At 34.8% G+C, this 72,089-nt stretch overlaps 1 protein-coding gene and 1 long non-coding RNA gene across 2 annotated transcripts; one reads left to right on the plus strand and one right to left on the minus strand.

Annotated features, from left to right (window-relative positions):
• Window positions 1-17,754: 17,754 nt before the first annotated feature.
• Window positions 17,755-26,442, minus strand: LOC103095707 (glutamic acid-rich protein-like). The gene is made up of 2 exons (XM_056823343.1): window positions 25,790-26,442; window positions 17,755-17,926 (listed from the first exon to the last, which is right to left on the minus strand). The coding sequence occupies exon 1, from the start codon at window positions 26,418-26,420 to the stop codon at window positions 25,899-25,901; it is 522 nt and encodes a 173-aa protein (XP_056679321.1). The 5' UTR covers window positions 26,421-26,442; the 3' UTR covers window positions 17,755-17,926; window positions 25,790-25,898.
• An 80-nt stretch (window positions 26,443-26,522) lies between these two features.
• On the plus strand, window positions 26,523-40,606 carry LOC103095590 (uncharacterized). Its single transcript, XR_465186.3, has 2 exons — window positions 26,523-26,704; window positions 40,497-40,606. It is a non-coding gene; the product is annotated as an uncharacterized LOC103095590 (long non-coding RNA).
• The last annotated feature ends 31,483 nt before the right edge of the window (window positions 40,607-72,089 follow it).

Below are 72,089 nucleotides of genomic sequence, written 5' to 3' on the forward strand. Positions count from 1 at the left end.
AAATTTATGACCATATAGATGTAGGGATTTGTCCAATAATGACTGAGGTGTTACTCAGATATGCTCACTCTCAATATCCTCAATCAACCAAACAGTATTTATTAATTGTCTACTTTGTGCCAGGAATTGTACCAAATGCTAGGGATAGGAAATCTGGATGCAGGGCTGATTGGGAGATTGACAAGTCACCTTTGTGTTTTCCAGAGCTTCTAGCTCACCTGTTCTCCCTCAGGCAGGCACCTCTTTGAATGCAAATTGAATAGGCTACTAAGAGGTGAAGGGACTAAAAATGCAAATTAAAGTAGCCCATTTGCTTGAGGGAAAAAAACAACAACTGGGGATGGGAGTTATAGAACAGGGAAGAGGCTATTAGTGCCTTTATAAAACGTATTCCTAAATCACTAGATTACAGTTTTGAACATTTTTAATGTACAAACTCAAAAGACACAGCCCCAAGTCCAAAAAATACTTTTTAGAGAAAAGATACTGTTTACTTCTGATACAAAAGACATAAGATGTTTCTTTCTCACTCAGGCCAAAGGTAATTAAGAGGCCATTGCATTCTGAATGGGGTGGGACAATCTTGTGCTGCAAGGGATGCTGACCCACAGAAAGGTCTATGCATGGCAGCTCTGGCACACTTGCCCTAGGTTCGCCATCACAGGTATATACCATATGACTTTACCCTCATTCACCCACTTATTATCAAAGCATAATTTTGGGCTGAGAAAACCAAAGCTAAATGGCTTCCTTAATCCCAAGAATGGCTTTTGAATATTCCCCAAAATAATGTCATAGTAAGAGCAACAAAAGCACAATATAATGATCTGGGTGAAGATCTTTTACTATTCCTGCTGTTTAAATGTTCACTTCTTTTCTCATACCCAATGGCATTTTTATTTTGATGCTAAAATTCATCCCTTTATTTCCTTTAAGCTAAGATTTTTGATCTGTCACTCATTTATCTATGCATTTGTTCTCTAATTCTCCTAAAGGCGATACCATATAATTCAACTATTGTTGAAATTTCATGTTAGTTTCATCTGAGAGTTTTCTGGAGCTAGCTTGCAAGAGCCCTGGGATATGATTATTAAATTTTCAGTGTGAATAAAAAAATTTGACACTTCAGAGTGAAATGAGGATAACAGCACCTACTTCACAGTGTTATGGGGATCAAAAGAGATAATTTTTAATAAAGCAATAAGCACCAGGCACATAGTAGGCATTTAATTAATTATTATTCTTTCCTGCCTTCCTTCACCTTCTTCCTTCTCACACTCATCATCCTCCTTGGAATTATCATTGACAAACTTAAATGAAAGGCATGTCAATTGTGTAAAAGAGTGTGTTGTGCATGCATGCACACACACAAATAGACACATACACACTTATAAATAAATGCCAAAATACTATCCTTGTCTTCTGAGTACTTTAATTCTAGAACGGCTTTATGAAAAATTACAATATGAGGTAGAAAATCCTAAACGGCAAATAAATGCTTAAAGAATATAAGTAGTAGTAGTAGTAGTAGTCTCTCGGTAACTGAGGATGACGATTGTCTTTGTGCGTTTTCATCTATGATAGATGAGTGTGCACAAAGACACTTGTGCGTGAAGGAGATTTAAGTGGAAAAGTCAATGCACAGAGACAGTCCCACTCTCTCGGAGTTGGAAGCCTGGGTCCAGTGGCACGAAAAGTCATTACACCTGGAGAGTTCCTCAGCTGCATTGGATGGCCGTGTTATCTTTTGTGCTCCAACACGCCCTGAGCACTCCACAGTGCTTTGCTGTGTCGCCCTCTCAGCCGTTGAACCTTCTTATTGGTTTCTTCCTTCTGTTCAGCTGAAGCAGGCTTCACATGCTGGGTGAGCAAAGACCTGGTTCACCAGGGGTCGAAGACCCGATGGCTACCCTCACAAGGTTTAGCCGGCCTGTCGAAGCCATTGCCTGGGGTGTGGCTGCTGCCACATGCTAGCAGCTACTGGGAGCCACAAGTGAGAGCTGGGTGTCAGGTGAGGGTCAGAGGCTGGAGAGCTGCCCTAAGAGGGCACGACAAGCCCTCCATACCAGAGATACAACCCTAACTGAACACCCCCATACACCCCAAAGAATATAAGTACTTTCTTAAATACACCCCATTCATTCTTTCCCATGCAAATGATACCAATCTTTCAAAATTCATCTCAATAGTCTTCTAAAGAATATCTTTCTTCTCTCTCTTTTTCTTATTACTACATTTCCTTAATTCCTCTCACACTATCTCTTGTTTGGTCATAAATTCTTCCCTTAAGAATAAATCTGACAAGGAATATTTTCTATGCTCTGTCTTTGTTATTGATAAAGTAAATTATGCTAATTGTTTTCTTCTTATTGAAATAGCCCCGCATTCCTGATGTAGAAACACATGGTCATAAGTATATGATCTTCATGGTTTATGGCCATATCTCATTGATAATATTTCATTTAAAAATTTTACATCAGTATTCAGAAGGGAAATTGGTCTATAGTTTGTTCGTTTTTTTCCCTCTGTTTTGGCACTTCCTAATATAGGTTTCAGCCATATATTTGTGTAATTCAAAGACTTTTTTAGGACTCCTGCTTTGCCCATTTTCCCAAATAGTTTATATGGTATTATAATTAATTTTTCTTTAAATGTTTGCTAAAATTAACTTATGAATTCTTTTGGTCCTGGGGATATTTTCTCAGGAAGTTCATTTATTACTTATTCAAATAATGTTTCTTTAAAGTAGGTTTGTTTAAGTATTCTATATCCTCTTTTGTTAGTCTAAGCAATTTACATTCTTGTAAATATTCATCCATTTTGCCTAGTTCATCAGATTTATTGGAATATAGTTTTGAGAAATAATACCTAATAATTAATTTAATTTCAGCTTCATAAGTGGTTCATATACTGTTTTCATTTTTGTACTAGTAATTTGGTTTTCTTTTTTTAAACAAGTCAGATTAACTAATATTGTATTTTATTTTATCATAAAATATTTTCTATTTTTAATCATCAGTTCAATTATTTTTACTTATAATTTTATCTTTCCTTTGATTTTCAGGATTTCCATTTTGACATTTAATTAGGAATTTTTAACTTTTCCCCCTAATTTTAAAATTGTTTATCTGCTCTTTCACTGTTTTATTGATGCAAGCATTTAGAGGTATACATTTTCCCTTAAGTACTTCATTAGCTGTACTTTCCAATTTTTGGTATGTAGTGCCCTTGTTGATATTCTCTATACTGAAATTACTAATTATTTTTAATTTATTATTTATGTCACTCATTCTTTAAGATTAGTTTATTTGGTTTCTAATTAACCTTTATTCTTTATTTCCATGTTTTTTTAACTAGGTATAATTTTGTAACATTATTTTGTAACACCATTTGAAAAAAGTATGTTTAATGTTTCTGCTTTTCTGCATTTGTGAGGTTTTAATGTCCTAACAGATGGTCAATTTTGGGGAAATTGCCCTGTAAAACTGAGAAAAAGGGATAATTATTTCTGTTACCATTCAGTTTTCTCCAGAAGTTTATCATATCTAACTCTTCTAAGATTCTATTCATCTCCTTAACTATTTTTAAAATTTATTTTGTGATTATATTTATCTGGTTCTCATAGGGAAAAGTCAAGGTTCCCCAATAGAGGGGTTTTACCATCTATTTCCTCCTGCATTAACTTTCATCATTTCCTCTTCTATTAACATTTCACTTTTCCTTTAGAAATTTGGATACTATACCATTTGGCTCATATGTTTAGTATTGATTTTACTTCATTTTCCTTGGCTTCTTTTAGAAAGATATAGTTTTCCTGCTTATCCTTTTTTAATTGTGACTATTTTTGCTTTTGCTTTTTCTAAGATCACAATTTCTATCCTTGCCTTTTTTACTTCAGTTGATGCATAATGATTCTGCTTAAGCACCTCATTTTTTATATACTGCGTGCCTCTATTTCTACTGTGTTTCTTGTAAACAACATATTGTTGGATTTTGGTTTTAATCCATTCTGCTATTCACTTCCATTTGATGGGTGAACTCATTGCATTCATATCCCCATCTATAATTGCTGTGTATTTCCTTATTTTTACAATTTATCCTTTTCTACTTTCTTTTTACCCTGTCTCTTCTCAAAAATCTATTTTATTTTTTACCGTTGTCTTATTTTATCTGTTTTCCTTTCTATCTCTACTCCATTTCCTCTTCTACTTCCTTATTAGGTAAGATTAGATTTATGTTACTAATTGAATGTGTGTGAACCAATTTAAATGCGAATAATATTCTAGCATTGCTTGCTATCAGCCCTTTACTATTTCCTTCTCTACAATAAATTCACTTCTTTATAAGCCTCTCACATGTGAGTTAATTTCCCCCATTCTTTCTTCCTCCACATTTTTCCCAGGGCACCTCTTATTCTCACTTAGATATTTTTAAAAAATATTGTGTCAACAAAATTGAATCATTCCCTTGCTTTTTTCTCTGTAGAATTTTTCTAATTGCCTAACAATGATAAAGTTCTTAGATGATATTTTACATGGTAACATTCTTAGAAGATTTGGAAGTTTGTGGTACTTCTACGGTTTTGTGATTTAAGGAGGTCACTCCTTTTCTGATCCAGATTCCAGGGTGCTTACCCAGGAAGATCTCCTGATCTTTGGAATTGCAATCTGTAATACTCAGCACGGTCTCTCTTCCCTTGGGAGCAGAAACAACACTGATTTTCTGAATCTTTTATCCCTTGTGGCCAGAAGTGATATTGTTTCTCAGAGTTTCCATTCCTCTTGAGTGAAAGTGCTCTTCTCCTATTTTGAACTATGATATAGAAAGAGGAGGTAATGGAATTGCCAAATGACCTTGGTTCTATGTCTGGTGCTTACACAGGTTTCCTCTATAACCTCTTTCCCATCATTTTCCAGGTCCCTTTACTATCTGGATAGAAAACTTTTGAAATTTTTGCTGCTTCTGTTGCCACCACTTAGTCCCACCACTGGGGTTTCATATACATGGGCTCCAGGCCAGCCTCAGCCCCTTCTCCCCTCACTTCCCTTGTTACATATCTCTCTTCCTGACTTTCTATGTTATCTTGGACAGTAAGAATGTCTCACTCTGGCCTTTTGTTGGTTCTGTCACTCTAGAATGTTGAAGTTTTATTTTAAAGGAGTTTAGAGAAGAATAAAGTAATTCTTTTCCATATTTTTTTCAATTACAAGTAGAAATAATTTTAATAACTGTTTTCAGACATTTTCATTCCAGATTCTTTCCCCTCTTTCTTCTCTCCCACTCCCTTAGATGATAAATAATCTGATATTACTTAAACCAGTTGCTTTATGCAATGCATATTTCCAAACTTCCCATGCCTAGAAAAAAGGCAAAACATACATATGAGAAAAAACACATAAAGGAATTAAAGTGGAAAAATATTATGCTTCAATTTGTAATCCATTATTTTTATGGCTAATGGAAATAACTTTTAGTCATATGTCTCTTCGGATTTCCTAGGATCTTTGCATTGCTGATTAAAGTTTAGTTCTCCATAGTTGATCATCAAAAAATGTTTCTGTTATTGTATACATTATTCTCCTGGTTCTGCTCACTTCATTTTGCAGCAGTTCATAAAAGTCTTTAAAGTTTTTCCTCAAATCATCCTTCTCATTTTTACAGCATAGTAGTATTCCATTACAATAACATACCATATCTTTTTAAGCCATTCTCCAATTGATGGACATTCATTCATTTTCCAATTCTTTCCTACCACAAAAAGAGCTGCTATAAATAATTTTGTACTTAGGAGTCCTTTTCCTCTTTTAAAAATGTCTTTTGTAAAAATAGATTCGAATTCAGGACTCTAATCCCCAGAATCCTTTGCTCCACTTCCCCAGAGTGCTTTGTAATCTCACTGAATGCTCAGGTGGGCTGAGATCGAGAAGGGATTTAACCTGATTGCAAAGGCTTTTGTGGGCTTTTGGACTTTCGTTTTGGAGCAGACGCCTCTCTTCCATGATGTGAGATTATCTTGTCTAGGCCTCTCTGGCCTAGGCACGTGTTTTCTTATCCTCTATTTTCTTTAAGCCTTAATCTTTAATAAACCTCATAAAAATATAATACTCCTTGCAGAGAGAAACTAATTTCTACCTGCCTCAGTCTCCCCTAAATTTTAATCTTTAAACTTTGAGATACAAACCTAGTAGTGGTACTACTGGATCAAAGAGCATCCAATTGAAAAGCCCTTTGGCATAAAATTCCAAATTGCTTCCCAGAATGATTGGATCAGTTCACAACTCCTCCAGCAGTGCTTTAGTGTCCCAATTTTTCCACACCCAATCCAGCATTTATTATTTAAATTTTCTGTCATTTTAGCTAATCAGGTAGGGATGAGATGGCACATCAGAGTTGTTTTAATTTGCATTTCTCTACTCAAGAGTGATTTAGAGCAATTTTTTATGTGATTATACCCAGCTTTGATTTCTTTATCTGGAAAACTGTACCATTTATCAATTAAGGAATTATTTGTATTCTTATAAATTTGACTCTGTTCTTTATATCTGAGAAATGATATCTTTATGAGGATTATTTGCTGGAAAAATTTTCCTAACTTTCTCCTTTTCTTCTAATCTTGTATACATTGGTTTTCTTTGTGCAAAACCTTTTTTTTTTTTTTGTAATATAATCAGTCATCTATTTTACATCTTATAATGCTTTCTGAATTTTGTTTGGCCATAATTCATCCCTTATCCATAGATTTGACAGTTAAACTTTTCTATCTGCCTCTAAATCATATATCTATTTTGGGGATTTATCAAACACTAAATAACTATGATTTTTTATTACTGTGTATTGGGTAACTAATATACACCACTGATTTTCTGCTCCCTTTCTTAATCAATTCCAGCTTTTTGTTTTGTTTTGATGATTATGGCTTTGTAATACAGTTTGAGATCTGATGCTTTTAGGTCACTTTCTTTCACTTTTTTTCATTGATTAATCTATTTTTATATAAGGCATTTAACATTTTCTTCTAATTTTCACTATTTTGACTTTATTATTTCTTGGTGGTGTCCTGGAGTCATTAAGTTCTACTTCAAGAATTCTAATTTTTAAGAAATTATTTTCTTCAGTGAGCTTTTGTTTGTCTTATTACATTTGACTAATTCTTACTTTTAAGGAATTTTTTAATAAAAAAAAAACCTCTTCTGTCTTAGAATCAATACTAAGTATCAGTTCCAAGACAAAAACAATAGTAAGGGGTAGGCAATTGGAGTTAAGTGACTTGCCCAAGGTCACACAGCTAGAAAGTATCTGAGTCCAGATTTAAAGACAGGACCTCCTATCTCTAGATCTGGCTCTCTACTAAGCCACCTAGTTTTCCCTCTCAACATTTTGTCTCTCTTTTACCAAGCTTTTGACTACCTTTTCATAATTTTTGTATTATTCTAATTTCTTTTCTCAAATTTTCCTCTAATAATATTGATTTTTTAAATTCTTTTTGAAGTCCACCAGGAATTCTTATTGGGTTTTGTCCAATTCACTATTTTTGACATTTGGTATCATTTATGTCTTCATCGTTCCTGTCATGATAATATTATCTTTGTCAGATTCTTCTTGTTGCTTGTTCATTTTCCAAGGTAGAGAAAGTACTGTATAAAACTTTATATTTTTCATGTTGCTATTTTAAGAACTAGTTCTAGAGGTCTATATGTTTTTGGTGTTTCCAAGGTGGTATGAGTCAAGAAAAGGTGTGATCATTGACCTCCTGGTCTGGATTCTGGTATTTCCCAGGCAAGGGACTTTGCTCTCTTGGAACCACAAGTTCTAGGGCTTTTCTTGTTCCCCTATAGCCATGGCTTTATTTTAAAGTTGTTTGGAGGGGTATGTTTGGAGAGTTCATTAGAGTTACTGCCTGTACTTCACCAGGATGGTATTTTGCTTCCCTGGAAGTCCCAAGTAGTAGCAATCCTCTTAACCCTGATCTTGTAACTAGATCCCCATCTCGCCTATTTTTGCCTTGATCTGAGAGTAGGACCTCTACTCCCCTTTGAATGACCACAAATACGTTTCTCCATCCTACAATTGCATTCTGGGCACCTTCTCCCCTGTAGCTAAAAGTATGGAACTCCTCATGGCCCTGGAAACTGTGACCAAGTCCCCTCTTGTTCTTTAGCTGCAAGAGCTACTGCTCCCTTTTTATTTTGGAAATGAGATCTGAGCCCCTACTCCCTTAGGGGACCTTTCACACTCTTCTCTACCCTAGAACCATGTGGCCATGAGCACTAATGTTACTCTTTGTCCTGGATCTTGGACTCATAATTTTGTTTAGGTAATGAAACAAACTCTACACTCTATTCTGGCAAGGGTCCCCATCTCTCTTTAGCCATTCATTCCAGTTGTCACTGCCTCTGCAGTGAGAGTTTCAGAAGTTGTTGCTGCCTATCCCAAAGGCCTTGGGGCCAACTCCTGGCATTGCTTCTGCATAGGACAGCCCCTCCACTCAGATGTCCCAGACTTCTCCTGAAGACTTCCCAAGTAGTCCTAGACTTGTAAAGTGTCTCATCTCCCCCTTTTGTTGACTATATTCCTCCAGAATTTGAGATCTTACTTTAAAGCTGTTTGGAAAGGAATGATGGAAGAGTTCAGTTGAATTGATGCCTCAAGTACCATCTTCTACATAAAGACTCTCCTCCCCTCCCCTATGCGAGTGTTTTAAAAATACCTTATGTAAACATATTTGTATTTATTCACTTTACATTTATTCTATATACATTTATATTTGTACTGGTATCCCCCACTAGTGTAAGGACCATATGAATTGATAGCATCTTTATTCGTACTTGGATCCCAAGTGTCTAGAATAATACCTGGTGATAGAGTAGGTGCTTAATACTTGATAAATGCTTGATTAGTTGTTTCCTTGAGTGTTTATATATTTTCTAAGAATAATGTAAATTCCCTGAGGGCAGAGAGTTTGATATTTTTCTTCATATCTCCAGCAGCTAAAATAGTTGTTGATGTGCTAGTGTGTAAGAGGCATGAAGAGAGAGAGGACTTACAAGCCAAGCATGCAAGAAACAAAGCTGGGGGCATGGTCTGCAAAATCAAGGTGAAGATTCCAAATGGAAAGTTCCCAGGAGAAGGCAGTTGAAGCTGGAGGGGAAGGGATGGATCCTCTCTCTCTGGGAGATGAAGCTGGCCAGGGAGAAGCTGTTTTGCTCTCTCTGGGGTTGACTGACCAGGAGACTTTGTCTCTCTGGATTTTTCTGACCAAGAGTGGCTGGCTGAAGGAGAGAAGCCCTTAACTGATCTTGTTAGCTTTTGTCCCAGGCTGAAGGACCATTGAGGGGGGCTTCTGAAATTAGACTGAGAGACCTTGGTGGCTTTGTGGAGAACAAAAGAAGAAAAATTCTTGTCCTCCATCTCTCTGAATGTCCCTCTGTCAAAGTTGTGACTGGACTGATTTCCCAAACCCTCAAATTCTCCTTATAGTTTAAGGAAACCCTCATCTCTCTTATTTTAGTTTCCCATCCTGTTTCCCAATAAACCCCCTGACTTGAAAAAGAAAAAGAGTGTCTTTATAGTCTACTCAGGTGGGAGGGAGGGGAAGAAGCCAAAGTTTTCAAGAAGAAACTGCGAGGTGGAAGGAGGCAGGAAGGACAGGGTGAAAGAGGGAGGGAGTGAAAGGGAGGAGGAGGTTAGGAAATATACTGACCTACTAGTCATCAGTAGGGATCAGTAGGCAAACCTCAGAGCCTTCCCCTGTAGCAGCATCCCTCTATCTCTCAGCATCTCTCAGTGTCTCTCAAAGTACTTCTACCCCCATTGCACATAGACAGCCCTCAGGTGTCCCACATACTAGCAGCTCTCTCTAGTAAATCAGAGTCCTCAGTTACCACAACCAGAAATAGCATCACACAGATTACCCTTTCTATTACACTAGTAAATAAAAATTTATTTAATTGGTTGGCTGACTGGTTGATTCAATACATTATTGTATGTATATATATATATATACATATATATATATAATTTTTTTTTATTTTTTCAGTTCTGAGTTGGACTAGATGCCACTGAAAACTCTTCCATCCCTGACTTTCTTCAGTTTTATGATTTTAAAAACTATATTGAAACCATCATAGGAATGTGGACCACCAGGACATTTAATCTGTTCCATGTAGATAAACAGGAGTCATAAAATGTTCTGTTGAAACTTTCATAAAAAGTATTGATAGGCCTTTGGGAAGACCTTGTTTAGCATCTCCTGAATGTGAACAGCACTCACCTGTATTTAAAAAGTTGTGGCTCCCATATGCTTTGCCTGAAGTTATATTGCATCAGTCGGTAATGTGTAATTGGAAATCTGTTACCCTAAAAAAACTGCCTTTCCCAGGAACCCACTGACTTCTTATCATTATGTACTTCCTGTAGACAGAGGGATAAATTCAGTGGGCGTTCCTGGTCTGGGCTCTCTTTGCTTCCCTGTCAGGACCATGGTGGTGGTAAATGGGGATTTTGAACAGGCTGATAATCCATGGGCAGTTTTTTTTTTAATTTTGTTACCTTTTTGTTCCTTTATTTCTAATGATCATTTATAAATCTTTTAAAATATAATATTTAATTATAATACATTCATTTTAATTTTTATCTAATTGCACAGCAAATTTTATCCAAAGTAAAAGAAATATTAAAGCAGGGGATATAGTGTAAGAAAAGAACTATGCAAGATCATTCTGTAATTTTCAGAACAAAACATTGCAGAATGTGACCTATAATAATTACTGGTGGGTGATCCCCTCCCCTCATTCTAGAACAAATTTGAATTATCTTTGAACAAAATATGTAAATGTTCCATAAGGATCTTTGGTATTATCTTACTACACAAATAGAGAAAAAAACATAATTACAAAGCTAGGTATAACTGAAATAGGAAGATTACACTAGAACAAAAAATAAGTCTGCATGCCTACCTACCACAGGGTAAGTGGTGATGAAATCTACATATTCTCCCATGTAACAAATACATACATGCTTGAAAACTAAGAGACTCTTTTGGTCTTTCTTTTTTCTTTCATCTCTTTACTTTTGCTTCCTGTTGGCAGAATGCTAAATTTTGTTTGTTTTTGTTATCTTCACTTCTTTCTTCTACTTTGTGCTCTGGAAAGGGCAATTTCATGTGTCTATTTTTTTTCTCTCTGACTGATATTCAAGAGCTTTAGAATGTGGATGAATGCACACACACACACACACACACACACACACACTTTATTTTCTCCTCAAGATATCTCCTTTTTCTGCAGTGAGAGGCTCAGAAACTCTTGCTTTTTCAATATAACCTTTATTCCATCTCTATTCCCCTTCTGGCAAGAGTAGCCCACTAGGAGGACACAAGAAAAAATTATTTTTGTTACTATATCCTATGTGTCCAGAATTATCTTGTTATCTTTTAGGCAAGGTGTTGCACTCCTGCTCTCTCTCTCTCTCTCTCTCTCTCTCTCTCTCTCTCTCTCTCTCTCTCTCTCTCTCTCTCTCTCTCTCTCTCCCCTTCTCTCTCCCCTCTGTTTGTCAGACTTTCTATCTCTGTCTTGGCCTGCTCACTCTCAGTCTCTCTCTTTTTACTCTCTATATGCTGTCAGATTCTGTCACTTTCTATCTCTGTCTTGGGTCGGTGTCTGCCTTTCTGTCTTTTTTCCTTTCAAACTCTTATGAATTATGAATTTTCAGCCATATTTATATCCTTTTTTTTTCCTTTTTGTCTTTCTTCCTAATCAGGATTTGTATAGTATGTATACTATTAGAAATTATATAAAAATTAGTCCCAAATCTAAGTAATTATTTTGCTAAATTAATTGTCCTTATGATGACTAATAATAAAAGAATTTGAATAATAATAATAAACTAAACTTTTCCAATGTTCTTAAAGCTTATTACCATGAACTAAGTTTATGTACTTTTTTTGAAAACTATTTTTTGAAAGCAAGACTTGAAAAGATGCTGTTAAATGCCATCTAACCATTTGCCTATTCTAAAGCCTTAAGTTACAATGTTTACGATATTTAGTAAAAAATTCACAGTTCTGAAGGAAAAATGTGACTATCAGGACTATATATTATATACAAACTCATGTTGAATACATACATATAAATATATATAATTATATAGGTTTTTTTGCTCACTGAGACCATTATGGGTATATGATGATGCTAGCCCATTTTACTATCTTTTGTTTTAAGAGAATCCTTAAGGATCTTTAGTATATATACAATATTCTTGCCTGGTTGTAACCCTTATAGGGCCTTAGTCAACCAGCTTTTGAGCCAGTAAAATGCCTTAAGACGTCCCTCTCTTCTCACTTCCGACTTTAGAGGTATCCTGGTTTCTGTTAGCTTATTTCATAGTGATTTAAAAATCCTCTTAATTGGCTATTAAGCCATTAGAATTGAGTGCACAAACAAAAGATTTGCAGACACTGATGTGGAAGGGCAAGAGCCTGGTTAAGACAACCAATGTCCAAGGACCCGGGACTACAATAAATGCATGGGCTTTGCAAAGGAAAACACCACTTTGCCTGAGCCTAGGAAAGGAAACTGCCCCCTGGTAACCATTAGCTCATCATGATATCCTCTGCCTTATGGTTTAACCCTATCTTGAAGGGGAGTTGTGTGTGTGTGAAGATTATTATGGGATAATGCATGCACAACACCCTACTACCAGACTTTGGAACGTTACCTAAGGGGGAACACCCAATATGGATCCTGGCCAATCACAACTGTCCAATTTGTTTGTCCCACCCCCACATGACTAAACCTATAGCCAGGCCCTGCTTCCATATAGTGTACATAGTCCCTTAAGGAGAGGAGCCCTTGGGGTCTGTTACCCTGCTTGAACAATAAAATTAAACTTTACTGTATTCACCATGGCTAAAGACTGAGACTGAATTGTTTTGAGATGACACTGATTGATATTTCACCCGTTTCATTTTGGTGTCCCATATGGGAAAATATCTTTGGCTCTCCAACTACCTCCGTCTCAAAGTAAGTCCCCTTTTTTCCCTTTCCCCACCTGTATCTGGCACCTCCCGATACCTGAGACATTTAGGAGGTAAGAGTTGGCCTCCATGTCCAGCCAGCAAGTTTCTAGAACTAGGAGGCACTCTGAGAGGACCCTTCTGTGTTCTACTAGGGTCTTGCTAGAATTTATTAGTCTGGAAGATGAATTCAGGGATCCAGGTTTCATTTGTTTTACTATGGGGCAATGTCTCTCAATTCTTGGAGCTCTGCCTCAGTTGTTTTATTGTGAATTGGACAAATTTCTGTTGTTACAAGTTCTTTTTAAACACATTTTAAAAAGATGTTTACCTATCAATTTTTCTAAGGAAAAGATATGGATTGATTATCTCACAATTCTCTCCCCTTCAGTAATAAACATCTTGAAAACATATTATATATTTGAATTAGGATTACAAGTTACTTAAATGACATTAAACTTCAAATCTACAAAGAAAAAACAAACTTCCATAAGGCCAAAGCTACTTTTGAAAAAATTTTATCCTTTATCCTCAATCTTTTCCATCATTAATTCTATAAATATTTATTTATCTCTAAGGTCACAGATCCAATTTGAATGCTTTGACATGTTGTAAAAATGGTATTGAGTCCTCAAAGATTAGACCAAAGAACACTCTATTTGGCATCTGCTAATGATCTACAAAGATAATGACTTAGGGCCTGGTGATGAACTCTGCCAGCATGGGTCTGTATGTGTTCTTCTTCTACCAAGGAACATTCAGAAAGACATTGAGAATTCATGGAATTAAGAATTAGTGACTGAACAGTTAGAGGATAAAGAATTTTGAATAAATTTGGCCTGTATAAACTTTTTTAGTTTGTTCATTTTTAGTAGGTTTGAAGTTAAGGTCATTTAAGTAACTTGTGACCTTAAATTAAATAGTGCATAGCCAATGAAGAGTATACTCCTATCTGTGACCTCTATTCTGAATTTGTATTCAAGAGTCATTTTGGAATTTTGGTGCAAAGATGGCCAAGATGGTGAGGGGGGGAACTGGCCTGATCTATTTCAAACTCCCTGCCAAACCACCTTAAAACAAAACTTCTTCCTGAATTCTTTAGTAATGAAGCAGTTTTTGCCACCCAGGAAAATTCAGAGAATCAGGAGGACATGGGGGAAAAGGGGAGAAATACACTCAGGAGCAAGCAGCCTGAGCTGGGCCAGGCCAGACCACAGTATGGGTAGAGCAAGGCCTACCCCCTATGCAGAGAGGCCTCAATCCAAAGCAAGTCAGAAGCAGGCCTGGCCCCAGGGAAGAGCAGCAGCACCTTAGTCTAAAGTGGGGCCCCATCCCCAGTTCAGGAAACTAGCAAGAATCCCCCACTGTGCAAGTCAGCTGATGACCCCACAGTAGCAGAACCTCAGCACTGCACAAGCTACCAGTGAGGCCCCTCCCCAAGGAAAGCTAGCTGCAAGGACTTCCTATTGTGCAAGTCAGCAGCTGAGCCTCTCACCTGCAGAGCAGTGAGTACAAGTACAAGTGAGGCCCCATCCATTTAGCAGCAAGGCTTCAGTATTGCACAAGTTACCAGTGAGGTCCTATCTCCAAGGAAAGGTAGCAACAAGGCCCCCCACTGTGCAAGCCAGCAATGGGGTCTCCCACTGTGCAAACCATTAAGTGAGGACTTTCACCATATGTCAGCAGAAAGGACCTTCAATTGATACAAGCCAGCAATGAGCTAACTGACTATTCAAGCAAAAATGAAGCCCCACTCTGACAAGTTCAAGACAAGATACACCCTGAAATTTGTGCAAGCTAGAAGCAAAGCCCTGAGCCCCACAAATTTTCCAACAAAGGAAAAGAGCCCAACTTTAATATACAGTGAACAGTTACCTAATAAACTTGGAAAAATGAAAACAAAAAGCCAAAGGGTCAAAAAAAGAGGTTTAAAAATCAGAGTTGGAAAACATTTTGGAAAAAAATGTGAGTAATGCTAGAAAATCATAAGATTTAACATGCTGGTAAAAGAAGCACAAAAAATGGGAAAATATATGCAAAAATTCACTGAAGTATTTTCTTATTTTTTTACTTATTTTACTCCTTAAAAAGTAGAAATGGTCAAATGGAAAAAAGGGGTATAGAAACTTATTGAAAAATGACATTTAGAAAAAATTAAAATTAATAATTAGAATTGGACAAATGGAAGCTAATGATTCCATGATCCATCAAGAAATAAAATCAAAATTAAGAGATGAGAAAGGAATGCATTGGGAGAATAGGGAAAAGAAAAATAGGTGGGGTGAATTATCTGAAATAAAAGAGGCATGAAAGGTATTACAATGGAGGGGAAGATGGGGGTGGGGGAATGGAGGGAAACACAAACCTTATTCTTTTCAGATTTGGTTCAAAGAAAGAATAACATACACACTCATTGATTTTTTAAAATCTACCTTACCCTATAAGGAAATAAAAAGAGATTGGGTTTTAAGAGGAAGAGATAGAAAAATGATAGAAAAGAAGACTGATTTGGGGAGATGTTTCTTAAAAGTAAACCACTTATGGGAGGACCAGAGTGGTAGTAGAGAGAAAGAAAAGAATAAGTAGGATAAAAGATGGAAGTAATTACAAGATTAATTATCATAACTATGTAGTAGAGAATAAAAACCTCTAAATCAAATGCAGAAAACAGAAATATTATGAACATTTTTTTCAGATCACACTGCAACAAAATAATGTTCCATAAAGAGCCAGAGAAAAATAGATAAAAATTAATTGGAAACTAGATAATCTAATTCTAAGGAATAAGTGGGTCAAATATCAAATCATAGAAATCAAATCATAATTCATTGAAGAAAATGACAACAATGAAACAACACAGAAAAATTAATGGGATACAGCCAAAACAGTTAAGTGGTTTAAATCAACAAATTAGAGGACAGATCAATGAATTGTGCATACACCTAAAGAAATTGGGAAAAGAACAAATTAAAAGTCCCTGATTAAACACAAAATTGGAAATCTTGAAAGTCAAAAGTCAGATTAACAAAATTAAAAGTAAAAAAAAAACTGTTGAAATAATGAATGAAGCTAAAAGCTGATTTTATTTAAAAACAATAAAATTGATAAACCATTGGCTAATTTGATTAAAAAAAACAAAGAAGAAAATCAAGTGAACAGTATCAAAAATGAAAAGGGAGAATTCAATCCCAATGAAAACAAAATTAAAGTAATTATTAGGAGCAATTCATTCAACTATATGCTAATAAATTTGATAATCTAAATGAAATGAATATTTACAAAAACATAAATGCCCAGATTAACAGCAAAGGATATGGAATACTTAAACAATTCCATTTTAGAAAAAGAAATTGAAGAAGCAATCAATGAACTCCACAAGAAAAAAATTCTCAGGGTCAAATGGATTAAAAAGTAATTTCTATTAAATATTTAGAGAACAATTGATTCCAATACTACATAAATAATTTGGAGAAGAAGCTGAGGAAGGACTCCTACCAAATTCCTTTTTTGACATAAATATGATCTTGATACCTAAATCATGAAGAGCAAAAACAGAGGAAGAAAACTATAGATCAAGCTTCCTAATGAATATTAATGCAAAATTTTTAAATAAAATATCACCAAAAAGATTTGAAATTGAGGGTTTTTCCATTAACTGGGGAATAGATGAACAAGTTGTAGTATGTGATTGTGATGGAATACCATTATGTAATGAGAAATGACAGCAAGATGATTTGAGAAAAATCTGGAAAGATTTACCTGAACTGAGGCAAAGTAAAGTGAGCAGAACCAGAAGAAAAATGTAAACATTGACTTTTTTTGATGAACCATAGAATGACCAAGTCATTTTTAGCAATGAAGTAATCCAAAATAATCCCTGAGATTTATGATTAAATATGCCATCTGCCTTGAGAGAAAGAACTGATGGATTCTGAATACAGACCCAAACATATTGTATTCATTTTCTTTATTCTTTTTCCCTTTTCTTGTCCTCAAAAATGGCTAATATGGAAAATGTTTTATATGATTGCATATGTATAAATTTATATCAGATTGTTTATACTCTCTAGGACTTGGAAGGGATGGGAAAGTAGAAGAAAATTTGAAACTCAAAATTTTTCAAAAAGAATGTTACATTTTTTTTAAACTAGTAAAAATTTAAAGTTACATCAAAATAACTTGCAGTCATTTCTTTTTTTCAAAGTTAGGCAATGTGTTTATCCTTCTGACTTTTCAATCTGTGAGTAAGGAGAAAATAGGGATACCTTATGTAGTGATTTTTTTTTTTGATGAAGGATATTTCTACTTTATACTAATAAGGTTCTACTTCACTTTTTTTTACTTGAAGATTTTAACTCTCAGATATTTACAAAACTAAGATATTTTTTCACTTTTCTGAGAAAACTAGACTGCATTTAAAGAATGCTTACTTGTAGCAATATTGTGTAAAACTCAGTCATACTAAGCTAAAGATTTTGCTCTTCAGATTTTAAAATTAGAATGCTTAATGAATTTATTTTATAATAAGTAAAAAGTGTCATTAAATGCAAGGAGAAAAAAATCACTAGTAATAAAACAAGAATTACTTCTTTTCTGCCTTGCATACATACCCCACCACCCCATGTGTTTATCCTTGGCACCAAAAGTATGAAATCTTTAAAGATCATTTAAAGGGGTAAGACCTATGTTTAATTAAATACTCTCTGTTCAAAGTAAATAGATGAGTCAATCTTTTCTAAGTATTGTGTCCTTGCTCAAGCCCCTTTTAATAAAGTAATAGACCTCAAGAGGGGTTCATTGTTGCTAATGGCAGGGAAAGATGTAAACTGAAAGGTGGAGTGTGATGGGTTTCACCTTCTGACAGACTTCATTGATGCTTGTGAAATGTCTTGATTTGTTTCTATTGCAGAACATCTGTGAAGACAAGGGAGAAATTATAAAAGTAGTCATTTTTTTTGTTTTTTCTTTAACACTTGTTCATTCAAAATGGCCATGATGTTATTCTCAGTGATGCAATAGGAAGGGTTTACAATGAATAAGTAAAAGTGACGGTCATATAGAGTTGTTTTCAATGTTTCCTGCATAGGAAGAAAATTAGAAGTACCATGTACATTGTCTTTTCCCTTTCCTATCTTGACCTTCCCTTTCCATAGGACATGAAGCATGTATAAATGTATCTGTATGTATGTATGTATAAGTGTATATACATTTGTACATGTGTGTATGCATATATATGTATACAAATATACATGTATATATGGCACGTGGAAATTTCTGTCTTTGGGATATCAAAATCACAATTGAGTTTTGGCAAACTTGAAGCTAGTGCCACATAGAGATCCATACATTATTTACTTCCTTGACCTTGGTCCTTCCACTTGGGGAATGGAAAAGCCAGAATTGATGAGGGCACAATAGGTATGAGCTTCTAATTTGCTCATGATGTTCATGATCATTACTATAAAATACTATTGTGCCATTAGAAATGAGAAGCAATATTATCACAAAAAACCTGGAAAGACTCATATGAGGGGGGAGGCATAGCAGCGAGGGAAAATGGTGGGAGAGGGAGGAAGGTATGAGGAAGAAAGGGAGAGAGATAGAGAGGCAAGAGAGAGACAGAAAGGGAGGGAAGGAGAGAGAGAAAGAGAAAGAGAGAGAACATGAATTGCAAAATGTCAGAAAAACAAATATTTAAAAATCTATCATGTAATAAACTTTTAATTTAAAATTATATTGATCTGTAATCTGGAATTATTAAAAAAAAGAATGAAATAATGTATTTGCAAACCTAGAATCAGACTATAAGTGATATAACAATAACAAAAGCAATTTTTAGATAGTATTTTAAAGTTGGCAATGTTCTTTGCATACTATTCCTTTGCTGCTCACAATAGTAGGTGACATTATTATCTCCATTTTATAGATAAACAATCTTAGACTCAGATGAGTTTAGTGAAATGTCAAGATTCAGAGTTTTTGAGCGGCAGAGGCAATAATCCTTTAGATCCTCTTTACTAGATTCTCCTTACTCTAAATTCAGCATCACTTTTATCTTTATTTCATTATTGTCTACTTTAAACTCAATACAGGAAAAAAATTTATCCTGTTTCCTTATTATCATTATCAGTTATTTATTGCACTGTCAAGCACACCTTGTACTGTATACTAGACTTAAAATCCCAACAAATCAAGGCTCATTGGATAAGATTATATTACACATTCCACAGAAAAGTGAACTACAAACTGTTCTCATTTCCAGTAATCCTCAGTAATCCAGAAATCATGAATTTGCCGGAGGAGGTGGAGAAGGAAGGGAGGGAGGAAATCAGGAAGGCCTGTGACAGTGTAGGGCAGACCTAGCAAAGGGTTCAAGGACATTTGGGACCCTTGATTAGAGAAAAGAATTGGAGGAGGAAGGAGAGGGGACAGGACCCACCAGAACGGAGATGTAGAAGGTTGTAAAGGGACATATGTTGGGGCCCACATCCAGACAGGAGAGTACCAGTAATAGGCTGGTATTTGGTACCTGAGCCCAGATTGACTGAAGACAGCTATTGGAGCTGGACATGCAGGCTGGTGGGCTGATTGGAGGAAAGGTCTTCTGTCCCAGAAGTCTCAAGCCAAACCCTTGACCCACTGGAGGTGATGATATCTCCCCAAGTCCATCATTATACTTTTGCTTGAAAGATTTTTTCCTTAAGAGTTTGGGTTTTTACTAAATAGTAAATTATTTCCCCCCAAACTTGAATCTTTACTATTGTCAAACACAAAGTAATTTTCTTTTACAACTGTTTTTGTATCTCTATTCTGTTTTATTGATCTACTTTTCTATTTCTTAGTCAGTATCAGAGAGTTTTGATAATTACTGATAAAATACAGTTAAGATCTGGCAGTTAGACTTCCTTCATTTACATTTTCATTACTTCCTTTGATATTATTGACTTTTTTCCCAAATGAATTTTGTTATTACTTTTTTATTTCAATACATTTTTTGATAATTTAATTGGATATATTGAATAAAGAGATTAGTTTAAGTAGGATCATAATTTATATTGGCTCTGTCCTCCCATGAACAATTAATCCTTTTCCAGTTATCTAAATCTAGCATTATTTGTATATTTTTTAAATAATTATGCTCATATGTTTTCAGAGTTAGGCCCAGACAAAGAAGTCCTTTGTTTACAGATGGTTTTATGAGTCTAAATTAGCTGATCATCTTCACACATCTGGGAACATAGTGTAGACAATGATTGGGGTATTATAATTTTGATTATAATATTGATGCTTAAATTTATATACAAATTACAACATAATCAAAAATTACAAAGTACACTCTATATGTTATTTTATATTCACAACTCTATGATACTAGTAGATGAGATACTACCCTAATTTTACTAGGAAGGAGACTGATATGAAAAGGGATTTAATGATTAGCCCAAGATTACATAGCTACTATGTATTCAACAGGGCTGGGATTGAAACTCAGGTCTTTGATTCTCTACCCAATATCATTGCCACTGGACCAGAGATCAGCAAACTATGACTTAGGTACTATTTGGGATCTAGGAATAATTTTAATATTTTAAAATATTTTATTAGTTAATTATCATGCAAAACATACTTCCATGGTGGTCATTATTGTAAAAGTATACTCATATAAAACCAGCCTCCCCCATAAGACCATAAATACACTGTTGTGAAAGATATTATGCTTTGATCTGTATCCATCTGACTGCAACAGTTCCTCCTCTAGAGATGGAGAGCATTCCCCATCATAAGTCTTTCAGGATTATCCCAGGTGATGGTATTGCTGAGAGTAGCCAGGTTTTCACAGTTCATCATTTTACAATATTGCTGTTACTGTGTACAGTATTCTTCTGGTTCTGCTTATTTCTAGCATTTTCAGAAGTCATCCTGCTTATCATTTCTTATAGCTCAATTGTATTCCATTACCAATATGTATGGACATCCCCTCAATTTCCAATTCTTTGCATCCACAAAGAGCTGCTATAAATATTTTTGTAGAAGTAGGTCCTTCCCTTCCCTTAAAAAATTACATTGAGATACAGCCCCATTAGTCTCATTACAGGATCAAAAGGTATAATACACAGTTTGATAGTCCTTAGGCATTAGTGCCAAATTGTACTCTAGAATTGTTGGATGTGTTTACAACTCCACCAATATTGCATTAGTGTCTGAATTTTGCCACATCTCTCTCCAACATTTATCACTTTCCTTTACTGTTATATTGGCCAATCTGGTAGGTATGAGGTGGTATATCAGTATTTTTTTAATTTGTATTTCTTTAATCAATAGTGATTTAGAACACTTTTTTCATATGATCATTGATAGCTATGATTTATTTATCTGAAAATTGCTTTTTCATATCCTCTGACCACTTTTCAATTGGGGAATAGTTTATATTCTTATCACTTTGACTTAATACCCTTTATTTTTGAGAAATTAGACCTTTATCAGAGAAATTTGTCATAAGATGTATTTTGAGTTTGTTGTTTCCTTTCTAATCTTGCTTACATTAATTTTCTTTGTACAAAACATTTTGAAGTTAATATAATCAAAATTATTCATTTAACATCTTATAATGTTATATCTTTTTTTACTCATAAATTCTTCCTTTCTCCAAAGATGTGCCAGTTAATTTCTTTGTTTCATTGAGTAATGGTATCAGTCTTTATATCTAAGTCACAAACCTGTTTTGACCTTATCTTGGTATAGTGTGATTTTACCATTTTAACATAAATAAAATTTAATGTGTTTAAGGATATATATATTTTTACATTTTGAAATTAAATGTTATAGTATTTAAAATGTACAAACCATTCTTAGCTCCCTGGCAGTACAAAAACAGGTAGAGGGCCCTGGTTTGTCTGCCTTGCACTCTAAAGATTACAGCAAGTCACTATCTTCATTCAAAATGACATAAAATATGTAAAGCCTTTAAGTTCTTTGCAAGCCATGAATCCCTATGTATTGTTGGTGCTGCTATTACTATTATTACCACCACCACCACTTTTTATTATTACCATACATCACTATAATTATTACTATTACTATTACTATTATTGCTACTACTACTATTATCACCCCTATTACTACTGCTGTTACTACTTCCCCCAGCATCATTTTTTCTATTGTCACCACCACTAACACTATTACTATTATATCTATTACTGCAACTACTACTACTACTACTAAGACCAGGATCACCATTATTACTATTCCACTACACCACCAATACTATTACTACAATGACATTAACTACAACTACTACACAATTACTACCACCACTACTGCTACCATTCATTATTGTTACCACCACCAGCACCAGCACCATCAGAACTGCTACTGCTACTCCTACTACTCCCACCATCATTATTAATATTTCTAGCACTACAATTACTATCACTACCATTACTCTCACCACTCCTTCATATACTGCCTCACTACCACGACTACAATGACTATCCTCATCACCACCATTACTACTATATGTACAAGCACTTCCACTACTACTAATTCTTTCTCCTTTTCTTCCTTCTCCTTCTAGAAATGAAAGGATAGGCTTGTGAAAACATTAATAGAGAAAGGAATCTCAGTTAACCTAAATATTGAGAAAGTTGGTTTCTCTTCCTATCTCTGTTTTCTTTTAATTTTAGGATAAAAGTTAGAGCACTTTCTCCACATTGTAGCTTCTCCACAATTAAAGCAAGGATAACTGCTTGCCATCTTAGAACAGATATTTATTGGACACCTTCATGCACCATTAGAGTTATAAAACTTCTCTTTCTCCTTGCTCTTGTCAACTCCCTGGGTGCGTGGTTGATCCAGTCTCCCTATGACATATATGCTTGTTTTCATTCTGACTAAAATCATATCGCGAGGCACCAGGGAAGAGGCTATTCTGAATTACAGAAGGTAATTGATGTACCATTTAAAGAAAGAGAAACTAGGAAATGACCTTCATTCTTAATTTAGGTGTTTCCTCTAATGCAACTGCATGTAGTAGCTGCAAATTATTAGATAAGAGACTCAGAGTCCATCATACCACAGAAAAGGGGAAGGAATTAAAGTTACTATAACAGAATATTCCATGGCCAGAGAGATGTAAACCACTGCCCTAACTCTCTGGCAGTTGAGCCAGCTCAGACACTCTGAAATCAATAGACTGACTTTCAAGGGCTCAGTCAGCATGAAGGGAAACATATCACACTGGCATTGGCATACTCTTTCATTTTATGTTCTCAGTCACACTACACTAACCTCATTTGTCCAGCTTTAATTTTTCATTCTCTCTCCCATGCTTCCCACTCTAAAGAGCTAGTGTCTCATAGACAGAAGAGAGTCCTAGAGTGATTTTCTGCAAATGTGGCTAAAGATGAGTAATTATGGAGGGGAGAGGTTGTGTTATTTTGTTCCTTTCTCTTTTCTTGAATATTTACTGATTTTCACTCCGGTGATGCACCCACATAAGCAGGCACACACACTAAAAAAAAAAGGTTCTTGATTTTTTTGGCCAATCTTCCTCTCTCCAATTTTGTCTCTAACAATGCTTGATTGTTTAACAGTTAAAGTACTTTTGTGGCAAAAGTATACCCAACTAAAGATGAAAAGCTATCAATCGGTAAGTGCTAAATGGTGCTTAACTATGTGCAAGGCACTGTACTAAGTACTGGGGGTACCAAATTATATTTAAAAACTGTTTCTGCTCTCAGGTGACTTTCAATCAAATAGAGGAGAAAACCTTAACTAAAACATCATGATATGCACCATTAGAAATGATGGGCAATTAAATTTTAAAAAATTTATAAAAATCTTAGAAAGACCTTAATGAAATAATTGAGAACAAGTAGAACCAAAAGAACATTATACATAGCTACAGAATTAATATTTGAAGAATAACTTGTGATTGTCCACCTCCAGAGAAAGAACAGGTAAATAGAAATATGAAAGATGTAATTTATACATACACATAAACACACTCATGACATATTGATACCTCCTCTAGTGGAGAGAGGACAGGCTGGGGGCAAGATGCCTAGGGATTAATTTTTATAGTATGAAGACATTTAAGAAATAATGATAAAATAATAGATATGTCTATTCTTAGAAATACAATGATCTAAGACAATCTGATAGATTTATGATGAAAAATGCTATCCTCCAGAGGAAGAACTGATAGTCTAAATTCAGATTAAAGCACAGGTTTTGTCAATGTATTTATCTTTCTTTTCATTTTTTTAATGTTTTGTTTTGCAACATGGCTAATATGGAAACATATTTTGACTGACTTGTATGTACATAATCTATATCAAATTGCTTGTCTTCTTAAGGAGAGGGGAAGGAAGATAGGTAGATAATTTCAAACAAAAATTGCTTTTTCATATAATTGGAAAAATAAGATTTTTAAAACATTTTCAAAATAGTAGCTGGATAGAATTCTTTGGGATAAAAATTAATAACTACATGTACAACAGTATTTTAGAGATCAGGAATAGTACCTAAATTAGGAGGGGGGATCACGAAAGACTTTCTGTAGGAAATTTCCTTTAAATTTAGTTTCAAAAGAAATAAGAATTTGTAAGAAAAAGGGAGAAGAGCATTATAGGAATTGGGGATAATCAGTGCAAAGACAAAGTGGAATTGTGTGTGAGAAAACAAATTGGCTAGTGTAGCTACATAGTAGAGTGAGTACAAGGGAATAATATATAAGAAGACCAGAAAGGAAGAAAGGGGCTAGGTTGGGAAAGACTTGAAATGTCAATCAGAATAACTTATATTTAACTCTAGGGGACAATAGGAATCTCCAGAATTACAAAGTTTATATGGGGCTGACACAAGAAATTTAGGAAAATTGGTTTGGCAGCTATTTGAATGATGGATCGTCATGAGAAGAGATTTGAGACAAGGAAGCCTTTTAAGTTATAGAAATAATCCCAGTAAAAAATGATGAGGGTCTGGTCTAGAGTGGAATGGATGTGAGTGAAGAGAAGGGTAGAGACAAATTGGAGAGAAATTATGGTGACTAAATGATAATTGACAACTTATTGGTTGTGTGAGTTGAGTGAGCAAGAGGAGTAGAGAATGAGAGCAAAGTTCAAACATGGATGACAAAGATTGTGATCTCAACAGTAACAGAGAAGTTTGGGAAAGGAGAGTGGCTTTCGGTGGAATGATAATTAGTTCTGTTTTGAAAACAGAAAGTTAGAGATGCTATAAAATATGTCGTATCAAATTCTCAATAGGTGATTCATGCTTTAGGACTGGAACTCAAGAGAAAGACTAGGGATGAATAAATAAACTAGGAATCATCTAGAAATAATTTCTCATCTCACAAAGAGATTGAGAAGGAGCAGTTTACAAAACCAAGAGAAAGTAGTCACGAAAATCCAAAGAGAAGAAAATGCCCTCAGGGAGAAGGCTGTTAATACATTCTCAGCACAAGTTCTAAAGACCATTTTCTGGGCAAGATCAACTTCACCTACATTTTGGGCCTCTTATGCCAAAATATCTTCCTGACACCATCTGAAATAATTATTAAGTAAGCTGACAATAATAACTATGTCTTTAAGATACTTATTTAGGTTAGCAAATATTCTCTTTTCAAAATAACACTTTTAGGACAAGTATAAGGAATTCAGGCAATAGGATCCTCACCCCCCCATTATCTAGTTGAAATAGTTACAATGAGTGGATGGGAACTTCAGTTTGGGAAATATATAGAGAGAAGTTTATGAAGAAGGGAATACATACCCTTGTTGTGCTGTAGCATGACTAGGAACTGTTGGAAAGGGACCCTAAAGGGTAGAAGAGAAATAAGGAAACAAAGTAAGGAGGATAGTCAAGGTCAATTTCTTCCCAGTCAAAATGCTCCCCCGCATAGGAAAATTGGGAAGAAATGTTTTTCTTCTTCTTCTTGTTCCTCTTCCACTTTTTCATCACCAGCTTCTTCATCTTCTTTCTCCTCTTCCTCTTTTTCATCGTCCTCATCCTCTTCCTTCTCTTGAAGATCTTCCTCTTTCTCTTGTTCCTCCTCGTTGTCAACTTTCATCACATCTTCATCTTCTTTTTCACCTTCTTCCTTTTCTTTATCTGTTTCTTCCTCTTCTTTTTCTTCTTCCTCCTCCTCCTCGTCGTCCTCCTCCTCCTCCTCCTCTTCTTCTTCTTTATCTTCTTTCCCTTTCTTCTCTACCTCATCTTTATCCTTTCCTAACTTTTCTTTCTCTACCTTGTCTTTCTCTTCCTCCTTTACTTGCTTCTTTTTCTCTTCCTCCTTTTCTTCTTTCTCTTTACTTGATTTGATATTCTCATTACTTTGATGTCTATACCACAGCAATCCCTGCCCTATGGGCAAAGAACTTATACCAATATAGTTTAGGTCCATTATGGTTTCAATGGACTTTTGTACACTGATTTAAGAACTTGAGGACAAATCTTAGTTCTGTTTCTATGGAGAAAAGTGTTCTGAATTCCAAATCACTAAAAGATCACAAAGTATGAGATACTGAAGCCATTGAGATGATAAGATCTAGTTATTTCTTTCAAAAAACAAAAAGAATCTGACAGAGGGGAAAAAATCAATGTAAATGCAATCAATTTAGGCCTCTTCAGACTTATCTAGTTTGCTTTTCACTTTTAGTGACAGAACTCAGGGAATAATCAATTATGGTAAGTGATAAATTACTATAGTAATTTTGCTTCTATTTATTCACCTCTCCTCTTCTACATTTTCTACAACCTAGGTCCTGAACTTATTACTTAACTTAAAAAGCTCTCTTCAGAGTTATTGGTGATCTCTTAATTGAGGACTCTTATCTTATCTTAATTTAGGAATCTTTTATCTCTTAATTGGGTACTATCCTTTTCTAGGTCCTCTTGTTGACATCTCATCTGTCAGTTAATAAACATTAAGTACCACTGTGCTAAGAGGTGTGGATACAACAACAATATGCAAACAAACCAAACACACACAAACACATTAGCAAAAAGCAAACCAAATATATATATATATATATATGTATATATATATACATACACATGCATATATTTACACATGTAAGAAAATCATAATTAATAATAAATGACTAAGTTAAATTAAAATTTATTAAATTTAAAAATTAGTAAATAATCAGCACTAGAATGAAGAGGACATTAGAAAGACTTCCTGTGTCATTCATTCTCTCCACTTGGTTACTTTCATACTCTATTCTGCATTTCCCTGACTCTGCTCTCTCTTGGTTCTCCTGAGGTACAGTCAGAGTAGTCTAGTGTAATGAGTAAGTACAGTGTATTAATAGTGAGAAAAATCTGAGTTACATTATACCTCGGGTACCTGCTAGTTATGAGCCTAGATACAGTTTCAGTTTTTTCATCTGAAAAGAGACAATAATAACTCATATGATCTTTAAGGATTGAATGGGATAATCTATACAATGAATTTTGAAAACTTCAAAGCTCTTTATAAATGGTAAATATTATTTTTAACCAGGTCATACCCATTAAGTCTACTCTAAGGTGGTGGACTCTCTTCTCTTTTTTTCTCTGCATTTTCTCATTTAGTGACCTTATAAATTCCAAAAGTTTCAATTATTATCTCTTTAAAGATGCCACTAACATCTGTGAATCTATTTCTAATATCCTTCTGGGCAATTAGGTAACAGTAGATTTAATACTGGGCTTGGAGTTAGGAAGACTCATTTCATGAGTTCAAATCTGGCCTCAGACACTTGCTAGATTTTTTTACCCTATGCAAGTCATTTGACCCTGTTTGTCTCAGTTACCATATCTGTAAAATAAGCCAGAGAAAGGCAATGGCAAACCACTCTAGACTCTTTACCTAGAAAACCTCAGATGGGATCACTGAGAGTGGGACATGACAGAAAGAAGTGAACAACAAAGTCTCTTTTGAGCTACAGTCTCATGTCAGCAACAACCTCTTGAGAGTTTCAAACTGGTCAGCCCACTGGCACCTCAAACTCAACATTTATGAAAATGAAACTCATTGTCTTTTCCCTAATAGCCACCTTTCTTCCAGTCTTTCTTATGACTAATGATGGCACCATCATCATCTTTCGGATTTGTAACTCCACTGTCACTCTTGTTTCATCTTACTCATTCACTTCACTTCCAGGCAATTACCCAATCTTTTAATTTCTACCCTAACAATATGTCTCCTCTATGTCTACTGACACAGCACACGTCTGGAGAACTGCAAAAGCTAACTAATTAGCCTCCATGACTTTTCTTAATTCTCTACACTCTATTTTCCATACAGAACTAAAAGTGCTTTTCCAAAAACTCTGATCTGACATAGTCATGTTACCCTATCCATATTCAATAGTCAGAAGCTGCCTATTAACTCTAAAATAAAAAATAATAATTCTTGTCTGTGACAATTAAAACACTTTACAAGCTAACTTCGTCCTATCTTTTTAGTCTTCTGATATATTTCTTCCTTCTACACCACGGTTCTCAACCTCTCAATTTGTAGCAATGAGAATATATAATGCTTATCAGGTATTTACATTCCAAATAATAACTGTAGCTAAATTACAGTTTTGAAGTAGCCACCAAAATAATTTTTTGGTTTGGGGTCACTGCAACATGAGGAACTGTATTGTGGGGTCATGGCATTAGAAAGGTTGAGAACCACTGTACACTCTAAGGTTCAGCTCTGCTGGCCTATCTGTTATTATTTTCAATGACACTGAATATTCCATCTCTATGCCCCATGCCTGGAATGCTCTCCCTATTCACCTCCTTCTCTTATAATCCTTAGTTTCTTTCAGGCTTTAGCACCTGTGCCTCCTTCTACAGGAGGTGTCCCCAACTACAGCACCCTTCCACTAGACAATTATCTTGTTTAAAGTCTAGATGCATCACGCAAACAACTAGAGATGTACATTTAATCTCTTCCTTTAAATAGGAAGTTCCCACATGTTAGGACTGTGCCACTTTTATTTGTCCTTTTCTCAATTCTTAGCACATTGCCTGAAACATACAACTTAATTGTTGAGTGGTTGATTGATATTTTATTGCTTTGTATCTGCTATTTTAGGATAGACCCAGAGTATCTGAATAAGATTCCCTTAGTTCTAAATAAATGGGACTAAGGATGTTATTTATCTCTATAAGAGAGACAATATACCTGCTCTTAGGAAAGTTCCCTTGATTTGAGAACAAGATCCCCCATGAAACAGGACCTTCTCTAATGTTAACTGTAATGGAATTTTCAATTTCATTCCAGAAAATTAAAATTGGATTTTCACTATTGAGAACAACATAGCTTTAAAACACTCCAAAACCTTGGCCCATTCCTGCCTTTTCAGTCATCTTATACTACTTTGCCCCACACCCAATTCTTTATGATCCAGCAATATTGGATTTCTGGCTGTTCCTTTCATACACAATACTCCATCCTCAGATTTTTTACCTTTTCATACGTATCTTCAAGTGGAAAATTCTCCCTTCTATCTCTAGTTCCTCTAGTTTCCTATAAAACTCAGCTCAAAGCTTACTTTTCACAGAAGATCTTTCTTAGTTCTCCATCTCCTAAAGTCTCATTCCAATGACTTCTATCTTCTCTGTCTTTATCTTATATATGCATATTTTCATATTTTCTTCTCCATGAAAGCATGAGCTATTTGAGAACAGGGGCCATGGTTTTTTGCCTATCCTCAGAATGTCAATTCCTGACATATAGAGTTTATTAAATGATTGTTGTCTGAATGAAGGATTTTCATCAGTCCCTGCTTCAGTGGGACCAGAAGTGTTTTATAACTTGAGAGTCTAGAAATTTGTGACATCCCTATATTATATGAACCAACCTTATCAGGAAAAAAAAAAAGAGTTAAAAAAGGTATTTTATTTAAAATGGAAACTTATGTGGGATGTAACCATATCTGAGCCCTAATAAGTCTTTCTCAGTCTTACATACTTTCTTGGATATGGATTGTGGATTGATCAGCATTAGTTTTCCACTGAGAAAATCATGTATCCTTGGTCTTGACGTAATCTGTTGGCAGTATCTAGTATGGTTTGGAAAAGAAGAAATCAGAAGCAGTAAGAACATTTAGGAGTCCAGTGCAACAAATGACTTTCAAACTTTGTAGTTTACCTTAAGACAAACATTCTAAAATACGTTAACAGTTCCAATGTAGTTCAACATTAGGTAAAGGATTTCATGTGATTTACTAAGTACCATGAATACATTTGTAGATGAAGATTCTAAGGAGATATTTTTGGTACCTGAAGAATAGTTGGAAATAAAGAAACTTAGTCAAAGTGTAATTGATTACAAATATTTCACAAGTGTGCCTGAGGAAAACATGAGTTCTCTCTGTATAAATGGAGATTTTGAGCTTTTGGACTTCATTCCCCAGAAGTCCCTTAGTATTTCCCAAAATTCCATTTTCCTGCATCCCCATGTTTTTTGTGTGATTATATCTAAGTGGCTGTAACTCCTCCCTCTCTCTCTTTTGGACCTGCGACCTGGCTGAAGTCAGGCAGTTCTTTTGTTTTAGTTATGATTAATAAAACTTTATTAAATATAACATTTAGTTTTTGATTATTAATAGGAAAACCCACATCTCCTTAGAAAGGATGAAGATTCTAAGTTCACCAGGAAAAATAATAATGACAAATATAATAATGGCAAAAATCTAACAAAACTATAGGAATTAAGGAAAACTGAATTGGATGTCCAGTGTGTGTGTGTGTGTGTGTGTGTGTGTGTGTGTGTGTGTGTACGTGCTAGCATGCAGCTCTTTCTGTATCAGGTGATTTCTTATTTATGGCATAACATGTTGCTTCAGGCAGTTACTTAAAATCTCATTATCATGAATCCTTGCAAGTTTTAGAAACAAAATAAAAAGGGTTGTAACAATAAATATTGATGGCTCCCATAAATGAGTGTTCATGAGTTTCTTCACAGGTTGAAAAAACAGATCCAATAGTCCCAGGTTTGCTGGGAAATTAAATTTGCTTTAACATTGATCATTTGGTGATTGGCTGAGCCAGCACTGCTTTTCTAGCAGATCATTTCTCTGGTGCTTCAAACCTAAATTTTAATATACATCTAAATGCCTCAGTCCAGCAGTCATTTCTCATGCTTTGTTAGAAATTGTATTTGCTAATATTTCCATTTCCCATGATTTAAGTTATGCTTGCTGAAAGAATTGTTCAATGTTCAGAATCATTAACTCTGCAATCACGTCAGAATCATGAACATGATAGAAATAGAAGATATAATAATTATTGTCAAGTTTTGTCCTTGAAAGGATACTGTACTTTCAAAAATCTGTGATGTAGTTTATTTTTTTCCTGATACATTGCCTTATTAAAACTTAACCAACCATGAAGAGAAAGCATTTTAAGGAGGCTATAAGATTATTATATAACATATGAACTCTGAGTCTTCAGTCATTTATATCATATAGATGTTTTAAATATAAGCATATTTTTAAAAAAGTGTTATGTGTTCCATTTTATTATTAACCCAATGTAGCCATTTTCAGGTAAGTATACAAATTAAATATATGTATGTATGTATGTGATACATACATATATGTACATATATATTTACATGGATGTTCAGATATATTTACATGACTGCATATATTTGAAGTATAAAGTCCTACATTTAAGTCTTTTCTCTGACACACATTAGACTTATCTTCTTAGTCTCCTCAATTAAATTTAAGAGACTATAAATTTTCAGATAGTTCATGAGTTTTTTTGGTAGAGGACTTCACTATGCTGGGAGTTCCCTCCAAATATTGCATAGTAAAGTCCTCTACCAAAAAAAAAAACAAAAAACTCATGAACTATCTGAAAGTTTATAGTCTCTTAAAGTCTACCACCACCATCACTACCACTTCTACCACCACTGCCACCACCACCACCACCACTCCCACTCCCACTACCACACTACCACTACCACTACCACATTATCACTACCCTTCTTCCTCCTCCTCTTCTTCCCCCTCTCCTCTTCCTCCTCCTCTTACTATTACAACTACAATAATAATAACAATCCATGAGAATGTGTTACTAAACTGTATAGATGATAGATTTCCTTCAAATAATAGCAGCAGTTGGAGAGAGAGAGATCAATATGGACTGGAAATGTGATTTCTTTAATTGATACAGGGATCAAGGAACATATCTAATATGGAAACTCCTCCTCATGACACTTAGCACTTTCTCTGTATCTTATTATCTTAGACAGTTGCCTATATCCCTGAGAGGTTATGTGAGGTGCCCAGGGTCATACTGATAGTATGGATACTTGAACCTGATGTGGGCAGACAGTGAGCAGTAAGGGGCAGTAATAGGAATGGAACCCTCATAATCTGAAATCTTGTATTCCTCATTAGTTAGCACTGGTTAAACCTCAACTGTAAAACCTATAGATTCTGCTTGTAAAGCATGAATTGTAGATTGTTCAATTATCCAATATGTGTGCTAGATCTGTAACATTCTTGCATCAGCTTTGTATGCTTATATTGATTTTAGAAATAATTGATTACCTATAGTGGTCCTCCAATGTACCCCAAACCCTCTCCATGTTCCTTCTCTGGAATGGCAGCAAGACCTCTCCCTGACAAATGATGACAAGATGGATAATGGAGGAACATGGAATCTGAGCACTGGTGACTCTCGCATTCCAGAAGAATCCCCCAATCTTGCCCATGCTCCTTATTCCCTATGGCAACGAACCCCAAAACATACCTCCACCGGAGTTTGGAAAGAGCATTGTTAAGCTACATGACCACAATAAATATGCTAACCTTGATCTATAGGGTGTCCTCAGACCTTAAGGATACTTAATTAGCCCCTTGACTATTCTACCTACTATTATACCACCATAAACCATTTCTTCAAATACAATTATTTTCTTACTTCTGGATTGAATGGCATTTGAGTCACCCATTCTTGGGACAAGATCCTGCTACAAACTTGGTGTGTTTCTCCCACACCAAAGCTAGACATTTCCCAATGCCAAGGTTGGCACTCTTGGCTCTATACAATTCTTCCTCTAATGTGATAATATCATAGGATAGTCAAGAGGAAAGAAATAAGCTTAGGAGGAAAATAATCAACACGATTTATTTAACTCCTAATGTTTGCAAAAATTTGGTCAAATCAAATCATCTTTTCAAAGTAATAAAACCTGAAATAAATTGTGAGACCACTAAATAATACCCAGATTATGTAGGAAGATATATGTTTAGAAAGGCTGAAGTGGTCTCTAATAGCATAGATACAAAGGAAATATATTTTACTGATGTTTTCAGATTATTTCTCAATTGCTAAAGCATTGCTCATTATAATCATTGTATGTAGTATTCTCACTGACAGACATTCTTTCTCTATGTAAAATATACTATGACTGATATTTGGATTACTTATTTTCTCCATTAAAGTAGAGATGTCGAGGTTCTGAATAAATTCCTACTCAAGTTTTTAAATTTCAGTACTGTTTTCTTTAGGATGTCAGAATAAAATAAGAAGCATGGTATTAATAAGATCAGGAAAGGATAAATTGTTTCACTGCTTGTCTAAGCTGTCTTTGACAGCAGATGTCCTTTCTGTTAAGTATGGACAGAAGAAATGGCTATATTACACACTGGTTACCTAACTTATTAAATTTATTACTCTACCCAAAATGATAAAGTTTGATGTATATGAAGCTATAGATAGAAAGGTAGGTATTTGTTTGTGTATATATGTGTGTTCAAGAAAGGTTTAGGTAAATGAATGGGATAATCATTCATTACCCATTTATAAAAAGTAAACATGTGCATAATATCATAAAGATAAATGAAAACTTGAGTTTGGTGGTATTAATCTAATCTTCCAAAGCTTTAATCATTAAAAGAAAGTATTCTCCCAAAATAATTTATCTTGGCACTTCTGAAGCAGACCAATATATATTTGTCTAAAATTTTTAGCATTTCTTACATTTATTTTATTTTTCAGACATTAAAGAATTCAGTTAGGTTATTACTTTTTTGGTGCAGACTATAGCCCTTCATGTTTTGCCATAGTTTAATAGATTGTTCTAACAATATATGTAGATTCTATGTACATGTACAGAGGGAGTCATTACCAATGATGTAGTCAGTAGGCAATATCTCTACATTTTGCTTATATCTATAGAACCTGTTTCTATATTTAAATATGTATATAATACGCACATGTAATACATATGGATATAAATATAGACATTTGAGATTGCTATGTACATGAATATTGATCTAGATCTTACCTATCAGCTGTTCCTCTGGTGATAAATCTCTGAATTTAATAATTCTGGCCCTCAGATAACGAGTTTTCTGTTACTGGATCACAAAGCTTTTCTTGTCTAGCAGAAGCTTTCAGAGCCTGAGCTCCAAAGGCATTGCCTCCATGCAATAACTCGACATTTTCTGGAACAAGGCTAATGGAATTTAAAAATACATGATACATTTGGAAAAAGAGAAAGTAATATTTGCCAACTATGTTTTCCCTTTGAAAAGTACAGTTGCTACAGAATACAAACCATATGCCCTGCTTAATTGTATGCAGTTTCAAATGACTTTCTGTCATTTAGTTTAGGTAGGTAAATGGACAATTCTTAAATTCATAGTAAAATCTCAAGCTAGAAGAGTTTTTCTTGAACTTTTTTCATTCTATAGTAGAGTGAGAAAACATTTTTGGGGGGTTTATGTGTGCGTCTCAAAGTTTTTGTGTCTTAGTAGAGAAACAGTTAACTTTGAAGCCAGAAAGTCCTGGGTTCAAATCTCAACTCTGATAAATAGTATCTGTATAACCCTAAGAAGGCTCTTAATGTTTTAATATTATAAGCAACTTTCTCAGCATTGGTAGAGGAATATTTTTCTAATGAAATCACAAATCCAGTTTTATCCTACATAATATTTATTTAGTATATTCTTCTCAAATGCTTTTATGCTAAGTATGAATTTTAATTAGAAAGATTTGATGCCTTAAAAATGAGGGTAACAATTTGTCTCTACAACTAGTAGTTAGAAATATTTAATAAGGGGACCAACTAAGTCCAGATGAAAGTCAACTACCAGATATGGGAAAACTTAATATTAGTACATAAATGACAAGGATGCATGCTTCTAATTAAGAAAAATATGGTGTTTTGATATTAAGCTATGGACAAATAGATTCGTCACAAATATGAATTTGGCCTTTTCAAATAGAAAAGGACTTTTTCATATGTAAATGGATTCTTGGAAGTCCTAAAAGAAGAAAAAACTTAACTTTACACCTCTCCAATTTAGAATTATTGATTGAATTACAAAATTACCTTTACTCTGGAAGATGCCCCTTAGAGGGCATCTCATCATCCAACTCGTCTACTCAATATTTTGAATTCCCCTTAACTATTAGGATGTCCTTCCTTATATTGTGTCCAGCTTCACCTCTATTTTTCTTCCCCACATTAGTCCTGCTTTGTTTTCTGAAGCTGATTATCTCCCCCCCCACCCCGTAGGTATAAAATATCTCATAAATCTCTGTTTTTAGAAAGAAAGGTTAGATTTCTTCAGCTGAGTGTGATATAAGGTGGTTTCAAGTAACCTCATGATCTAGTTCATCTTTACTTTCTGAATAGTTAAAAATATTTGTGATTTCATTGTTTGGAGGAAGTTTAACTCTTTTTACTAATGCATATCTTAACTTAGCCTTAGCTATTGTGATCTAGGTCTATTACATTCCAAAAATCTTCCTCCAAGCATCTACTCCCACACTCCTAAGAACTAACCCTCCTAACCACTTTTCAATGTTTGTTAGGCAATATAATTTATAATCCTTTATTATTTTCCCTCATGATCACCTTGAAAAGATAGCTTTGTAGTATAAATAAATGTTATCTTTGTCTTCCACACTTTCCTCCCTTCCCCACAAAGTGATAAAATATTTGCAGATTCAAGCATTCTGGATTCTTTTTAGTTCCTCAATGTGACAGCTAAAGGACATCAGTTAAATTTCTGTAAAAAAGTTGTGATCAGTCAATGTTTTTGCTTTTTTTTTAAATTTCCCATGCTTTAAAATTGATAATTTAATTAAAATGGTTTGGTTGGTAGTGCTATAATCACATATGATGTCTTTTCATATTCCTCCTTCCTTATGATTTGGTACTGATTTTGTCCTTTGCTTTAGCTGTTTGGTTACATGACTGCACAAGTAGTTTTTTTTTTAAAGAAGGCATTTAGTCTGATCCCTCTCTCCCATTTTTTAAATTTTATTTTTATTATAAACCCAACAAACACAAGAATTTTAATAATCAAGGAACAAAAAAAAGAATTCTAGGTATCATTATGACTAGGCAGCTCTCCCAACTTGTATTGATAAGCTAGTTGTCTTCAAGTTATAGGGAATATAGTGGATGTCAAACTACCCTAAATTCAAGATACTCTATGGAGTCAACAATATTAAAATTATAATTCATAAATACCAATGAAATCACCTTTGATAGTCAAAGGACACAGTTCAATATAAATGCTTTTACTGATGTGGGATCATAAAAATAATAATAACAAAGACTGTATATTTACTCCCACACCCCATCATCAGTGCACACATAAAGTACACTAGTTGTGGTGTACATACCTAGGGAACACTCACATTCCAGACAAGTCAGGATATTGACACTGTAGGATCCTAATGTCCTTTTCACTTTTTCATTGTTCTTATACTGCCTCCTGGGAACAGAATCTCTGCTGGATTGATTACTAAGATGAGTATTCTGGGTCTGTTCCTGCTGAAAACTTAAATACTAGCAGCCATAGCTAGCTCTCTCTTGACTCACAAAACTCTGCTGGTCTCATAATTTAACTTGCTAGACTTATTCCCTGCTATATACTAGGCAACTGTATCTGCTGCAAAGTGTGATGATCAATGATATGAGGTACTATAAGAAAGCTTTGTCTCCCACCAGGGAAGAGAAATGATTCTGTCTCAAGAGCGAGATTCTTCTTCTACAGTAAACTCTCTTCTTTATTGTAAGAACCAACATACTTTCCATAGTTGTCTTCTGCCTTGAAAGTATCCTAGAATGCCCATTGCTTTATAAATGTCTGCCAGGCCATCAGTTAGTAGGCATCTAATAACAGCTTACATTTTCTGGACAATGTGCTGAGCAAAGGGGATACAAATAACAGGGAAAACATGATCTTCTTCCAGGAACTTATAAGGAGATAACATTTAAGTAACTGCATATATAAGACATAGACAGTATAAATGAAATGCAACCTAGGGAAGAGCCAGAGGATGTAGGTGGCATATAATACATTTCCTTAATAGAAGGAAGGATCTGAGTTGAGCTTCTCAGGAAGCTAGAAAAGGTAGGAGTTAGAGGTGAGGAGGACGAAAGTCTAGGCATGGGTGACAATCATTGTTTATGCCTTGTAAAAGGTGAATGTGTGACAAATAGCAAATCAGCCCTGTGACTTGTTGATAAAGTATATGGAAGTAAACAAAATATAAGAAAACCTAGTAAGATTTGAAGAAGTCAGGGTGAGAAAGATTTTAAATTTATTTGGGGAAGAGTATATTTGAACAAGGAGGTAATAGGGAGAGAATGTTTTTTGTTTGTTTTTTGGTGACATGATTGAAGGAACATCATTTTGGGATGGTAATGGAGAATTGGATTAGAATGGAGAGAGATCATGATGGAAAATGTCATCTGCCTTCAGAGAAAAAAAACTGATTGAATTTATGAATGAACAACAAATTGAAATGTATTTAAATTTCTTTTTCTTCTTTTATTTGTAGTATCTTCCACAAAATGACAAATATGTAAAAATGTTTTACAGAATTGCACACATTTGGTCTATATCAGATTTCTTACTGTCTTGGGGAATGAGGAGGGAAGGATAAGTGAGAAGGAGGGAAGGTAAAAAGGAAGGAGAGAATATGGAACTTAAAATATATGAATGTTAAATTGTTTTTTACATGCAATTAAGAAAAATAAAATATTATTAAAGAAAAAAGAATAAAGAGAGTTCAGGCAGAGAGATCAATTAGACCAGGCAAGAAGTTATGGAGACAAAGATAACAAAATTTGATAATAGATTGAACATTTGAGGTAAGTGGGAATTAAGACTCAAGGATGTTACTCAAGTTATGAGCATGAGTTACTAGGAAGATAGTGGTGAGGAAAAAAGATAAAAAGAAAACTCCTATCTCACTCTGATCTTTCTAAAGTTTTTTTGAAACAAAAGCAACTAGAGTCCTCCCCTTCCCCCATTAATTCACTACTTTCACTTCTCCTAACCCCATTCATCACCTTCATTCATAAAAGAGTGAGAACCCTCCTAGGCAAGGGATTGGTCCCTATATAGACCAATCCTATACCTGGAAGTAGGGAGTGTGATCCCTCTCCCAGCAAGGGATTGGTCCATTCAAGACCAATCACATGTCAGGGAGTAGGAGGCATGAAGGGGGATGCAGTACCTCCTATTGCCACAACATTTTGAAACCCACAGTGGCATTCTTAATAGTAATAGGTAAGTTGAGGAGAGAGAGGGATGTTGGGACAAAGACAAGACTTATTTTGAGTTTGAGTTTGAGTTTGAGATGTCAACTCTAAGAAAAGCCTAGTCACTTTCACCATGACCTCAAAATCAACTTATTATTGTGGCAACCATATGTTGGTAGCATATCCTAACTGTAATATATCTTTGAAGAAAAATAACCTCTCATGCTAACTTTGGAAGTCCAAGCCTATATAATGGTTGCTTTAATTTTTTTAAACTTGAATTGAATAATGAGAAGCAAGAGATTCATATGTCAATGATGAAAATGAACAAAGGAAAAGTAAAAAATGGAGAGCCACTTATTAGGTATTTGAGAGAGGAGATTCTTGTTTTAGGTATAATGGAACTAGGTAGCTTTTTTTCCTATCATGTAAAGTCAGTACCTAATACAGAGTGCTTCTGAAGTGACCATATGTTTTTAATCCTTAACAGGTAGGTTACCTGTTGCCAATCTATAAGGGAAGGTGGTACTGCAGGAGAGTGCAATCCCAGAATGCATTAATTTTATACTTAAAACTAATCTAATCTCCCCATAATGAGTACCTGGCACAAGCTGGCAGCATGATAGTTTACCCCATTTCCTCATTTGAAATGTGGGCCAATCAAAATACTTTGGAAAGAGCTGAGGAGTACTAATCCCAAAGTCTCAGGATTACAAGATTTAATCAAAGTATTTTACCTTTATGTATAAGATGATTGCTCCTGGCTATAAAAAACAGTATTCAGTTCGAATGCCTAGTAGACCCAGTGGTCAACCCACCAAAAAGTTATGCCTTAGTGTGTTAACAAACTCCTTTTAAACTTTCTCTTCTTGAGTTTTATTACCCCAAGTTTTTGTCATTCTGTGATACATTGATGTGTCCTATTATTATATTTGAGAACCACTAAACTAATGTGATTTTGCATCATACTTTAGAGATAGAAACTTATTTGAAAAGAAAAAGGAAAATGATATCCAAATAATAGCTAATCCCTTTGATCTCTCTAGAAATGTATTCTGGGCCACTTATATGTTCTCTTATTTTAAATATGTTGTGATATTATTATTTAAAATGTTTCTTCAATAAAAGAAGTATATCTGCCTTATAGACAAGAAGAAATGAATAAGCAGGTACCTTGTAGGATGCAGACTACAAAGGCCAAGAAAAGATGATACTTAACATTCTCTATTAGCATAATATCAACATCACTTCCATTTAAATATATTTCTTTCTCCTTTCATCATTATGCTGTTGTTATTCAGGTTCATTGCATTGTACTAAAGTTTCACTCTATTTTGAGGAATCTGAATATCATCTAAGTTGTTAAGCATACTTACTGTTTTATTTTGTTAATTAAAATTCTTAATTGAAGCATAAAGTGTTCAATATACCACTGTGCTATAAGCAAGCTAGATGCAATTTTATATATGTTTTGAGACTGCCATATATTCTTTAAACTTCATATACTTGGTTAGGTCATCAATTGGCTACATGGTCTTTTCAGTCTCTTTGTGCTACAATTTCTTCATTTGTAAAATGAGGGGGTTGGAATTCAATATTCCCTTCTAATTTTAGTCTTCTATCACTCTATTCTAATAGTTAATATATTTATTTTAATTTTATTGAGTAAAGTGTAAAATATATGTTCTCTGTTTGCAGTTTTAAAGTGTCATTCTATCTAAGCTCTTTATTTCCTATTTTCCCCTGTGATTTAAAAAATCAAGGTTATACGATGTCATCTTTATAGACACACACTAGCTGAGTGACATTGGCCAAGTCACTTAAACACAAAGCTTTTGGTTTTCTCATGTGTGAAGTAAGAGCACAACAATAGAAGAGATGATTTCTTAACAATCCTAGATCTAAAATTCTGTAATTCTTCCACCTAAGTATAATTAAAAAGAATGATCTGCTTTTTTTTTTCAGGACAGAGAGAATATGTTAACCTATGGAGCAACTAATTAAAGGACATCTCATTTGAAAGATTGCTTTTAGCTCTGGGGAATGAGTAAAGCCTTTAGTATATTTGAACTGAACCTTGAAGAGAGTTAGCATTTTTTTAACTGAGCTTGTTGAATCATATCTCTTGCTGATTAGAAGTGACATATTTACTTATTTAGTGAAACCTTTGAAGCATAAGAACATTAGAGCATAAGAATGTGACTATAAGACATTATATGAGCAGATATTAACAAAATACATAGTTTTCAATAAAATAATCTATCTAATGTACAGGTTTGTTGTTAGCATTCTATAACATGATATGAATGTATATTGTAACCATAAATGTGAATTGGTTGTAATAATACAGGAATGGATGGGAGTCGGGTGTGCTTGGAGATAATATTACCACTATATGTCCCTTTCCCTTCAGGGGGTGAACCCTAGTAATGAGCATCCCAGGTTATGCCCACATACTTAAGTATACTTGGTCCGATCTCTATGTATACTTATAAAATTGTTGCTGTCTTTATTACTATGGATGACAAATTTATTTTTTTTCTTGCCCTTTGGTTTATTTCAAGAATAATTTGGAAATTAACTGAGCTTTTCCTTTGCCTAAAAGTCATGACTCCCCCAACTAAAAAATACACTAAATGCTAAGGAGGGTGCCATCCAGCTTGCAGTCCAGTTCTAGCCTAAATTTTTAAAAAAAGGTATCCATGGCAGAAAAATAGTTCAAGTGTCACAAATGTGAACTTAGAAATTACTCTACCCTAATTAGACATAGTTTAAGAGACGATAAAGTTGTAAACTCCTGATTGAACAATGAAGGTACTTAACTCATACCTTATAGTGAAGCTAAAACTTAAGCTGTCTATTTTTAGATCTAATACAAAAGGGTGTTAAGTACCTAAAAAGGTTAATTTAATCACAAAAAGGTCAAGTAACTCACAAAAGGTAAGCTTAACAAAGAAGTGTGAAGTATGTCAGAAGATATAATCTAACCAGAGAAGGTGAGAACTAAAAAGTGGGCAGTACTGAAGAAAATATAATCAAAGAAGGTGAGAACTAAAGGATAGGCAGTCCTGGAAAAAGCATCTACTGTGATTGGTAGACATGAAAACTTAGGGGAGGTAACATAAGAGAAAATTTCTTTAAAAGGAGGCTAAAAAGTCAGTTTAGGCAATTGAATTCAATTCGGAGTGCAATTAGATTTGGAGTTGAGTTCAGTGAGGACTGGAGATCAGCCTGGAGGATCTTACTCAGACAGCCCACTTGGAAACAGACTCCTGGTCAGCGATAAGACTGGCTCCCTTCCCTTAGGTTCAGGGAGGCCATTTTGGCCAAAGCCTTTAACTACTGTCTGGCTCAGCCTGAGCCAGAGCAGTTTAAATTAATTCTTCTCTCTCCCTCTCTCTCTCTCTCTCTCTCTCTCTCTCTCTCTCTCTCTCTCTCTCTCTCTCTCTCTCTCTCTCTCTCTCTCTCTCTCTCTCTCTCTCTCTCCCTTAATTCCTTCTCTCTCTATTAATTAAAATCACCATAATTCCCAGATGACTTGGATATTTTATTATTTGGGAATTTTCCCTGGTGACCAATTATTTAGATTTTGAGTCACAAAGCTAAAATCATCTTTACACAAACACTCTGCAGTGTTGTATAGTGAATAGTCAGCATTTGAGTCAGGAAGACCTGGGTTCAAGCTTTTCTTTTATGTGAACCTAGCCAAATCTTCTATTTTCTGAGTATAATAGATGGCTCTACAAGAATTTTTACCCACGGGTTGCCAAGCTACATTAGTACAGGGAATTACCTCATTGGAAATTCTTGTCTCAATAATCTATTAAAATGTACTGTACCCACTTACAAAAAATTGTTATGTGATTTGGTAGATGTTCTTCAGGAGTTGATTGGCTAAAAAAATTATAACTAGAGGCCAACTTTGTACAGAAGACTCCTTTCTAATTCACTGGAAATTTTGTACATGTTTAGCATAGTTAGAATCAATAGTCCTCCCATACTATAATGAATCAAAGGAGGATTTTAGTGGAAGAAATTTCTAATACTGTCTACTTGTAACACTATAGTTCATTATTGTTTAAATTTTAGTACTAGATTTTTACTACTACTGGTATATAGGTATGGATACTTTTATGTGTTGCTATGTATACATATAGATAAACATACATAATCTTGTGTGCATTTTCAGGTTTATATATTTAGGAATGGTTATGGTGAAGAACAAAGAATGGAATAATTATGAATACATGTGTGTTTTAATTTGATTATCAATATATTAATACATATATGAATCTATTCTTTATAAAGGGGGAAGAGGAATGTCAATTTAGAGGGAAAACAATATTAGACACAAAATTAAATATAAGCATAATTTTTGCAACTTTAAATGATCCAATAAAAAGAGAGTAAAAAAAAGAAAAAGATGGATTAGGTAAGAAAACAAAATTCTACAGTATATTGCTTATAAAAAATGCACCTAAAAAAACTGAATGCCATACACAGAAAACTGAAGGGCTGGAATGAGAATTTATCATGTAATAAGTGAGTCCAAAAAAAGCAGGAGTTGCAATTTTGCTATTAGACAAAGCAAAAATGAGAAATTGCATTTTAAAATGAGGTAAATAAAATGAATTATTCTGAAAGGAATCATATATAATAAACCAATTTCAATATTAAGCACATGTACTTAATTGATTAATATCTAAATTCATAAATGAAAAATTAAAAATATATAAGGAAAAGAAAACAATATGATAGAGGTAGTAAATTTCAATTTCCCTCAGTTTTGAACAAATTTCGCAGAAAGATAAACAAAAGGGAATATATAGTTATAGATATTCTGAGAAAAATTAAGGATAAAATCTTTGACATTTCTGAAGAGAATTTTCATAGATTATTCATGATATTCATCACCATGTGTATCTTAATAAAATCTGACTATATATTAGGGCACAGAGGTATTATAAACATATAAATAGGCAGAAATAATGAATATAATCTTTTCATATAATAATGAAAGAAAATTATTAATCTTTTAAAGGATCCCAAACAAAATACATTAAGCCAAGAGAAGACTAAACTATGAAATCCTAAAAATGAATACATCAGAGAATAAATGATGGAAAAAATTAAAATTATATGAAAGAATTTCAAGTTAAAATGAGGAGGAAAATAAAAAATGAAGCTTTACACAAAAGACCTAGAGTGGGACAGGACAAGATAAGACCTGAAAAATCACTGAGAAAGAAAGAAAAATGGAAAATCTCAAGATTATAAGGACAAAACATTTTAAAAGCAGAAGTATCTTAAAATAATAGATTATTATACCATTAGAGCCTTGAAGGGACCTTAAACCTTATATATATATATATATATATATATATATATATATATATATATATATATATATATATATATATATATATAATCCAGCTTAGAAAAGCTAGATGGAACTTTCTAAGCTTGAAGATGCAAGGGTGTATTACAAATCCTAAACTATTAAATAAAATCCAGATATGACAGTGGAAAATAAGAATAAAGTCAGAATCACAGAAGTTGAGAAGTAGAAGAATCACTGGGATCTTCTAGGCCAAATTGTTTGCATAAGGAATCCCTACTATAATTTAGAAAACAAGTAATCATCTAGCCTCTTTTCAAAGACCTTCAATGAAAAGAAAGTCCAGACTATACACCTGGGTTTTGATAAGAGAATAAAAGAAATTTCCTCAAATAAAATATCACCTTTAAGAAAGAAAAATAATGAAATAAATGGAAATAATGAAAGTTTGGGAAAATCCTTTAAAAAGTGTTGGAAATACCATCATATTTGGAAGAGTATTTGGTTTGGAATTCAGATCTGTTACCTACTTACTATGTAACCTTTTATAAGTCAATTAACTTCCCAGAACTTCAGTGTCTTTTTCTTTACAATCAAGAAAATAATACTTGCAATACTTATTTCATTTAGTTGCCATGAGCAAAGTATTTTTTAAAGCTTTTAAAGCCTTTAATCAGAAATATTAGACCAGATATTTCAAGAATATTAGAAACATTAACTAAGTTATATGTTCAGTAATAATGGTTAAAAGAAATACTTGGGAGACAGATTATGGCAGAAGGTATGCAAAAAATAAAACAGGGAAAGACAAGTCATGTTGGAAACATATTCATGAAATGTTAGTAAAGGTGGCATCATACAAGTGGAAAGGATCCTGGGTTTATATGAGACCTTGATTCAAATCTAAATCCTGCCAATTTCTATAAATATGTCCTTAGACAAATGAGTTAATGATTCTCTCACCACCTCAGTTTCTTTATCTGTAAAATGAGGAGGTTGTATTAGATGGTTTCTAAGATCCTTTCAGTGCTAAATTTATGCTCTTATGACATGAAAACCAGAAGATGAGGATACCAGTGTGAAACTAATATTGAAAAATAGAGGGAGAATGAAGTAGGGGAAATATTAACTGAAAATAGCTACATTTTCATCTCTATGGGAGATAAGTAGTAAGACTTAAGACAGAAAATAGTCAGTAAAAGATGAAAGTTCCATAGCAGTTTTAGTTCTTGGAACATTTCATGCAATGTATTTAGTGAATTGATTGAATAGTATATTTCTTCTTCATTCCAGGAAATAATGAGTAATAGTGCAATGATATACTTATGACCTACAACAGAAAATAGGTCCAATCAATATATATTAGTCATTTATATCACATCTGGGTGCCCTTCTTTAGCTTATGATTCTTTAATTTTTCAATTTCTTTTAGTACTTCATGTTCATTCTAAGGTTGTATATAAATAACTGGTTAGAGCCATAGAACCTGGCCTCTGAGCTGCCACATTTTACCTTCATAATGCTGCTCTACCTCTTGGGCTGTGATGGCAAACCTTTTAAAGACTGAGTGCCCAAACTGCAACCTTCATGCCACATGTGAGCCTCCTGCCTTAACCCAGAAAGGAGAGAGAGGAAGTGCCCCCATTGGGTTGCTGGGCAGTGGGGTGGTCATGTAAGAAATGTCCTTAGACACTCATGGAGAGGGAGAGGGGAATCAGTCCCCTCCAGCACACTCTGGCACATGTGCCATATGTTCACCAACATGGATCTAGGATGTCCATGAAGGTAGCACTGGAAGAATACTGTAGTTGAACTCAGACAATTGCATCTCAGTCTCGAATCTGACATTTACTAGCTTTTAGACTTTGGGCTAATTCCATCATATTTATCAGTCTCATTTTTTAACCTGTGCATTGGAGGTAAGCACATCTACTATATCTTAGAAACACACAAAGTTATTGTTTGAAAAATTGAGACAATGTCATCAAGCATCATGTATTTAAGTGAATCACTCTTTTCCTTTCAACATCAAATACAACATTTCACCCAGAATACACTTGAATGAATGAGTATTGGAAGAGCACTAAATTTCAACTTGGGCAAATGTGTTCTGAATCTTGGCTATTCTATGAGCTATTCATATGATCTTGAGTGGATAACTTTGTCTCTACAGACTTTAATTTCCTCATCTATAAAAGGAGGTGGGTGGACAACATGACCCTTTTAAAATTATTTCATATTTATTATGTATATAGATTACTTTACATATATTTGCTTGCATGATGCCTCCCTCATTACACTGTAAGTTCCTTGATGTAAAGAATTATCTTTTTGCCTCTTTTTGTATCCCCAACACTTAGCACAGTGGGAACTTAAAAAATGTTTTTTGATCTGAAATCAAAATTCTAAAGTGTTTTATAAGTTTAAAGGCCCATAATTCTAGAAATGTCTGGAACATGATCAGGAAATAGACTTGTGATAATGGTTCATAGAAAGTAGAATGAGGATTATGAGTCAGAAAAGAAGCTGAGGAATAGCCAGATTGGGAGGGAAGAAGACAATCAGCAGATAGTATTGGCATGAAAGTCAAGGAAGAGGTTATATCCTGGAAGATGCCATGATCAGCAAAATTCTTAAATGTTGGACAGGCCTGAATTGTTTGAAACTAGATTGTTAGAGGCAGTAGTTTTGTCCAGGAGATTACAGATCCTTTGGAATATTAGTTTTTTTTTTCTTTTAAACAGTTTCACATATTCCTTTGGAGATAGTATAGTGAGGGAAAAAGTTCATCAGGACCCTAATGTTTATTTGTAACCCCCAACTACTGAACAGCTGATAAAATTAAATTAGGCCAGGGGCAGATAAAAGAGAAAATAATGTAAGTACTTAAAAAGAAATATCTAAGTCCCTTACCCTTTTTCTAAGTCTGATGTTCTTCAAGCAAGCTTAAGGGAATTAATAGTTAGCTAGCCATTGTCTGGTCAGAGAATTGAACAGACACCTAGTGATTCTTTAAAAAACAAAAAGAGGAGGCAGAATGATGGCAGCAACGCAGCTGAACCCTCCCAACATTTCCATCCTAATAACTTTAAGAAAAGGTTCATATTAAGAATTTTTCCTTCCCAAGACAAGTTGTGAGGTTGTCAGGAAATGCTTGTGACACCAGTCTGGGAGCTCTGACAGGCCTCAGCAACAACAGGCCCTAGAAGTGACTGCAAAAGCAGCAGAAGTTTCTAGACCCCAAAGCTAAGAGACAGTAAAGGGATCACACAACTAGTTAGAAAAAATTACAGGTGACCCTTTGCTGGTACTGGGTGCAGCTGTCACTGATTATCAACTCTATTGTACCTATGGAATTTGGGGTTGCAGTTTCAGAACAGAATGGAGCGTGTGGTTCATCACAAGGTAGCAGGAGTCCTACTCACAGTCCTGGCCAAGAAGAGGTCCAGCTCTTGTGGCTGCAGGGGAGCAAGGGCCCTCATTGGATTAAAACTAGAGTGTGTGCCAGGGGAGATTTTTGAATCACATCATTTCTGAAATTTGTCAGGGACCACAAATGAGCTCTGAAAGCAGCAGCATGTAAAAAACCTGAAGCTTTGGACATTGTCTGCCTAAGCCAAAGTGAGTGGAACCCAAAGTGAGTTGAACCAGGAGAATATTGTACAGAACAATAGCAATGATATATAATGATTAATTGTGAATGACTTAACTATTATAAGCAAACCAAGAATCCAAGGCAATGCCAAGGGAATTATGTTGAAAGGGGTTATTCACCATCAGAGAAGGAACTAATAGAGTCTGAACACAGATTGAGGCAAATAATTTTTTGCTTTATTTCCTTTAATACTTTTTTTCTTATATAAACAATACATGTATTCTTTCAGAACTTTATGAATATTGAAATGTTTTTCATGATACTCAAGTATGACATATAATATTACTTTCCATCTGGGGAGGGGAAGGAGGTAGGAGAAGAAGGGGGAGAACATGGATCAATAATGTCAGAAAAGATTATTCTTAAAATTAATTACTTTGTTATCTTTAAACACCCAGTTAATTTCCTCTTGCTCCCCCTCCCCCATTAGAGAAGGCATCATTTGCCAAAAAGAGATATATATGTATAAAACTATGTCTTACTTACACCTAATTTTCAGTTCTTTCTCTGGAGATGGACATACATAAAGTCTAAAGTCTAAAGTGTACATAAAGTGTAAAGAGCTAAAGTGAATTTTTAAAAAGGAGCATTGGAAGGCAGGTTTCATCAAAATATGGGTTCAAAGCAAGGGGAAGTCTTGGGGCAAAAATATAACTCCAACTTCTTGTACTGAAGAGCAGTTATAATTGTTAAATAAGTTTCTACAAATATTTAAAAATGAAAACAAGACAGCTTGGAAGGGAAAGCACTAGCATCTGGAGAAACTGAGAAAATTTTAATGTAAAAGATAGTGACTAAGCTGAATTAAAAAAAATCAGGGATTCTAAAAAGCAAAAGATAAAGAAATGAAATTCAGGAATGATGGAATTAAGGCAAATGATTAGAATAAATAGGTGAAATATTTAAATACTTCCTATGTGTGTGAAAGAGAATTCTTTATTTTAGTAGAGTAGATTTCTACTCTACTCTTACTTGAGACAATTTGGAAATTGTGATTGGCCCCTGTGAAGAGGGGTGGAGACAAGAAGTCACCATAAAAGCAATCCCCAAACTCCTTCACACAGATTGTCTTTGAGAAGGTAGACTGAAGAGGCTGTTTTCTGGAGATAGTCTTGTGACTGGGGAGAGTCTTCTAGGGAGTTTAGCTGGAGACTGCAGCTTGGATCATGGTCTTGGAGCTTGGCTTCAACTTAGACTCTGACTCCTGGACTACTTAGCTAGGTGAGTGAAAGGCTGACTTCTTTCCTATTTTCCTAAGAGACTAACTTCCATCTTGGAGGAGACTGCTTGGTTAATCACCACCAGCCTTCCTGATTGAGAGCTAATTAATCTCTGCCTGGATTAAGTAGACCTCGAGTAAACATTTAGGTTGATAGGATAGATAACCTCTCTAACCTCTTCACATTTCTCTACTTTGATGTTTCCTCTCCAATTTGTAAATATTTGTAAATAAATTCTGACTCAACATATAATAAATATTGGTGACCACATCATTTCATTAAATTATTGTCCAAACATAAAGTTTAACCCTTACATCCCTAGACCATGGATGGAGAACCTTTTAGAGACAGAGTGCTGGGCTCCACCACAACTCCAAATCACATGCGGTGCCCACCCCCTTAAAGACCATGTGTTGTGCCCCAAACCCCACCAAGTGCAGGGCATGCCCTGCTCCCCATTACCTCACACAGGGGAGGGAGAAAGCACTTCCATTAAGCTGTTGGGCAGAGGGCTGGGTGAAGTGAGAAATGTCCTCAGAGCAAGTGAAGAGGAGGAGGGAAATGACCCAAGCACTCTGTTCCCCTCCAGCTCTGCCAAAGTGAGCTACCCACCTTACCCACTGTGGGCTCCCATTGGACTACTGTGTGGATGGGGAGGTGATGTGAAAAAATGTCAGGCACAGTGGAGAAGGAGGAAGGGAGAAGCTCCGCCTGAGTCTCCCAGCCTTTCTAGTAATGAACTAGGGAGAGGGAGACCAACTGTGTGTCCACAGAGAGCAGTCTGAGTGCTATCTTTGGCAACCATGCCATAGGTTCTCCATTAGTGTGCTAGACAATATACTAATACAAAAATGCATAAAGAAAGATGATTCAAGCCCTAAAAGAGTTTAAATTCTAATAGGGGATAACAATACACATAGCAGAGTGGTGAACAGGGAATTGATTTTGGTCTAAGAAGTCACAGAGATAGTGAATGGTTTCATAGGGAAATTTATTGACAGGTCTTTTCAAGGGATGACATTGATTTCTATGCATTTCCAGGCAATAGGTAGAAATCAAAGGATATTATTAGGTGTATGATGGTATGTACCTGACGTGATAAAAATATGTCTGGAATTCACCTTAGTGAGTCTGGTGTGCCTTGATATAATAAACTCCCACCAGTTGGTACCATTGACCTCTAGGGGCAAGGAGGTGATGTATCATGTGGAAAGAACATCAAGTAGATTAGTATTGTTGGACTCTAGAATGTGTATAAGGTTGTAATGTGTAAGAAAACTATAAAATAGGAGAGAGGCTGTATAAAGCTTTAAATATCAAACAAAGGAGTTTATATTTGATCCCAGATGTAAGAGGGAACCACTAGAGTTTCTTAGTAGAGTCATGATGTAGTAAGACCTTCATTGTAAAAAAATATCTTTTAGATCATAAAAGGAAAAAGATGCCAAATAAACTTCTAACAATCCTCAGTGAGGTCTGAACCATGTCAAAACATAATTAGGAAATGTTTAACAAAAAAAAAATGACACAAACCATCATTAATATGAATATTTTGGTTTTTAAGTCAATTTGAGGTCCATAGGGATATTTATTTTTGGTTTAGTGTCCCTTGTTTATATTAGAATTTGACACTACTTAAGATACTAGACACATAAGCACCTCATGTCAATTGACCCATTTCATTCAGTATAATAATATTTTTGCATATAGCTTGATCATCTTTTCCTACATTTTTAGCCACCTAGTATCTGAGACACCAAGAGGAGTCATGGAATTTAGGAATCAGTGGACTGAGTTTGAGATCTAACCCAAAATACATAGCACTACCTGTGTAATCTGGGATAGAAGAAAACTTCCATAAACCTGTTTCCTCAACTATAAAGTCTTAGAAACCCCTCTTGGGTCTAAATCTATGACTCTGTGACTGAATTCTTTTTTTCATTTATATTTCTTCTCATTTAATTGCTTCTCCTTCTTTCATAACAATGAATACCATTATGATTACACTGAATTTTAGTAATATTTATATTAATTCTGCTCTTTTCATCTCAGAAGTTCATAGCATCTAAATCTAGGAGGAATCTTAAAGTTAATGAATAATAGCTAGCCTCTTCATAGAGTCTATGTAGTACTTTATAAATATTGTCTTTTTCATCCTCACAGCAACATTGGGAGATAAGTGTTATTATTTCCCCCATTTTACAGTTAGGAAAATTTGGACAGACAGATAAAGCAATTTGCCCAGGATCACATAGATAGTATCTGAGGCAAGTTTTAACCCAGACTTTTGTAATTTTAATTTAGTGCTGTATCCACTACATCACCTAGACATGATCTCATCTAAGACTCTAATTAGTAAACTGAGGTTCCAAAGAATCAGTAAAAGAACTCACATTATTAATCTAAATCCATTGCTCTTTTCTAGGCACTGTACTTTCTCCTATATGCATATGATCAGAGGAAATGGGGAAGTAAGCTGGCATATGTATTTTCTAAAAGATCAGGCACAAATTCCTAAGAAGTTTAGAGTAGTTACTACAGTTTACCTTGAAATATTCACAGAAATCGATCTTAAGGAAGAAGAGGAAATATTATCTGGATACTATTAAAATATTGAAATACCTTTTATCTATAGAAAAATATAAAAGAAAATGGATTGCATTGTAAGAGGAATTTTCCTGTTGATGTTATCTGTGAAATTTTACTATATTGGAGATACACTTTGGTTTCAATGTGTCTATCTCCTTGGCTTGAGCTTCCAAGTCTTCCTCAAATGATCTCCTATGGCTTCCTGGCATCCGCTGAAGTGCTTGCTCAGGTAGAGATTTTGTTTCTCTATTTGTTCTCAGAGATTTATCTCTGCTGAGTCACTTTGTATAACCCATCAAAAGGTTTGTTATTGCATTATGATGTCGAACTCAGATGTATAGTAATGAACTGTAAACTACTAATTATAGGGATATCCTCATCTGGCTTTGACATATTCTAAGAACCTCGTGGTACAGCAGGTGGTTCCCAGCCCACACTGCTGACTACCTACAAGTATCATCAGAATGTTTACTTCATGGTTTCTGGAAACATGGCCCATATCATGTTGCACATATTGGAAATGCTACTTCAGGGAAGGATGAGGTAATGCAAGAAACATGATGTATCCTCAGAGGAACTCTTTTCTAAAATTTTATCACTTCTTTCTTTTGTTCTTTATGCATTTGATATAAATAAGCAAAGAATCACTTATAATTTCTCCAAGATTTTAAACATAAAAAATCCAAGAAAACTGTGATATGTTTTCCACCTGGTGTCTTCACTTCTGATTAAAAAAAAAAAAAGGGTTCACTGGTGGCTTTTGTTTTGACATCACAGTAATATCTGTAAACACTTTCTTCCTCAAGGAATCAAACCTTCTTTAGTAACAAACAGAAGCAGTTAAGGGAAAATAAATGAAACAATGACATGACTAAAATGTCTGAGGGGTTGTAGCACTGGGACAAAATCTCTGCTGAGTGTGACCAAATTGAAAAGACTGGTTTTGGAAAGAGTATATTCCTTGCAACAGACTGTGACTACTGCTGATGGACTAATAAAGCAAAATATGGTCATGGTAATATATGTTAACTCAGAAACAAACTGATTAAGGTAATCAAATTAAATGCTGATAGGAAGATAGAAAATGCCTAATATAATATAAGTATAGTAGCTATAAATTATTTCTTTTTTTAGAAATAAATTTTTAGAAATAAAATTTCTTTTTTTAGAAAAGAATTATATGTGGAGATCTGTAAAGCTGTCCACGTTCATTGATCTTTAGATAATATTACTAGGGATAGGCCATAAGGGTATTATTAAAAGGATTAAAATCTGTATTTGTATGAAAATATTCAGGAAAGCTTTGTTAATTATGACCAAATAACTGAAAATAACACAAATACAATGAATGGGAGAAATAGCTGAATAGATTGTAATATCTGAATGTAATGGATTTTATTATGCTATTGAAATGCCAAATATTGGACATATGAAAAAAAATATATATGAGGAGATGAAAAAAGAAGAAAAAAGAATAAGCATAATAGACACCATGATTATGTTTTAAAAATTAACAGCCACAAAATCCAGAGGAAAAAAGTATCCAAGTAAAACAAAATCTAAAGGGAACTCAAAAGCATAGGATGTTTCTTTCAGCATACATATATATTTCATAAACAATTAACCAAATTATAAACAATATGGGTTTTATGATTTTGAACATAATCTTTTTTAATAATATTTTATTTGATCATTTCCAAGCATTATGGTACAAGTCTTTTTGTCCATTATCTCTTTGGGGTACAGACCCAGCAGTGCTATGGCTGGATCAAAGGGTAAACATTCTTTTGTCTCCTTTTGTGCATAGTTCCAAATTGCCCTCCAGAATGGTTGGATCAGTTCACAACTCCACCAGCAATGAATTAATGCCCCTACTTTGCCACATCCCCTCCAGCATTCATTACTTTCCTTTGCTATCATGCTAGCAAGTCTGCTTGGTGTGAGGTGATACCTCAGAGTTGTTTTGATTTGCATCTCTCTGATTATAAGAGATTTAGAACACTTCTTCATGTGCTTATTAATAGTTTTGATTTCTTTATCTGAGAACTGCCTATCCATGTCCATTGCCCATTTATCAATTGGAGAATGGCTTGATTTTTTGTACAATTGATTTAGCTCTTTATAAATTTGAGTAATTAAACCTTTGTCAGAGGTTTCTATGAAGATTTTTTCCCAATTTGTTGTTTCCCTTCAGATTTTAGTTACATTGGTTTTGTTTGTACAAAAGCTTTTTAATTTGATGTAGTCAAAATTATTTATTTTACATTTTGTGATTCTTTCTATGTCTTACTTGGTTTTAAAGCCTTTCCCCTCCCAAAGGTCTGACATGTATACTATTCTGTGTTTATCCAATTTACTTATGGTTTCCTTCTTTATGTTTGTCATTCACCCATTTTGAATTTATCTTGGTGTAGGGTGTGAGGTGTTGATCTATTCCTAATCTCTCTCATACTGTCTTCCAATATTCCCAGCAGTTTTTATTGAATAGTGGATTTTTGTCCCAAAAGCTGGGATCTTTGGGTTTATCGTATACTGTCTTGCTGAGGTCGCTTTCCCCTAGTCTATTCCACTGATCTTCCTTTCTGTTTCTTAGCCAGTACCAAATTGTTTTGATGACTGCTGCTTTGTAATATAGTTTAAGGTCTGGGACTGCAAGGCCCCCAATCATATGTGTTTTTTTTTCATTATTTCCCTGGATATCCTTGATCCTTTGTTATTCCAAATGAATTTTTTAATGTTTTTTTCTAAATCAGTAAAGAAATATTTTGGGAGTTCAATGGTTATGGCATTAAATAGATGAATAAGTTTGGGTAGGATGTTCATTTTTATTATATTGACTCGTCCTATCCATGAGCAGTTAATGTTTTTCCAATTGTTCAAGTCTAGTTTTAGTTGTGTGGAGAGTGTTTTGTAGTTGTGTTCATATAGTTCCTGTGTTTGTCTCGGGAGATAGATTCCTAGGTATTTTATTTTGTCTAAGGTGATTTGGAATGAGATTTCTCTTTCTAGTTCTTGCTGCTGAGCTGTGTTGGAGATATATAGAAATGCTGATGACTTATGTGGGTTTATTTTGTATCCTGCAACTTTGCTAAAGTTGTTGATTATTTCAATTAGCTTTTTGGTTGAATCTCTAGGATTCTTTAAGTAGACCATCATGTCATCTGCAAAGAGTGATAACATGGTCTCCTCCTTGCCTATTTTGATGCCTTCAATTTCTTTTTCTTCTCCAATTGCTAATACTAGTGTACAATGTCAAATAGTAGAGGTGATAATGGGCATCCTTGTTTCACTCCTGATCTTATTGGGAATGCATCTAGCTTATCCCCATTGTAGATGATATTAGGTGATGGTTTTAGATATATACTGTTTATTATTTTTAGGAATGACCCTTCTATTCCTATGCTTTCTAATGTTTTTAATAGGAATGGGTGTTGTATTTTATCAAAGGCTTTTTCTGCGTCTATTGAGATAATCATGTGATTCTTGTTGGTTTGTTTGTTGATGTGGTCAATTATGTGGATGGTTTTCCTAATATTGAGCCAGCCCTGCATCCCTGGTATAAATCCTACTTGATCATGGTGAATGACCCTTCTGATCACTTGCTGGAGTCTTTTTGCTAATATCCTATTTAAGATTTTTGCATTTATATTCATTAGGGAGATTGGTCTATAGTTTTCTTTCTCTGTTTTTGACCTGCCTGGTTTTGGAATCAGTACCATGTTTGTGTCGTAAAAGGAGTTTGGTAGAACTCCCTCTTTGCTTATTATGTCAAATAGTTTGTATAGTATTGGGGTTAGCTATTCTCTGAATGTTTGTATAGAATTCACTGTTAAATCCATCAGGCCCTGGGGGTTTTTTCTTAGGAAGTTCTTTGATGGCTTGTTGGATTTCATTTTCTGATATGGGATTATTTAAGAATTCTATTTCCTCTTCTGTTAGTCTAGGCAGTTTGTATTTTTGTATATATTCATCCATATCACCTAAATTGGTGTATTTATTACCATATAATTGGGCAAAGTAATTTCTAATGATTGCCTTAATTTCCTCCTCATCAGAGGTGCTGTCCCCCTTGTCATCTTTGATGCTGTTAATTTGCTTTTCTTCCTTCCTTTTTTTAATTAGATTGACCAGTACTTTGTCTATTTTGTTTGTTTTTTCAAAGTACCAGCTTCTTGTCTTATTTATTAAATCAATAGTTCTATCACTTTCGATTTTATTAATTTCTCCCTTAATTTTTAGGATTTCTAATTTGGTTTTCTGCTGGGAGTTTTCAATTTGATAGCTTTTGAGTTTTTTTTTATTTTCATTTCCAATTGATTGACCTCTGCTCTCCCTAGTTTGTTGATATATGCACTCAGGGATATGAATTTACCTCTGATGACCTCTTTGGCTATATCCCAGAAGGTTTGAAAGGATGTCTCGCCATTGTAATTTTCCTCGATAAAATTATTAATTGTTTCTATGATTTCTTCTCTAACTAAAAGATTTTGGAGTATCATATTGATTAATTTCCAATTACTTTTTGATTTGGTTTTGCATGTACCTTTACTGATCATTATTTTTATTGCCTGGTGATCTGAGAAGGCTGCATTTATTATTTCTGCTTTTCTGTATTTGTGTGCTATGTTTCTGTGACCCAATGTATGGTCAATTTTTGTGAATGTGCCATGTGGTGCTGAGAAGAAGGTGTATTCCTTTTTATCCCTATTTATTTTTCTCCATATGTCTATTAATTCTAATTTTTCTACGATTTCATTCACTTCTTTCACCTCATTCTTATTTATTTTTTGGTTTGCTTTATCTAAATTTGATAATGGTTGGTTTAAGTCTCCCACTAATATGGTTTTACTGTCTATTTCTTCCTTCAATTCTCCTAGTTTCTCCATTAGAAATTTGGGTGCTATATTATTTGGTGCATACATGTTGATTAATGATATTTCCTCATTGTCTAAAGTCCCTTTTAACAAAATATAATTACCTTCCCTATCCCTTTTGATCAGGTCTATTTTTGCTTTGGCTTTATCAGATATCATGATTATCACTCCTGCCTTCTTTCTGTCAGTTGAGGCCCAGAAGGTCTTACTCCATCCTTTAATTCTGACCTTGTGGGTGTCAACCCGCCTCATGTGTGTTTCTTGAAGACAACAGATGGTAGGGTTTTGGATTCTAATCCATTCTTCTATTCGTCTACGTTTTATGAGTGAGTTCATCCCATTCACATTCAAAGTTATAACTGTTATTTGTGGACTCCCTGGCATTTTGATATCCTTTCCTGGTTCTAACCTTTTCTTCTTCGGCTCTACCTTTTAGTCCAGTGATTTACTTTGAACGAGTCCCCCTTGTCCCCTCCCTTGATATTTCCCTTTTTAGTCCCTCCCTTTTTATTCCCTCCCCTTCCCCCCCTCTCTTTCCCTCCCCTTTTGTTTTCCCTCTCCCCCTCCCCCCTTGGTTTTCCCTTCTCCCTACCCTTGTTGGGTAAGATAGAATTCAAGATCCCAATGGATCTGGATGTTTTTCCCTCTCAGAGTTGATTTCCCTGAGAGTAAGGTTTAAGTAAAAACTCTCTTCCTCTCCTTCTTATAGGAGTTTTCTTCCCCTCCCCTTCCCATGTGAATCTTTGTGTGAGAAAGATTATTCTATTTGGTTTTTCTTTTCCCCCTATTTACACATTACATTTTCCCCACATGTTAGTATACATAGATTGATAGAAATGTAGTCCTTATAGAAGAGAGTTTGAGTAAAAGAAGAAGATAACATTTTTCTCCTTTCCCCTTTCCTTAATATTTACCTTTTTAGGTATTCCTTGCTCTTTGTTTTTCAGTATCAAACTTTCCACAGAGCTCTGGTCTTTTCATTGCAAAAAGTTGGAAATCTTCTATTTTGTTGAATGCCCATACTTTCCCTTGGAAGTATATAGTTAGTTTTGCTGGATAGCTGATTCTTGGTTGAAGACCCAGCTCTCTTGCCTTTCTGAAGATCATGTTCAATGCCTTACAATCATTTAGAGTAGAACTTGCAAGGTCTTGTGTGACCCTGATTGGCATTCCTTTATATCTAAATTGTCTTTTTCTGGCTTCTTGCAGGATTTTTTCTTTTGTTTGAGAGTTTTGGAATTTGGCAATTACATTCCTGGGAGTTGTCTTTTGGGGGTTTAGTGTAGAGGGTGTTCTGTGAGCTCTGTCAGTGGCTGTATTGCCCCCTTGTTCTAGAATCTCTGGGCAATTTTCTTTGATTATCTCTTGTATTACAATGTTGAGTTTGCTGTTTATTTCTGGCTTTTCTGAAAGTCCAATTATTCTTAAATTATCTCTTCTCCCTCTATTTTCCAAATCTGTCACCTTGTCAGTGAGATATTTTATGTTCCCTTCTAATTTCTTGCTCTTTTGGCTTTGCTTCATTAGTTCTTGCTTTAAAGCCTGGTTTTCTTTTACAGTTTGGTCAAACTGGTTTTGTAGATGCATGAATTTCTTTTGCATTATTTCCCACTTTTCCTCCCAGAAGGCTTCCATCTTTTTGATCATTTCTGATTCAAATTCTTCATGGGTTTGTGGAGAGTTTCCATTTCCTTTGGAAGGTTTCAGAGCATTTGCTTGTGTTTCCTCTTCTATCTCCTCTGTGTTTTGTATTTTTGCTCCATAAAATGTGTCCAAAGTTGCCCCCTTCTTCTTGTTTTTTTTTTTTTTTTTATTTTGGGACTTTTGTATTTCTGTGGAGTTTGTCATCTCTATCTGAGTGGGGGGGGATTAGCTTTCCTTATCTCTGTCTTGTGTTCAGAGGTTTTAGCCCTAGGCAGATTTTCTGTTCTATGCAGTTGTTGTTCTTCCCGGGAAGCCAGGAGTTGCTGATGTGTCCCTGTTACTGCCCTCCTCTCCTCGGCACCCTCCTGATGCCTTACTTTCACACTCTAAGCCTAGCATGGCACTTATTCCTGTGCCTTAGCTGGCCAGTGCCTGCACTCTGAGGGGGGAGGGGCCGTGGCTTCTAGGAGCTCTGAGGTCTCCTAATGAGATTAGCTTTCCCTAGGTTGAATTTAGTATGCCTTGAGGCAGGGACTTTTTTCGTGAGACTCTGATAGAAGGATCCAGCCAGGGGGTTACAAGTTCCCCCCTCTCTCTCTGTTTCCCTGCTGTCTGGGTGCCCCCTCGACTGGGTTAGGTTGTTTTCAGGATGTGGCCTTCAGAATAGCTGGCTCCCAAGGCCCTTTTGCCAGTCCTGAGGGTTGCTGTTGTTTCAGAAGACCCTGCTCTCTGAGGGGGAGGGACTGTGGCTTCCTGGACCTCTGAGGGCTCCTCCCAGGGGGTTATAAGCTCCCCCATCTCTATTTCCCTGCTGTCTGGGAGCCCCCTCGACTGGGTTAGGTTGTTTTCATGAAGAGGCCTTCAGAATAGCAGGCCATGGGGCTCTGAGGTTGCCTCTGCTGCCTTGGACTCGGACTCGGAACACTGGGTTGGGGGGGATGGGTCCTAGGACCTTCCTTCTGCCTACCCCTTAGGTCCGAGTGGTCTCAGGTTCTGGCTTTTGGGAGGGGCCATACATTTTGATCCAGGTCCAGGTCCAGGAGGAGGACTCCCGGGGTTTATGCTGTTGATTGTTTTGAATTTCGGTGCCCTAGGAGCATTTGGTTTGAGATCGGTAAGGAAGGGTTTCAGGAGATCTGAACTTTAGCTTTCTCTAAACCGCCATCTTGACTGGAAGTCTCGAACATAATCTTTTTAATGCATATGTTTGGTTAAATGTTTTTTGTTGGTGGTGATGATTAATTATATAATAAAAAAGAAAAATAAATAAATTAAATATAAATAAATAAATGAATGAATAAATAAATAAAATGAGGCAATGAACCCTTCTTCCAGCCTTAAATCTCTTATGTAAAGTCAGATTTGTGGTCATGATGATGAGTTTCAAATACAGTATAAGGAAAGTTAGAAGGTCAAAATAGATGTCTCAGAATGAAAAACAAAATCATAGAATGAACCAGAAATCCTTAGATGTTCATTTCCTTTGACCAATTGCTATGTTCTCAGTCAAAATAGAAATCATCTTCCTATTTTCTTCTTCCCATAAAATGTTTGTATACTTAAAAATCTTAACAATATACCCTCAAATATTTATCACAGATCATTTATTATCTCAATTATCTTTATGATTCTTTTGTGGTCTTTTCATTCCTTAAATATTCTATGATTACATATAAACCCACATTAGGAAAACAAATTTAAATATATATTTAATACAGTTGGTATTGCACAGTGAGTGACATGCTAGAATTATCACGAGATAAACCTGCCATTGAATTCCACCTCTCATTTTCACTGTCATAGCAGTCATGCATCAAACTCTTTGAACCTCAGTTTTTTCTACTGTAAATTAGAGGTTATAATACCTGAAATATCTACTTCATATGGTTGCTTGTGAAACATTTTTGTTACTCTTAAAACTTCAAGTAAAGTCAATTATTATAGGACCCTTTGTGAAGCTGACTCTACATACTGAGCCTAAGCATTGTTAGTAGTTCAGCAACATATTATTAACATATTTTAACTAAACATGGACACTAATGGAATTGAAAGTTTAGTACTTCATAAATCTACTCGATAGTCATGTTAAGGCAACACCACATTTCCAAGTCATTTACTGGTGGTGATGAAACCTTCTTTGGCACAAACAGATATCTCCAAGTGACTTCCTTTGAGCTACAAATGGATAGCCTAGAAGTAATTTCTTGAAGATTATATATATATATATATATATATATATATATTTCTGGAGTATATGTATACAACATGTTCAAAATGTCACAAGAAAAAATAAAAAATATTAAAATTTAATTCAACAAAAATATGTGAAGCTTTAATTATGTGCAAATTGTATTAGGTACATTAGGTACTAAAAATATGTCAGATAGGCTCAGTCAAACAAAATACAATGAAATGAGGAGAAGGCCAATGGCAGAAGTAACGATGTTGTAGGTATCTACACCTAGAGGGAAAGTTAGTTATGTTCATAGGAGAGAGCTAATATTATGAAGTATTTGAGAAGTAGAAAAACACTTTCACATTGGGGCTGGGGATAGATTTGAAGAGTTTTTAATGGGGATTATGTGGTTTAAACCTTCATAGGAGGAAAAAATCACCAATAAAAGGGGAAATAAGTGAATCCATGCTAGGCATAGATGCCAAGAGAAAAGGAAAAAATACAAGACAAAAAAAAATAGGGAGTGAAGAATACTCCCATTAGTCATTAAAACAGCATGTAAAAAAAGAATTAGATGATATCAGACTAGAAAGGCAGATCAGAACCAGATCTTTGAGTCACAAATGTGATTATTAAAGTCTCTGACAATGATGGTAGAGAAAAGGGTAGCAAAATAGACTGTGAACCAGGTAACATAATCATAAGGTAAGAAAGGAGAATATCTGGGATATTGGGAAATGGTAATAATAAGAATCAAGTTTCAACAGAGACAAAGGGAAATAATGTCTAAGGCAGCATTTTTTCCCAGCCTCCCTTTCTTTACTCTAATGACTACATCATATTAATATGTATCCATATATTTCAGTAAGAAGTTTAAATTCCTCAAAGGATGCCTAGAGTCAGCATTTCAAACATGCATATCATCCGACTTATTGGGAGTAATTTCCATTTTTTGTCTTTGTTTGACAAAGTAATAACCTATGGTTTTGCTGAGAGACAGTAATAACAGACTCAATTTTGGATGGTTCATGGAGAACGAAGATTCGAAAAATTGCATCAGGAGTTCCAAAACAGGTTTGTGGAGTGATAGCTTCACAAATATATTTGGAGAAATGGAAAGCAAAGTATTAATTGACTTTTGTTCAACAAATGTAGCTTGAATATAATGGAAAGCAAACTTTACCTCATATTACAACTTTAGGTATACACTGTCTTCTAGTCTATGCTTATTTTCTCTTTTCCTCTAAAATATGCACCATGGAAACCTTCAGTGTCTAAGCCTGTCCTGTTCCCCATGCATAGAATATCCTCTTTTTCCCTCTTCACTTTTACTCTTCCATTAAAGACTTCCACATTATTCAGGATTCTTTCCTTTAACCCTGTACAAACTACAAATGACTTTCTTCCTCAGATCTCAAGTTGCACTTAACCCCCATACCATTACAATTTAAATGATATTGAATTTGTATCTGTTTTGTAGATTATCATCATTTTCCTGTGACTGTCCTCTTCCCTATAGAATCTTTCCATATAACAAATTAGTCAAATAAATCATTACTTTGTTCATTCTTGAAGAGGTATGCCTCATGGTATACCTGTAATCTAACCTTTTTGCAGAGATAGAAGGTATCCGTCATTTTCATGTTCTTTTCTAAAGTTATGATTATACACCACATTTTTCAAAGTCCTAAATTCTTTCATTGTTGTTAGTTTTGCTCTTCCTTTCCATTATTGGAATCATTTTAAAAGTTCTTGTTTTGCTTACTTTACTCTCCATCAGTTCACACAAGTCCTCTAAAACTTCTCTAGATTTTTTTTTGTCATTTCTCAGACATAATAATATTCCATTAAATTCATTTGCCACAATTTATCCAACTGTTTCCCAATTCTATGGATACTGATTTTCATTTTAGTTCTTATAAAAAAATGTGTTAACTATTGTTATATATTTACAACCTTTCCCTCTTTCTTTGTGTAACTTGGAATACATGCCTAAAAGGGGTTTTAATGGTTTAAACATGTACATTTTAATGAGTTTTAAAAATATAACCTAAAATTATTTTCAAAAATGTTTGGACTATTATTGTATAACTTTCTAATGTTTTTGTCATGTCATCATCAGCATTTGTATATTGCATTAAGGTTTGTAAAATGTTTTTGTAATTTTTTTTTCTTTTCCTCATAACAACCCTGGGAAATAAGTGCTTTTATTATTATAGTTTTACCAATGAAGATACTGAGATGGATAAAGATTTAAGTGACTTATTTTGGGTCTCTTAGCTAGTAAGTATCTGAGACCAGTTTGTCTCTGTCTCTGTCTAGCTTTCTATCTGCTAAGCCACCTAACTGTCATGCATTGTCATCTATATTTACTTTTATTTTATATTAGACTCAAAGCTCTGTGAGAGTAGGGTGTGTCTTAAATGTAGTATTTCCAATTGATTCCTAGTACAATGTTCTTCACACAATAAAATCTTACTAATGAATGAGAGAATGAATGCGCTTTTATAGTCAACTGGAAATAATACCAGAATTTAAGTTTAGAAACCTTACTATGGGGTACAATTTTGGCATATATATCATAGACAATAACAAATATTGTAGTATTATCTGAATCAATATTCAAAGTAATTTTAGTATGAACTATGCATTTAAAATACCTGGCTAATTTATTCTTCCTACACCTTCCTCATCTTTCTTAAAAGAAGTAATCCATTTTGTAAACAAAATCCTAATGCCTCAACATGGGGTATTAATAGTCTATTTTCTAATTTTTTCATGCAGTCAATTCTTTTTACTTTAAATCTAAAACATTACATTATATTTTATGGAATCTCATTAGGAAAAATTATAAAATAGCATTTCAAGCTGTGGTAATGGTTCATGAACAAAAGAAGAAATGATGGACCATTAAAAAAAAACAAAACACCATTCAACAAGATTGATTCCAAACCCCACAACCCTACATGTTTACCTGCTTGGCTATATTTTAACAGCTAAGAAATGACTTCGTGATTCTATTCTTTTCAAATACTCATCAGAGCCCTGCTGATGAGAACCCTATGCTAACATTCAATATGTAATTGCTCTTTAGTCTATCATTTTCTCAATTTGTTCTCTTTGAAAAGTACATTTGCAAACAGACCTTAACTACTTAATATGACCACAGATAATAGGGGTGTTGAATAACTTCCTTTTCCCCATTATCCTCTCTTTCTTTAATCAATTGGTAATTTTTCTTCTAACCTTTCCTCCCCTGCTAAAGTTCTTTATCACTCAAAAGCACTTGTTCCCCAAATCCTTTTTTTGACTATACAAATTTATATTGCTCTTAGATATACCTACAGAAGTTGGTCTTTGCTGGCTTAGCTAGAACATCTTCTATTTGGGGCTTTCAATAGACTTATGAAATTGCTCATTGACCTCAGTATGGTAAATTTCACATTTTCCTCTACCAATTCTTGTATAGCCTCTTCAAATTCTTGAGTATGGTTTTAACATTAAGCAGATGAATCAGTCAAGAGCTCTCCAAAAGAAAATTCTTTCTCAGACTTTAGCTTAGGCAGCATGAAAATGGGGTAAGCAGAGAGTAGTCCACCATGCCAGATTTATTTCTTGATGACTTTAGATTCATTCTCACATAATAATAACTGAGGAATCACTTCTTCTTAGAGTTAAAAAAAAAGAAAGAGTTTAAATTTTAGGGTTTTAAAGGGCTTGCACAACATGTCAGCTAGTCTTGTCCTACATTCCTACTCTGATTCTGTACTTCCCTAGAGACAAAACCAGAGACAGAAAAGGTCTGAGCCAGAATCAATGAGACACAAGGCCAGAATTTATGTTTTAAAATTTAAGTGGGAAGTGTGACTGCATACTGAGCACAGAAACACACACACAGACACACACAAAGATATCTAGTCACTTATTCTCTATTACATAGACATACAACACATACTCTCACCCACTCATCCCTACACATACACCTCTGGGTAAATAATAGAGTAAATTGATATTGATCTTACTAGCAATATTCAAATTATTTTGGAAAGAATTTATACATCCACTGGTAGGAGTCCTGTTCATATTGGCACAGACCCTTTTCTCTTTATATGGGTGAAGGAATAACAGATTGTGCTTTGGCATTCTCAAAAGAAAGGTTCTTTAGGTGTAAATACTATTTTCACAGCATTATACACTTATTTTCATTTTTAAAGGTATCTTTTTACTTCATTAATAGTGATAGACCCACAACCATCATACAAATGAAAAGTCTTCTCCAGCATTTCAAATGATAATCTCTTTTATTCTCTCTCTCTCTCTCTCTCTCTCTCTCTCTCTCTCTCTCTCTCTCTCTCTCTTTCTGCCTGTCTGTCTGTCTCTCTCTTTCTGTCTCTCTCACTCACTCTCTCTCATAACACAATAAATGTGTGATATTTTGTATATTATATTGATATTTATGTATTACTATAAATACATGGAATATAGAAAATAATATAAATTAATTGAGAGAAACACAGAGAAAGGAAAGGTAAGTAGGTGGCACAGTGGATAAAATGCCAGGTGTGAAGTCAAAAAGACTCATCTTTCTGAGTTCAAATCTGGACTCAGATTTTTCCCAGCTGTGACGCTAGGCACTTGACCGTATTTGCCCAAGTTTCTTTGTCTTTCAAATGGACTAGAGAAGAAAATGACAAACTACTACAGCACTTTTGCAAGAAAACATCAAATGAATCATTAAGGATTAGATAGCCCCAAAAAGCAACTTAACAAGAATAACATACATATTATACTCTCCACTCAAACAATCAATATTTATTAATTACCTACTATGTGTTAGGTACAAGAAAGGGATGTGTCCATATTATGTATCAAGGACAAAAAAGAAAAACAAAAAACAAGAAGTTCACAATCTTGTGGAGGAAGATAATGTAGAAGAAAAAAAAACCCTTAAAAACAAAGATTTAATCTAGTAGAATGCAAGATCTTTGAAGGTACAGTTTGAGTGTTCCCATTTGATTTCTAGTATTTAGAAAAAAATGTTTAAATAAAATAGACTATTAACAAATGTTTATTTAGTTGAACTGAATTTTAACAGTCAAAATCTTATTCATATTTTCCCATAAAACTGAATAGTACATTTTCAGAGACCTTTTGGGTCTTTCTTCTGAATCTGTTAAAGTACCAATGCTGAACATCCAGTCAAGATGGTGGCTTAGAAGCAGCAAAAGTTCAGACCTCTGAAAACCCTTCCTTACTGATCTCAAACTGAATGCTCCTAGGGGACTGAAATTCAAACTTAACAACAGGACAGATGCAGGGATCCCTCCTTCTGTACTCAAATCAAAAGGTATGCCCCCCAAAAGCCAGGATCCTAAAACACTCGGGTCCAAGGGGAAGGCAGAAGGAAGGTCCCAGGACCCCTCCTCCCCCAACCCAGACCACTGAGCCTCCAGCAGCAGCAGAAACCTCAGGGCCAGCAAAGGAGCTGTTCTGAAGGGTGTACCTTGAAAGCAACCTGGGCCAGGTTTGGGGCTTCCAATACAGAGAGCAGGGAAGCAGCCTGAGAGAGACAGGGGGAGCCTGTAGCCCCGTGGCTGGGTCTTTCTATCGGAGTCTCACTGGAGGTTTTTGCCTTGGGGCACATCCAGATCAACCCAGCTGAACATAATCCCATCAGGAGTCCTCAGAGCTCAGGGAGGCCAGGGCCTCCAAAAGGACAGGAACCTTGGGGCAGACAAAGGCACATTGGTACCTTGAAGATAGTGCTGTGCCAGGCTCAGAGCGTGGAAGTAAGGCAGCAAACAGTGGCCAAGATGGCAAACAGTACAGAGGTACAACAGCCTCCAGACACCAAGAAAAGCAAGAAAGGGGTGACTTTGAACACATTTTATGGAGCAAAAATACAAAATACAGAGGAGATAGAAGAAGAAACACAAACAAATGCTCCAAAACATTCCAAAAGAAATGAAAAATGTCCACAAACTCTTGAAGAATTTAAGTTGGAAATTATCAAAAAGACAGAAGCCTTCTGGCAGGAAAAAATTCCTTTTATGACACAAACATGGTACTGATTCCAAAGCCAGGCAGGTCAAAAACAGAGAAAGAAAATTATAGACCAATCTCTCTAATGAATATAGATACAAAAATCTTAAATAGGATACTAGCAAAGAGACTCCATCAAGTGATCAGAAGGATCATTCACCATGATCCAGTAGGATTTATACCAGGGATGCAGGGCTGGTGCAATATGGTTCAATTTCAATAGGAAAACCATCCACATAATTGACCATATCAACAAGCAAACCAACAAGAATGACACGATATCAATAGATCCAGAAGGAGCCTTTGATAAAATACAACACCCATTCCTATTTAAAACACTAGGAAGCAAAGGAATAGAAGGCTCTTTCCTAAAAATAATAACAGTATATATCTAACACCATCAGCTAATAACATCTGCAATGGGGATAAACTAAATCCATTCCAAATAAGATCAGGAGTGAAACAAGGATGCCCATTATCATCTCTATTATTTGATATTGTACTAGAAACACTAGCAGTAGCAATTAGAGAAGAAAAAGAAATTGAAGGCATTAAAATAGGCAAGGAGGAGACCAAGATATTGCTCTTTGTGGATGATATGATGGTCTACCTAAAGAATCCTAGAGATTCAACCAAAAAACTAGTCAAAATAATCAACAACTTTAGAAAAGTTGCAGGATACAAAATAAATCCACATAACTCATTAGCATTCCTATGCATTTCCAACACATCTCAGTAGCAAGAATTAGAAAGAGAAATTTCATTCCAAATCACCTTAGACAAAATAAAATACTTAAGAAAAATAAAATAAAATAAAATACTTAAGAATCTATCTCCCGAGACAAACACAGGAACTATATGAACACAACTACAAAACATTCTCCACACAACTAAAACTAGATTTGAGCAATTGGAAAAACATTAACTGCTCATGGGTAGGATGAGCCAATATAATAAAAATGAACATCCTACCCAAGCTTATTTATCTATTTAGTGCCATACCCATTCAACTTCCAAAATTTTTTTTACTGGTTTAGAAAAAAAGATAACAAAGTTCATTTGGAAGAATAAAGGGTCAAGGATATCCAGGGAAATCATGAAAAAAAAATACAAAGGAAGGGGGCCTTGCAGTCTCAGACTTCAAACTATATTATAAAGCAGTGGTCCTCAAAACAATTTGGTACTGGCTAAGAGACAGAAAGGAGGGTCAGTGGAATAGACTTGGGGTAAGTGACCTCAGTAAGACAGTATATGATAAACCCAAATATACCAACTTTGGGGACAAAAATCCACTATTTGATAAAAACTGCTGGGAAAATTGGAAGAGAGTGTGGGAGAGATTAAGTTTGGATCAACACCTCACACCCTACACCAAGATAAATTCAGAATTGGTGAATGACTTGAACATAAAGAAGGAAACTATAAGTAAATTAGGCGAACACAGAATAGTATACATGTCAGACCTTTGGGAAGGGAAAGATTTTAAAATCAAACAAGAGTTAGAAAAAAATCACAAAATGTAAAATAAATAATTTTGACTACATCAAATTTAAAAAGTTTTTGTACAAACAAAACCAATGTAACCAAAATTAGAAGGGAAGCAAAAAATTGGTAAACAATCTTCATAACAAAAACCTCTGACAAAGGTTTAATTACTCAAATTTACAAAGAGCTAAATCAATTGTACAAAGAATCAAGCCATTCTCCAATTGATAAATGGGCAAGGAACATGAATAGGCAGTTTTCAGATAAAGAAATCAAAACTATTAATAAGCACATGAAAAAGTGCTCTACATCTCTTATAATCAGAGAGATGCAAATCAAAACAACTCTGAGGTATCACCTCACACCTAGCAGATTGGCTAACATGACAGCTATGGAAAGTAATGAATGCTGGAGGGGATGTGGCAAAGTAGGGACACTAATTCATTGCTGGTGGAGTTGTGACTTGATCCAACCATTCTGGAGGGCAATCTGGAACTATGCCCAAAGGGTGATAAAAGACTGTCTGCCCTTTGATTCAGCCATAGTGCTGCTGGGTTTGTACCCCAAAGAGATAATAAGGAAAAAGACTGTACAAGAATATTCATAGCTGCACTCTTTGTGGTGGCCAAAAATTGGAAAACGAGGGGATGCCCATCAATTGGGGAATGGCTGAACAAATTGTGGTATATGTTGGTGATGGAATACTATTGTGCTAAAAGGAATAATAAAGTGGAGGAATTCCATGGAGACGGGAACAACCTCTAGGAAGTGATGCAGAGTGAGAGGAGCAGAACCAAGAGAACATTGTACACAGAGACTGGTAAACTGTGGTACAATCAAATGTAATGGACTTCTCCATTAGTGGCAATGCAATATCCCTGAACAATATGCAGGGATCTAGGAGAAAAAACACTATCCACAAACAGAGGACAAACTGTGGGAGAAAAAACACCGAGTAAAAGCAACTGCTTGACTACAGGGGATCAGGGGATATGACTGAGGAGAGACTCTAAATGAACACTCTAATGCAAATACCAACAACATGGAAATGGGTTTGAATCAAGAACACATGTGATACCCAGTGGAATCATGTGTCGGCTATTGGAGAGGTGGTGGGAGGGGGTGTGGGAGGAAAAGAAAATGATCTCTGTCTCCAATGAATAAAGTTTGGAAATGATCAAATAAAATAATATTTAAAAAAAATACCAATGCTGGTCAAACTATCTAGTCTCTTATTTATATTACTTAACATTACTTAATAGGTTATACTATGTATTTTTCTCAATTTGTTTTAAATAAAAAAGGGGTTGTTTTAAATAAAAAAGGAGGAAGTTTTGAAAATTAGAGAAATTTCATACTGATAATTTATGGATCTATTTGTAATATGATTAATTAATCTTCAGCAATCAATTAGATCAGGTATGTAGAATTAAGAGGAAACAGTTCAAATCTAGTCTCAGACTCTTTTTAAAAAAATATTTATTTAAAATATTTTCCTTGTTTACATGATTCATGATTTTTCCCCATCCCTCTTTCTCCCACCCTCCCAAAGCTGACACGTAATTCCACTGGGTTATACATGTATCATTGTTCGAAACTTATTTCCATGTTATTCATATTTTCAATAGAGCGATCTTTTAACATCAAAACCTAATCTTATCCCCACTGAACCATGTGATCAATCGTGTGTTTTTCTTCTGCTTTTCTGTTCCCACAGTTCTTGCTCTGGATGTAGATCATGTTCTTTCTCATAAGTTCCTCAAAATTGTCCTGGATCATTGCATTGCTGCTAACAGAAAAGTCTTTTACATTCAATTTTTCCACAATGTATAAGTTTCTGTATACAATGCTCTAGCCTGGTTCTGCTCTTTTGCTCTGCATCAGTTCCTGGAGGTCTTTCCTATTCTCATAGAAATAGACTAGTTCATCATTCCTTTCAGCACAATAATATTCCATGACCATCAGATATCACAATTTTTTCAGCCATTCCCCAATTGATGGACACCCCCTCATTTTCTGAATTTTTCCCACCACAAAGAGGGTGAGTATAAATATTTTTGTAGAAGTATTTTTCCTTATTAACTTTTGGTAGTACAAACCCAGCAGTGGTATGGCTGAATCGAAGGGCAGACATTCTTTTAAAGCCCTTTGAGCATAATTCCAAATTACCCTATGGAATGGTTGGATTAATTCACAACTCCACCAGCAATGCATTAATGTCCCAACTTTGCCACATCACATGTAATATTTATCATTTTCTTTTGCTGCCATATAGTCCAGTTTACTACTTGTGAGGTGGTACCTAAGTGCTGTTTTAATTTGCAATTCTTTAATCAGGAGGGATTTAGAAGACTTTTTCATGTCATTATTGATAGTTTTGATTTCATCATGCTAAAACTGCCTATTCATGCCCCTTGACCATTTGTTGATTGGGAAATGACTTGATTTTTTTTTTTTGTAAATGTGATGTAATTCCTTACATATTTGGGAAATAAAACCTTTGTCAGGGGGGCAGCTGGATAGCTCAGTGGATTGAGAGCCAGGCCTAAAAAATGGGAGGTCCTAGGTTCAAATCTGGCCTCAGACACTTCCCAGCTGTGTGACCCTGGGCAAGTCACTTGACCCCCATTGCCTAGCCTTACCACTCTTCTGCCGTGGAATACACTGTATTGGTTCCAAGGCAGAAGGTAAGAATTTTAATAAAAAAAAAATTTAAAAATAAAAAAAAAAACCTTTGTCAGAGATTTTTGTGAAAAAAATGTTTTCTCAGTTTATTGTTTCCCTTCTAATATTGGTTGTATTGCTTGTTTGCACAAAAATTTCTTTAATTTAATTTATTTAAATTATTCATTTTATATCTTTTAATGTTCTCTGTCTCTTGCTCTGTCTTAAATTCCTTCCTTTCCCACAAATCTGACAGGTATACTACTCTACGTTCACCTAATTTATTTATGATGTCACTATTTATATTTAAATCATTTATGCACTTTGAATTGATCTTGGTATAGGTTGAAAGATGTTGATCTAAAGCTAAGTTTCCCTATACTGTTTTTTAGTTTTCCCAGCAATTTTTGTCAAATAGTAAGTTCATGTCCCAAAAGCTAGGGTTTTTGGTTTTATCAAACAATAGCTTACAGATATCATTTACCCCTGATCTTTTACACTGATCCATCCTTCTGTCTCTTTGTCAGTACCATATTGTTTTGATGACTACTGCTTTATAGTACAGTTTAAGATCAGGTACTGTTAGGCCCCCTTCCTTCCCATTTTTAAAAAATATTTCCCTTGATATTCTTGATCTTTTGTTCTTCCAGATGAATTTGTTAACAATTTTTTCTAATTATATAAAAATGTTTTTAGGTAGTTTTATGGATATTACACTGAATAAGTAGATTAATTAGGGTAGGATTGTCATTTCCATTACATTAGCTTGACCTACCCATGAGCAATTAATGTTTTCACAATTATTTATATCTAGGTTTAATTGTGTGAAAGGTATTTGTAGTTGTGTTCATATAATTCCTGTGTTTGCCTTGGCAAACAGATTCCTAAATATTTTATTTTGTCTAGATTGATTTTAAATGGAATTTCTCTTTCTAAATCTTGCTGCTGAGTTTTATTGGAAATATACAGAAATGATGATGATTTATGTGGTTTTATCCTGTATGCTGCAACTTTGCTAAAGTTGTTAATTATTTCCACTATCCCTTTAGTTGATTTTCTAGGATTCTTTAAGTATACCACCATATCATCTGCAAAGAGTGATAGTTTAGCTTCCTTATTGCCTACTTTAATCCCTTCAACTTCTTTTTCTGTTCTAATTGCTACCTCTAGCATTTCTAGTACAATATTAAATAATAGAGGTGATAATGGGCATCCTTTTTTCACTCCTTATCTCATTGCAAAGACTTCTCACTCTTTCCCATTGTAAATGATACTTGCCGATGGTTTTAAATATATACTGTTTTTTTTTTTTATTTTGAGCATTGGCCTTTCTATTCCAATACTTTCTAGTGGTTTCAATAGGAATTGATCTTGTATTTTGTCAAAGGCTTTTTTTCTGTACCTATTGAGATAATCACGTAATTTCTGCTGTCTTGATTATTGATATGGTCAATTCTGTGGATGTTTTTTCTAATATTAAACCATCCTTGCATTCTTGGTATAAATCCCACCTGGTCATAATGAATAATCCTTGTGATAACTTGCTGTAGTCTCTTTACTAGTATTTTATTTAAGATTTTTACATCTTTATGTTCATTAAGGAGATTGGTTTGTAGTTTTCTTTCTCTGTTTTTGATCTACCTGACTTTGGAATCAATTGTATATTTGTGTCATAAAAAGAATTTAGGGAGACTTCTTCTTTGCTTATTTTGTTAAGTAGTTTATATAGTATTGGGATTACTTGTTCTTTAAATGTTTGGTAGAATTCACTTGTGAATCCATCTGGCCCTGAGGATTTTTACTTAGGAAGTTCCTTGACTATTTGTTCAATTTCTTTTTCTGAGATGGGATTATTTAAGTATTCTATTTAC

The sequence above is a fragment of the Monodelphis domestica genome, chromosome 3 (assembly GCF_027887165.1).
Source record: "Monodelphis domestica isolate mMonDom1 chromosome 3, mMonDom1.pri, whole genome shotgun sequence".
Lineage (NCBI taxonomy): Eukaryota > Metazoa > Chordata > Mammalia > Didelphimorphia > Didelphidae > Monodelphis > Monodelphis domestica.

Coding starts and splice junctions, on each gene's coding strand:
- LOC103095707 (XM_056823343.1), bottom strand. CDS start 26,420: ATGGACCTAAACTATATTGGTATAAGTTCTTTGCCCATAGGGCAGGGA.